This window comes from Helianthus annuus, chromosome 16 (genome assembly GCF_002127325.2).
Source record: "Helianthus annuus cultivar XRQ/B chromosome 16, HanXRQr2.0-SUNRISE, whole genome shotgun sequence".
Lineage (NCBI taxonomy): Eukaryota > Viridiplantae > Streptophyta > Magnoliopsida > Asterales > Asteraceae > Helianthus > Helianthus annuus.
This window is the reverse complement of record NC_035448.2, coordinates 169,042,343-169,114,431: the sequence shown is the minus strand read 5'-3', so window position 1 is coordinate 169,114,431 and position 72,089 is coordinate 169,042,343. Positions and strand designations below refer to the sequence as shown.

At 38.5% G+C, this 72,089-nt stretch overlaps 4 protein-coding genes and 1 long non-coding RNA gene across 7 annotated transcripts in view; 3 read left to right on the top strand and 2 right to left on the bottom strand.

The window, feature by feature from the left end:
* The first annotated feature begins 7,902 nt into the window (after nt 1-7,902).
* On the top strand, nt 7,903-10,551 carry LOC110919916. The gene is made up of 4 exons (XM_022164164.1): nt 7,903-8,812; nt 8,902-9,571; nt 9,652-9,718; nt 9,802-10,551. The coding sequence occupies exons 1-4, from the start codon at nt 7,903-7,905 to the stop codon at nt 10,549-10,551; spliced, it is 2,397 nt and encodes a 798-aa protein (XP_022019856.1).
* An 18,647-nt stretch (nt 10,552-29,198) lies between these two features.
* Nucleotides 29,199-57,991, bottom strand: LOC110916003. Of its 2 annotated transcripts, none has more exons than XM_035984878.1 (12): nt 57,748-57,991; nt 33,467-33,665; nt 33,259-33,396; nt 31,708-31,958; nt 31,449-31,536; nt 31,236-31,370; nt 30,614-30,849; nt 30,310-30,534; nt 30,118-30,210; nt 29,932-30,036; nt 29,568-29,843; nt 29,199-29,480 (listed from the first exon to the last, which is right to left on the bottom strand). In XM_035984878.1, exons 1-12 carry the CDS (start codon nt 57,979-57,981, stop codon nt 29,379-29,381), a joined length of 2,082 nt encoding a protein of 693 aa, XP_035840771.1. In that variant the 5' UTR covers nt 57,982-57,991; the 3' UTR covers nt 29,199-29,378. The 2 variants fall into 2 exon arrangements, with proteins under 2 accessions (XP_035840771.1, XP_035840772.1); XM_035984879.1 differs by having other exon boundaries at nt 33,259-33,393.
* On the bottom strand, nt 47,942-50,477 carry LOC118487949. Of its 2 annotated transcripts, XR_004882960.1 has the most exons (4): nt 49,981-50,477; nt 49,677-49,897; nt 48,585-48,658; nt 47,942-48,121 (listed from the first exon to the last, which is right to left on the bottom strand). It is a non-coding gene; the product is annotated as an uncharacterized LOC118487949 (long non-coding RNA). The 2 variants fall into 2 exon arrangements; XR_004882961.1 differs by lacking the exon at nt 48,585-48,658.
* An 11,362-nt stretch (nt 57,992-69,353) lies between the features above and the next one.
* On the top strand, nt 69,354-70,436 carry LOC110919917 (myb-related transcription factor, partner of profilin-like). Its single transcript, XM_022164165.1, has one exon. It carries the CDS (start codon nt 69,354-69,356, stop codon nt 70,434-70,436), a length of 1,083 nt encoding a protein of 360 aa, XP_022019857.1.
* A 1,068-nt stretch (nt 70,437-71,504) lies between these two features.
* Nucleotides 71,505-72,089, top strand: part of LOC118488304 (uncharacterized protein DDB_G0287625-like) — a 775-nt gene continuing 190 nt past the window's right edge. Inside the window, exons 1-2 of the mRNA XM_035985656.1 lie at nt 71,505-72,030; nt 72,083-72,089. The exon at nt 72,083-72,089 is cut by the window's right edge and continues 190 nt beyond it. Of these exons, the coding sequence (XP_035841549.1) occupies nt 71,505-72,030; nt 72,083-72,089 (533 nt within the window). The remainder of the gene's footprint in view (nt 72,031-72,082) is intronic.

Here is a 72,089-nt window from a genome sequence, read left to right as displayed (position 1 = left end):
GTCAACAATATGGTTCAAAATGAGGTTTATGAAGATGCTGCTGATTATAATGACTCTTCTGAAGATGATGAATATCATGATGCAGCTGAAGGATCTTCGGCTCCAGCTGCTCCTGTTCAAGGTGCCTCTGGTGATACACCTCATATGCAGAATGTAGACACTGCTGAAGGGAATGCATCCACCTCTACCCACATTCCTGGTGTGGAGCTGGTTGTTGATCTTAATCTGAATAATTTGGGTATCAATGCTCGTGTGCCAGATAATCCTGAAATGAGGATTCACGATACCCACCCCCAGCAGAATATTATAGGAGATGTCCATCGCGGTGTGCAGACGCGTAATCAGCTGAGAAACAACCGGAATGCTGGTTTGTATTCAGCTATAAGAGAATCTGGTCAACAAAATGACTGGTCCTTCGCGTGTTACGTGTCACAAGAAGAACCAAAATCGTGGAAAGAAGCGTTGAAAGACAGTGCTTGGGTTGAAGCCATGCAGGAAGAATTGCAGCAATTTCAAAAGCTTGGTGTTTGGAAGCTTGTTGAAAAGCCTGAGAACTACAAGAAGATTAGCACTCGATGGGTCTTCAAATGCAAGAAAGACGACCGTGGAGTGGTTATTCGGAACAAAGCTCGTTTAGTCGTTCAAGGTTTTCGTCAGATAGAAGGGATCGACTACAACGAAGTGTATGCACCTGTTGCACGTCTCGAAGCAATTCGAATCTTTCTAGCCTATGCGTCTTTCAAAGGATTCAAGGTTTATCAGATGGACGTCAAAAGTGCATTCTTACATGGTGTGGTTGAAGAAGAAGTATATGTCGAACAGCCTCCAGGTTTTGAAGATCCTGTCCATCCCGATCGGGTTTGGTTGCTCAACAAAGCTCTCTATGGTCTTCATCAAGCACCACGAGCTTGGTATGCAACCTTATCTACATATCTGCTGGAGAACGGTTTTCGAAGAGGTCTTATCGATTGCACTCTCTTCATCAAAGAACAAGATGGAGATCTTCTTCTGGTACAGGTATATGTTGATGATATTATTTTTGGTTCTACTAATGATGTTTTGTGTAGGAATTTCGAGCGCATTATGCAGGATAAGTTCGAGATGAGTGCTATGGGGGAAATGAATTTCTTCTTGGGCCTACAAGTGCAACAAACTGAGTCTGGGATATTCATTCATCAGACTAAATATGTTGGCGACATCTTGAGCCGGTTCCAGATGTCCGATGCAACGCCCATTGGTACCCCATTGCCAACTAATCACGGAATTACTCCTGACTTGAAGGGTGAAGCTGTTAGTCCTTCATACTACCGCGCAATGATCGGATCCCTTATGTACCTCACAGCATCAAGACCAGATATAATGTACCCAACGTGCCTGCTTGCCAGATATCAAGTTAACCCGAAGGCCTCACATCTTGCAGCTGTCAAAAGGATTTTTTGTTATTTGAAGGCGTACCCTGACACCGGTCTGTGGTACCCTAGGGATAATAACTTTGAATTGGTAGCTTTCAGTGATTCTGATTTTGGCGGATGCAAAATCGACGGCAAATCCACAACGGCTGGATGTCAGTTTTTAGGAAATCGCCTAGTCACATGGCAGTGCAAGAAGCAACCATGCGTCGCTACATCAACATGCGAAGCTGAATACATTGCTGCCTCAAGTTGTTGCTCCCAAGTTCTTTGGATCCAACAACAATTGCGGGACTACGGTTTTGAATTCCTAACTACTCCTATTTACGTTGATAATTCTGCTGCTTTAGATATCACTAGAAATCCTGTGCAGCATTCAAAGACCAAACACATCGAAATCAAATATCACTTCATACGTGATTGCTTTGAGAAAAGGCTAATCGATGTTGTTAAGGTCCACACCGATGACCAACGTGCCGACTTATTTACCAAAGCTTTTGACAAATCTAGATTTGACTTCTTATTATTGGTAAACGGCATTAAGGTCAAGCAAGAGTAAACCAACATCGGAAAATCATTTTTGTAAATATCTTTGTGTGATTTAAATTTGTCTTAGTTTATTGATTTTAGGGGGAGTAAATCCGAAAATCTGAAAATCCAAAAACATTGAAAAATTTCAAAAAAACACAAAAACAATAGAAAGACAAAAATGAGTTTCCTGGCGAGCAAAAGAGAAAATGATAGTACATCAGTGGTCTATCCAAACCTCTTTAAACCTTAAATGTAAAACGATAAGCAGCTCTATATAAGATGTATCGGTAGGCTCACAATCATTTTAAAGTGTGCAGGGTGATATAAATCTTAATCGACTTAAGACCAGGTGGGAACCATTCATTGGCATATGGTCTTAGTACCGAAATTTCGTTTGATAGATTGCCGAGGTTCTGAGATATTCGGTCTTTATGCTGCTTATCATCTGGGTATCATGGTTGTATCTTTTACCGAAAAATAACGGGGACGCAAGTCTAGATCTTCCATGATACTATACATACGTGTACATATTACATACTGCATTCGACCTCAATAAGTGATAAACAATCACATGTCCAAACAAATAAGTGATAAAATATCACATTTATCCGGGAGTCAAGTTCGTCTCTCTGCTGTACGGAAGTACTGACCTGTTCACGAACTTGCTCCTGTGCCCTCATGCATATGAAAATCAAGTTCCTCATCAATAAGTGATTATATCACATAGGGCTTGTTTTCAAATCAAAATAAGTGAGTATCTCACAATTTATACGGTCAAACAGATGATAATCGGTATACTCACGGGTAAGATGAATTCTCGTGCATACCTTGATACGGGAATGTGTCGTGATGTGGATGAACACCGGTCGGTAAGTATAAATCATACCTTAACGTATCCCCTCGCCATGATTACATCTGATAAGTTGAGCTTAAGTGGATAGCAATACCAATAATTGTTATAGGATGCTTATCTTAATGTTAACTAACTGAACAACAAGAGTGTTTTGGCATGATCGTACACTGATATGATTCTCTTACCCTCGAAGCTCGCAAAAAGAATGTTTGTATATATTTATTTATTTACTGCTTAACTTTTATTGTTTTCTTTTAAACAGTTTCGTCGTTTGGTGCATATCAGCACGACATTAGCGGTGATGTCGTTTGATAACACTCAAAGGATTTTAAATTGTTGTCTTTTAATTTCAAAAATACCAAAAAGATTTTAGGCGTGTTTTAATATAAACTTTATAAAAGCCAAAAAGATTTTCTTTCTACTTTATTTTCGATCGTACGATGTTGGAGCTCGAGTCTTCGTTACCTGAAACCTGAACGAAAACCGAATTGACTAAATCTTCATAAACGGTCGAAATTTGCATGTTTTGAAAGTTAAAGACTAAAATTGTCAAATTTATTAAACTTTCAAACTGTCGGACGGTGTTTGATTGTGACATGGTCATACGTGTGTCATTTGTTTATGTTTACTATATTCCAAGCAGTTGTTCTCATTACGCGTTTAGATTTCTTGCATGTGCAGATTCTAAAGGCTAGGAGAACATGGTCGATGACAAAGCTTTGGAATGAAGACACGACGAGAAGGCGCTCAAAAGATGAAGATGATCGAGTTGCCGCTAGCCATCATCAACACCACAAGGATCTCACTTCATAAAGATCAAGTCATTCACGAGCATAACTCAAGGGGGAGCTTATGTTAAGGGGGAGTTTGTCAACACACTTCCTACATGATACGGGTAGTTTGTTGATACACTCTCTGCTTTCGAGACGTGAAGACTTTGAAGATCCTCCGACATTGAAGACTTGAAAGGACATCAGAGTTTTGAGAACTCGAAGACCAAAGACCATCGAAGTTCGAGACAAAGCTACAGCCAAGGGGGAGTTTGTTGGTGCACTTGTGTCTGTACTTTGTCTGTATTCGGTCTATATGTAAACGATGTCCAAGTTAGCCTTGTAAGTTTGACCAAGTCAACTATCCTCCTAGTTTGACTTGGCCAAACAGTTTGTGAATGTAAAATGTCTGGTTCGAAGGATATCTCATCGAAGGATAGTTAGATCCTTCGATGAGCTCGAAAGTTGAACCTTCGATGGATGGACCTCGATAGATAGTCCTTCGAGGTCACTGTGAACCCTTCGATGGAAGTTTGATCGAAAGATGATCTTTCGATCAATATTCCTGATCCTTCGATAGGTGCAACATCGATAGATGATCCTTCGTGACATCTATCGGATTCTTCGGTCAGACATGCTGGGCTGGGTGTATATATACCCATGCAGTGTGTTGTGTTTGACTTAGACACTTAGAGAGACAGACAGAAAGATAGAGAGTATTCTTGAGAGCATTCTGTCCGAAACACACACACACACTTTGAGAGTTTGCAAGTTAGATTTGTAAACATTGTGCTTGTAACCGAAACCTTCATACGTATTAATACAGTGGTGTTAATCGGTGAACTTTGTGTGTTTGTGTTTATACTTGTCTCATCCCGGTTTGCTTACTAGCTTGGATTCCGCACTCGCTAGTGGGTTTGTATATCAAGGTTTAGGTTCGTCATCCTCCGGAAAGGGACCTACATAACCCTTTGAACGAGACCATGCTAGTGCGGTTAGAGCCTGTCGCGTTATGAAGATACAGAAACCTGCATCATAAACACCGACTCGGAAGCTCATTTAATTGTAAATTCAAGTTTTAGAACTATTGCCCAGTCATATTTTTGTTATTTATTATTATTTTAATTAGCATATCATATCTCTTTCTATAATAGAATTATAGAAAAATATTTGGTAAAGTGTTCTTGTAGAAAGTATACTACAAAGGTAATTTTGTTTGAACTTCTAATAATATAAATTTTATTGTTTAGAATTAAATGAAACAAAAAAGTGATTGCTTTTAAAAAAAAAATAAAAATGCCATGCTTTAATTTAATTTTAATTATATGAAACCGTACTATTTATAACATCCTAGGTATAAAAAAAAGGTAGCCAGTGAGAGTCGAACCGTAGACCTTCTGCATAAAAGCTCATGTGCTTACCAGCCGAGCTGAAATCCTGATACGAAAAGATGTTGAAAGAACATTACTTATCTTACGTTAATGTTAATTAAAAAATAATTCCCGGTTTTTTATAGGTATTCATTAACCAGCAGCCTTCCCTGATTAACCAAACTCCGGTGAGGAGGTTTCAACTCAACAAAGCAAATTACATAAACAATACCGCAGAATTTCATCTACTTTCACTACAAGAACAGGGCACCTTTAGCGGCGACACCTTTAGCGGCGACAGGTCAAATGTCGCCGCTATTGGTCGATCCGCGTCACAGGATCTCAAACCAAACCCCATCCGTTGATCAAAAGCATGATCTGACGGTTGGGGATTAATAAATCATTACCGACGACATGGGTAGGGTAATAGCGGCGACAGCTTGTCTCCGCTAAAAGTAAATGTCAGAACTTTAATCCCTAGCCACACAAATCTTATCCCTGGTCAACCTCTGGTCAACCTCATTAAAGTCTTTACCGGCGACAACCGGCAATACCGGCGACAATCTGTCGCCGCTAATGGTTGAACGAACCAAACCCCTATACAGCGCCAACTTCTCCCTCCTCTTTCACTTTTCCCCCAAAAAAAACCTCCGAACACCGCTGCTAACTCGGGAAAATCGTCCAAATCGGTTAGTTTCACTTTGTTTTTGTTAGATTTCTTCTCTACATTTGTTATATACATGTTATAGGCTTTATCTTTTGCTCTTTTTTGTGTATTTTTGTATTTTTGGAAGAAATATCCGGTCACCACCATCTCGAATATCCGGTCACCACCATCTCGAATCCGGTAACCACCGTCGGTTAGTTTCACTTTGTTTTTGCTCTTTTTTTTTAAAGTTTAGAAATTCTATAATTTTTGGTTTAGGTATGTAAATAATTTTTGGTTTAGGTGTATGTAAGCATCTCGAATACGTTTTTTTTTTTTTTTTTTTTTAGTTTAGAAGTAATGAAAATCTATTGATTTGTGTATGTATGTAGGTGTATCTATTGATTTTTTTTAAGTTTAGAAGTAATGAAAATCTATTGATTTGGTTTAGGTATGTAAATGTATAATTTTTTTTTATTTTTTTTTAAGTTTAGGTGTATGTAAGCATCTCGAATACGGTTAGTCTATGAAGTAATGTATGTATGTAGGTGTATGTTAGTATGCCAAATGTATAATGTAGGTGTATTTGATAAAAATGTGTATATGAAAATCTATTGATTTGTGTATTTTGGTGTATGTAAGCATGTATGTGTGTATGTAAGTTTATGAATGTATGTATGTAGGTGTATGTTAGTATGTTGGTGTTTATAAATGATGAACAATTGTGCATGTAAATGTTTGTAATTGGTGAAAATGTGTATGTTTGTATAAAATATGCAAATGTGTATGTAAGTAAGTATAAATTTTGTGTTTTTGGTCAAAATGTGTGTTTGTAGGTATGTATGTGTACGTATATAAATGTGTCTTTATAAGTATGTATGTGTGTTGGTAGTATGTTTATGTGTAGGTTTGAAAAAAAAAAGTTTAAGTTTGATAATTAGTATGTTTGTGTTTAGGTTTGAAAACATTTATAAAAAAAAGGAGCTAACAAAATGAAGAACATTACATATTTAAAAAATCGTGCCTGATATTGAATTCATCATTTCAAACATAACGAGCTAAGAAAACACCCAATCGAAATCGAAATTGAAATCATGATTTAAAACATAACATTTCGCCCAAAATTTAAAACAATCATTAAGAACATAACAAGCTTAAACAATTGTGCCCGTGTTTGAATTAATCATTTTAAACATAACGAGCTTAGAAATACCCGCCCGAAATTGATTTAGAAATTAATTTCGGGTTGTCCCCGTTTATCTTGGGACTGCTTTTTGAATACTTTATCTCATTTAGGATGTGAATGTGTATTACATGATTGTTTGTTTAAGAAGGATTCGGTTATCATTTTCTCTTTGCTCCTCGGGTATATATATCATTACATATATACTTGGGAGCTAAGAGGAAATGCTGCCGAATTTTTCTTAAACAAACAATCATGTAATACACATTCACATATGAGATAAAGTGTTCAAAAAGTGGGTTTAGCAGCCTACCCTTGTCTTGTTAATCCTAAATTAGATTTTCTTTCAGTTGCATAATGCCTATCGATAAAAGTTGGATTGATTCCCCACGTCATTCACCTCACTACAAGCAAGGACTCGAGTCATTTATCGAGATGTGTGAAAGAGTGATAAAAAACCACGATGAAGTTAGATGTCCGTGTACCAAATGTAAAAATTCCGGCTTAAAAACTATGGCAGAAATGAAATACCATTTGCGTATTAACAGTTTTTGGAAGGAATACACGAAGTGGACCTATCACAGGGACACGACTCCAATTACAGAAGTAAACGATGTTGCGCCACAAAACGGTATGGTAAACGTTATTGAAGACATTAGGGGGGAGCGTATGGAAGAAGATACATACCTTAACCAAGAGAACTCGAATGGAGATGGTAGCGGTGTTGTTGATGATTTTGAAGACCTGGTAAAGGAAGTTGAAACAGAATTATATCCTGGTTGTACCAAGTTTTCTTCTATCGACTTTTTAGCAAAGCTTTTGAATATAAAGGATACGTAACATTTTCAAAATGAAGGAGTAGATCGACTCCTCTCGTTGTTGCGAGAGTCAATGCCAGAAGGCAACAAGATTCCCCCCTTCGTATTATGTGCTCTCTTTTGGAAAGAAAACGAGTCCTTGCAAAATTGTCCCGTTTGTAATGAGAGTCGATGGGTCGATAAAGACACAAAAGGCACGAAGGTGGCTCGTAAGGTGTTACGATACTTTCCTTTGACGCCTAGACTACGACGTTTGTATTGTTCAAGGCACACAGCGAGAGATATGATATCGCATAGTACCGGATGATCGGAAGATGGGACTATGCGTCATCCAGTTGATGGATCTGCATGGCAAGACTTTGATAAAAAGTACCCAAACTTCACGATGGAGCCACGAAATGTTCGCTTAGGGCTTGCAGCTGACGGTTTTAATCCCTTTAACAACAGTAGTGGATCCTTGACACATAGCACGTGGCCGGTTATACTCACCACATATAATCTGCCTCCCTGGCTATGCATGCGAGAGTCCACATTCATGTTGACCTTGTTGATTCCTGGCCCTAAATCACCGGGGAAAGACATGGACGTTTTCCTTAGACCGTTAGTGGATGAGCTTAAGCAATTGTGGCAGACAGGTGTACGTACTAAAGACGCAGCAACAAACACATACTTCACAATGAAGGCGGCGTTGTTATGGACCATAAATGACTTTCCAGCCCGTAGTAGCCTATCAGGTTGGAGCGGACAAGGCTACATGGCATGCCCAACTTGTAACCAAGACACTCCTTTAATACGTGTAACTGGTAAATGTGCTTATGTTGGTCATCGCCGGTTCTTAGATGCCAACCATCCTTGGAGAACAAGTCTCGACTTTAACGGGAGACCCGAGACACGAGACCCTCCGAGACAGTTTAGCCCAGCTGACATAGAAGCTCAACTAGGTCGTTTAATTAATCGTCTACCAGGCAAGCATCCAGATTTTGGAGGTGGGAGGATAACCCGGTCAGATTTCGAGTTGAACTGGTCCAAAAGAAGCATATTTTTTGACCTTGAGTATTGGTCTTCTCTGCAGCTGAAACATAACTTAGATGTAATGCATATAGAGAAAAATGTGTGCGATAGCTTGCTCGGTACTCTTCTAATGAACGATAAGAGCAAAGACACGCCAAATGCGCGGTGCGACTTGGAAAAACTAAACATTCGGCCGTCACAATGGCTGAAACAATCGGGTGGCAAGTTCTTAAGTCCCCACCCAAAGTACTCATTCAAGTCCGATGATCGAAAACTATTTGTCAGTTTATAAAAAATGTTAAACTACCAGATCGGTTTGGATCTAATATCAGTAAGAGGGTGACAGATAACAATGCTAACATTACCAGGTTGAAATCTCATGACTGTCATATCCTCATGCAACGTTTGATACCGATTGGGGTTAGAGGGCTTTTGACTAAAGATACATCTACACCAATAGTAGACCTTTGTATGTTCTTTAAGCAACTTTGCTCTAGAACACTATCGGTGGATGATATGAAGAAAGCAAAGGATGACATTGTTACCATCTTATGCAAGTTAGAGATGATCTATCCAACTACGTTTTTTGACATTATGGTTCATTTACTTGTGCATTTACCTGATGAAGCGATTGCGGGAGGTCCAGTAGCTTTTAGATGGATGTATCCATTTGAAAGGTACATGAAAAAACTAAAGAACTATGTCAAAAACCCGGCAAGGCCTGAAGGTTGTATAACTGAAGGTTATGTGTTTGAAGAAGCTCTAACATTTTGTTCAATGTACCTTAAAGATGTTCAGACTAAGTTCAATCGCCCAGATAGAATCGATGATGTCGTTGTTGAAAAAAGAAAGTTATGGGTGTTTGAGTCCAAATGTCGTTATGTTGGCGCAAGAAAGGACAAATATCTATCATTCATCGAAAAAAACAAGATGGAATGGTTTGTCCTCGAAAACTGCGCAGAAGTTAGGGAGTACATGAAGTGAGTGCTTCTATCTTTAACATTTCATAATCTGTTAATTGGTATTTCTCATTCCTTTCTTATATTTGTCATCAATGTAGTGAATTCAAACATACACATCCCCATGATGATCTTAAAACCAAATTTCCGGGATGGTTTCTCCATAAGGTATAATACATATATAACACTCATTACTCTATACTTGCTAGGTAATACGTATATAACAAACATTATTACTCTATGTTTGTTAGGCCCATTCGATGAAAACACAAAATTCTCCAGAATTCCACCCGGAGTTGTATGCTCTTTCAATTTGTGCGAAAATGACTGCTTACACTTACACTGCTTGCATAGTCAACGGTGTTAGGTTTAAGACACTTGAACGTGATGCAAAATGCGCAACGCAAAACTCTGGGGTGGAAGTGGTTGGAGAGAACGGTGTGAAATTTTATGGCCAATTAGAAGAAATTATTGAGTTGCGTTATACAAATGATTATTCCACTCTCCTATTTCGGTGCAAGTGGTTTGATACTCAAAGGGGTGTAAACCATAACAATAATATCACCAGTATAAGCACTGAACATGAATGGGACAAAGACGATCAACTCATATTTGCTTCGCAAGCCAAACAAGTGTTCTTCATCCAAGAAACGTCTCGAAACCAAAAAAATAAACATAGGTGGGTAGTCAAAAATGTTAATCATCGAAGAATTTGGGATCGGCTATTAAGTGATGACCGCGTCAATAAGGTTCAAAATGTTGACAAACACTTAGAAGATAGGGACATTGTCGACAACAACTCTTCATCTGACTGTCCACTTGTCATTGACTTGACCCAATACTTTCAAATTGGATCTTCTCATGTTACTGCGGGTGAGCCTTCAATTGAAGTTGATCCCCCAACAGCCACCGTCGATGAAGTGTTTGAAGTCGAGACTGATTGTGATGAGGTCGAGGCTGAATATGATGAGGATGATCCCGATTATGTGGAGTCTGACTAAAAGAAAAGTTATTGTAATTTATATTGATTTGTAATTGATAAACACTTGTTTGAAATATTTATTTGAATTTGAGTTACACTTGTTGTACTTTCCCTTAATTTCTATTACCTATTAGATACACATGCTGTAACATTTGTAACTTTATAGGGATTATGTTTTCTGTATTGTTGATATTCGCTTATCTGATGGCTGATGTGGCCCCCTGGGGACATGGGGGTGACGACGCTGGTGATCCACCGCTTCCTCCTGGTGGATTTCGTGGCACACACGAGACAGACGGTAAGTCTTTTACTAAATTATTTTGTAGTCCTTATATTTTTTATATTATAAATGTTGTTACTAATTATTTTTGTTTTAATTGCAGCGGTTCCCCCGAAGAGGGTTAGGGGGAAAGCAAAAAACGAGAAACTAAGGCGTCCGGTAAAAGCGGGGGGCCTGTATCGCTTACGTTTGACAGGCAGGTGACGTATACCCCTGTTGGTAAAACAAGAGATATGTTTTCACGGGAGGCCGGCCTGTATATTTGGCGGTCCATCCCGTTCGATAAAATTGGATGGGATAACGTTGAACAACATTACAAGGATGCCCTCATGAACCACTTACGGGTAAATAACTTATATGCATAAAATTTTATCAAATATTTAAGCACATGCAAATCTAATTTATATATGATATTTTAACTTTTTTATTTAATTTGTAGGAAAATTTCAGTTTTGATGAAGTGGCACGTGATATAGAGGCCAAAAACTTGACGGGTGGCATTAGGGCTGTGCTTATGAAGTGGTACTCTGGCCGCAAGTACGATGCTAAAAAATTATTTAAGAGCAAGGGAGGTTACGATGATCTTGAGAGTGCAAGGGCATTCCATCCCCCGGATATGCCCTATGATAACTGGTTGAGAACCATCAAAGGTTTCCGGGAAGAAAAATATATTAAAAGAAGCAAGGCCAACACACTAGTACGCGAGAAACAACAATTCCCATACCGTGGGGGGACATCTTCGTACGGTAGCACCGCCTATAAAAATGTAATGTTTTATGTATGTGTGCGTGTGTGTAAGCTTTTGTTTATTTAATGTCTAATCTAAGTTTAATGTTAAACAGGATATGGATTGGGTACCTACGTATGCTAAAACCCACACAGACAATCAAGGGAATTGGGTTGATCCGGTTGCTGAACAAAATTATGTAAGTATTTCTTTTAAGTATTATTTTCTATAACAAATATATATATATATATATACACACACATGTATATTTAATCATCTTCGTAAAATACAGCGGAACATACAACAGGCCACAAGTGAATGGAGCGGTGAGGGTCCGCTAATTGCCCCGTATCAGGAAGCGTTGGGTGAGCGGCGAGGATGGTACCGCGTGATGGGGCCTAAACCTTCTTCCAACACGTCCTCGCACTCGTCATCTAACATGTCGTCTTCACAATCTCGGACGCAAGAACCCTTTTCCGAGGTAAACTACGCAATTTATAAAATGACAACGAACGCAAGTTTCCTTGTTAAATATATGTTGGTAGCGTTAATTAATATGCTAATATACGTTTTGCTATCTATTATTGTAGGATTTTGTTAACAGCTTGTTCCAAACCCTCTCATTTTTGAACCAACTTAACAACTATCTTGCTTCACAAGGAAAAGGAAAAGGAAAGTCAAAAGACTATGATTCTGACAACTTATTCGATAATGAATCCGACGAGGAAGCCAACGATAACGATGAGTGACTTGTTTTTAATGTATGATTTAGATTTAATTAAACGTTGTAGGATATAATGTACGACTTAAACGTAGTTTTTAATTATATTACCTTTAGTATCTGTTGATTATGTTCATGGCGTATGCTTGCGTTGTTCGAAAATAGGCAGGTTTTGTTTTTTCGGCCGTAAAACTGGCTGGGCAGCTGTATATACAGCTGTTGTATTAAAAAAACAGACTTTTAGCGGCGACACGTGTCGCAGCTATTGCCTTTCAACCTTTACCGACGAAGGTTAATACCGGCGACACTTTTAGCGACGACAGCTGTCGCCGCAAAAGGTGTAGGATTAATACCGGCGACAATAGTCTTTACCGGCGACGTTTTACCGGCGACATGTCGCCGCTAAAAGTCAATAGCGGCGACAAAAGTGGTCAATACCGGTGACACCCGTCGCCGCTAAAGGTGCCCTGTTCTTGTAGTGTATCTTCACAAATCAAGGTTCGTGATGCATAATTTTGTTGATTTGATTCGATATGTTGTTTCTACAGAAGAATCGTGTTGTTTTTATGCAATTATTTTAGGTTTTGTTAATTCTAGGGTTTTGCATTCGATTTGTTTAATTGTCCTTGTTGTTTTCCCTTCAATTGAATGTGTTGTTATCGGCGTGAGTGTTATGGTAAAATGATTGATTGGAGATGAATGAATTGTAGCCTGTGTTGATTGATTAGATTCTCTGGTGCTGGATTAACATAGTTCATATGTGCAGTGGTTATATAGTTGCAATGAATGAGTTGTTTTTTGAGCGGTGATTTTCGTCGGTTAACGTAGTCGAGATAGAGAAATGTAAGTGTAAGTTGCCCTAGGTTGCTAAGATCCAGAATGTCTTTAACGTAGTCGACAACGGCGGCTTCCGATGGTGAGTTCTTTGATGGTTGAGTTGGTGTTTATTCGCTGGAAAAATGCAGATTTTTCTTCAAACTACCAAAACTCCACTTCATTTTCATCGGTGCGTGATCTCAACAACACCAGCAGCAATAACATATCAGTTTCAAATATACCGGACAAAACTTGTAATTTACTCTTGATTTTAAAATTTTTAATGAGTAAAGCACTATTTGGATTAACACTTTTAAATTCTAATAATCTTTTTTATATAGCACGTGAATGATGGCCTCTTAATTATCTTCTTTAGTTATTTCAGCTTATCATGGATCAAATTGATCTAAGGTTCTGTAGGTCCCGAAATCGGAGGATCGATTTACACAACCAAATCCTTGTTTATAACAAACAAAGTCACCTGTGCGGAATCCACGTAACTAAGCTAAATTAAACATAGAAAATAGTAACAACAATGGTTTAACCAAAGAAACACAATCGTTTGATTAAACTGGATGAAAATGCAAACTGATACAAACACAGTCTAGACAAAGTAACTTTCAGGGTATTCTCTCATCTCTAAGTTGTAAATGAGACAAATGTGCCTATATATAGCAGCTGGGCCATTGAGATCGACGAAACACCAAGTGGGCCGACGAAACACAACTAGGCCACAACACAAGCCCATCAGACGACGAAACACATCTGTTTCGTTGCTGATCATGACGAAACAGAAACAACAGACCAAAGTCTGTTTCGTCGACAAGTGTTCGACGAAACACATCTGTTTCGTCGATGGCTGCAGATTGTCAACTGTTTGCTGCAAACAGACAGCAAACAGCAGGCACAAGTAAACACAAACAAATGACAGAAATACCCTTTACATGCAACATGCATTGTTCAAAGACTATTACATAACAAAGGAGACAAACAAGTCGGACACAAGCGGATAGGAGGATATCCGACTTGGTCGACGTCGAATACAGACTCGATAAACGATAAAAGACCGTACAAAATGCATCGTAAATTACAAGACTAGTGACAGACACAAAAATGCATCAACAAACTCCCCCTTGTCTGTTACTCGTCTTTGGTCTTTAAATCTTCCTTCTTCAGTGTCGTTCGGACCACGAACTGCCCGAATGTATTCCCCTGTAGTAGCAGAAGCAAGCGACACGCTGAAATTTCAACGCCTGATGCGCGTCCTTGTCTTCATGGAATATGTCATGCCGGTATAGCTTGTTAATGTCGGATGCGGACATATTAACTATCCACATTGGATCCAACATCCTGAAATTCTCTTGATCGCCATTAAAAACGATCACTGCCTCATGTGTGTCGGAATCATAACACCATAAACGCATTTCACCAAGAAAGTCTTGCCTCATTGGCATCAAGGGAATCTTGTCTACCACTTTCGCTGGCTCATAAACAAGCTTGTATCTGCCAGTGTTGGTTGCCGGATCAAGCGTAAACTTGATTTGTTGATAGATGGGGAACTGAGGTTTGTACGACTTGTCCTTCCACCCAGACTTCTTGTTCAACTTGATCAGTCGCTCGAATAATGTTGCACCATCATATTTTGAGCGATTGATGAGCTCTATCTTTGTCAATGCGGCCACGTCATAAAATGGCAAAGACAGAATGCTCAGTAAAGACCGAAAGTACTGGATTCCAAACTCCCGCTTAATGGCAACACAATGTATTTCCTTCACAAACATCCAACATAGGATTCTACCGCTAGGCTTCACTTTCTCAAACCGTAAGTAGTCAACTTGAGCAGCCTCAGGCACGGGCTTGGAAACCTTTGACAAGAACCGTTGACGCCACGCGGAGAATGCATCAGTGGCATTTTCTGATGTATTGCGGTTCTTCAGATGCTCATCAATGTCTTCTACATTGTCTTTTAACCAATCTTCATCAAACGGGGCAAACTCAGTTCCGTCTTGTCGAACATACGAAGACTTCTTCACATTTCCCTCGAAGATAATTTCTTCAATGTTTTCAACATTTGTAGATTTCGGCTCACTAGGCATCTTTTCAATCTCATCATCATCTATATCTCTTATTGCATTTAGGGTAATCAACTGCTGTTGTGAGAGATCTTCAACAATTTCACCTTCCTCAAGCAATTCACCGGTGAATGGATGAATAACCTTCAATGCAAGATCAGCACTTCTAGGAATATAAGATGTACCTTCAATTTGTTGTACTTCTTCAGCTGTTCCAGAAGAAGTTCCTTGAGTAGATTCAACTGTTGGTGGCTGAGCAACAATAATTGCGGAAGATGTAGCGGCTGTCGGTTGCTGTGATGTAGCAGAGGGATCAAGATTCCCTTGATCCTCAGGATCATCATCCTTTTTCTTCAGTATTTCTTGCTACTTACATCTATCCTCCCACAGAGTAGCAACCCGAGTTCGAAGAAACTCGTAGCCAGCGTTTATCTTCTTAGCCCCTTCAACTATTGTGGTATTTCGCGAGTCATACCACTCTATCATGACATCACATCTACTTTTAAGATCTTCAGCCAGCTTCTGCTTCTGAAGTACGGAGCTACTTCTTTGTCTTTCTTCGTCTGCAGCTCTTAAACGGACGTTTTCAGCTTTAAGTTGATCAATCTCAGCTTCTTGGCGTTGTATTACAGCTTGTTGTTCGCCAACCGTGGACTTCAACTTATCTGTGTCCACCTGATGAGTGATCTGATCGTTTTTCATGATCCTGATGAAGTCCGTCTATCTTTGAATACGATCCGTCGCTGCTTCAAGTTGAGAGAATAGAAAGTTATTCTTCTCGTCTTGAGTCATTTCCGAGAAGATCCTTTGACGCTCACCACTAGGCTGAGAAGTTGTTGCTCTAATTGCTTCAGCCATAGATCTTTGTGGAATAGCCTGAGGAGATACTGTTTGAGTTTCAGGAGCTGAAGATACCACAGGTGGTTCTTGAACCGGTGCTTGTGGAACAGATTCCCGGGCAGAGGTACTCACGTATCTTCAAGCTTTCTTCTTTTTCTGATGTTCTGCAGATTTTTCTTCTTTCCTTTTCCTTAGACTTTCCGCTTCAGAATCAGAAGGAACGTATTCTGGATCATCTTCCTGTCGAATCTTCCTGAGTCTCTTAACACCACGTTCATCGAGATACATCTCGTATCCAGGTTCAATCAGATGATCATCATCAGAATCAGAATCAGCCTCGTCATCACCACCGGCTGATGTATCACCCGCTGACACACCACCTGCTGATGTACCACCCGCTGATGTACCACCAGTAGTTCCAACACTAGATGCACCAACGACACCTGTATCACCACCATCATCACCTTCATCATCACTATCACTCTCTGAATCAACTAGATCTGGACCGAACTTTTCACTCATTCTTCTTTTCAACTCCGGCTCTTCGTCATCGGACTGACTGTCATCGTGACGCCATTTATTTTCTTCAGGAGCAACACATTCAGTGTTTCCTAGCGCACCGAACAACTTTCTTGGAGGATCACTTTCTTTGTATCTTTTGTGCGCAAGATTCTTGATTATCCTTAAAGAATTGAAGTTCATCGCCTCTATCTTCTGAACATCGTTGTCGGCTTTAGGAAGACCAGGATGTTGAATATTCATAACCATTTGAAGAAACCGTGGATACATCCAGAACTTGTTCCCGGTTATCCTACTCCCAGTTCTCGTCATGTTTTCTTTCATGTTGCCGAAGATGTACCTTGAGCTGCTAAACGGTTTGTTTAGCACCAACGCCACCATAAAACCAACTAGATCGTTGCCAGCCATGTCATATCCGGCACGTCTATTGCTAAGGCACTGAATGAGAACGTGTAGCAGAAACTTGTAGCGTAACGGCAGATCACCCTTGTTGATTTGAGTGCTGAAGATGTCTCCGGTACACTTCATCCGTAATAAACAGCCTCGCGTACACATGATTGGAATAGAATCTGGAGCGTCCGGATGGTCTTGTAGTTGTAGCACTTCGTTCAGAATATCCGGAGATACTATCACATCCAAATTGTTCACACAGCCTCTGATTACATCCTTTCCATCCACTTGCACAACGCTTGCGGAATCCCAGAACGCCTTGATAAGAGACTTGTAAACCGGCGTCGAGAAAGTGACAGCATAATTTATCCGCGACTCCCTGATCCATTTCGTGATATCTTTCAATTCAGCAAGCTTTTCATCCAGATCCAAATAGGCGATTTGATTATGGCGCTTTTCAGACATAATCTCCTCTTCCGTCTTGTTCTCCTTCTTTGTCGCGGGTTTCCGTTTGCCTTCTTTCGGTGCCATCCGTATATGAAAAACGTCCACAATAAGTCACTATGTCATAATAAGTGTATTAGACTTATATACAATCATGTTTGAACATCAAATGGACATTAAGCACATACTTATACACTTTCTGTGAACAAGCACCACACAGAAAATTTCACTAAGGCATGGACGACGAAACAGGAGGTCTTCGACGAAACAGAAGTAGGTTCGACGAAACAGAAATTTAACAGTTGACCAACTCTGTTTCGTTGACCATTTCGTTTCGTCGATCAGTTCTTCGACGAAACGGATTCAATTCGTTTCATTGACCAGATACATGACGAAACAGATTCGTTTTGTTGACTTTTCTGTTTCGCCGTCTGCCTGATTCGCCTCAGGGATGAACAGTTAGGGTTTCTATGTTTCGTCGATTTTGGGGGTTTCCCTGTTTGAACTGATGATCAAAAATCCTACAGTCCATCTATTTCATAGTTATGATACCCAAGACTAAACTAGAACACTCTTAGATAGATCACTGTCATCGATTTTTTAATCAAAATCACACCAAAATCGACAAATAACTAACAAACCCACATCCCCTGTTTTTGTAACTTGAAACCCAAACCCAAATCAAAGCATGTATCATCAACTACAATATCCTAAATCTGTGTATTATCATGAGAAGACAAAACATACAAGATTAGATCATGAACACAACAAGCAAAGAGGGTCTCCGAGGGTTTCGGACAAAACCGACGGTTCAAACTGTAATAAACATAATCATCAACACATTTGTACCTTTGATTTCAGTGAGATTTGAAAGAAAAATGGGTGATTTGAGTAACTTAGTGGGTGACCCAAAGTATGGGGGTATGGGGTGTTTGGAAAAGATGAACTGATGAAGTTTGAAAACTGAGGACATGTCTGACAGTTGGGTCCCTTTATACACCGACTCACTTCGACGAAACGGACAACTCGACGAAACAGAAATTGGGCCTCGACGAAACAGACAAGATGGGCTGAACTTGGGCCTTGAAAGTTAGCCCATGACGAAACAGACTGGGCCAATTTCGTTTCGTCGTTACCTCGAGGAAACGGCCTGTTTCGTCGATGACTAGACTGGTTTGACTGATGTTGACCAAATTAGAACATTGACTTTGACCATTCTCTGTTTCGTCGATAAGGATCTGTTTCGTCGACCATACTTTGATTCGTCGACATCATTTTCAAAAGTACCAAGGCATGAAAATTTTGTACACTGAACAAGTTTTGATTAATTCAACACTATTTCATTTTTTTTGAGTATTCAATTGCAAGGACGTTTTATGAAGTAGGTTTCAGGCTTCCGGCATAAACACCAAGCTACAACTTTGGATTAATCAAAAACGAACTTACACACTACACTAAAAACAATTTTAAAGCGTAGAAAACTAAACGAAAGGCAACTGAAAGAAATAAGCAATTGTACAAGTGCAACTTTTTGCGAGTTTCAAGGATAAGGAATCATACCAGCTTACGGTCTTAGTCAACATGATTTTGATTTCTGTTCAAAGCTCTTGATAAGTGTACTACCTCGATTATCGGTATTGTTGTCCACATAAACTCAAGCTTATCAAACGTAATCACAATTAGGAGATACGATTTACGGTAAGGGTTATACTTACAAGTCGATGTGAATCCACTCACGACACATTCCCGTATCAAGGTATGCACGAGGATTCATCTTACTGGTGAGTATACCGATTATCATCTGTTTGACCGTATAAAGATGTGAGATACTCACTTATTTTGATTTGAAAACAAGCCCTATGTGATAGAATCACTTATTGATGAGGAACTTGATTTTCGATGCATGAGGGCATAGGAGCAAGTCCGTGAACAGGTCAGTACTTTCGTACAGCAGAGAGACGAACTTGACTCCCGGATAAATGTGATATTTTATCACTTATTGTTTGGATATGTGATTGTTTATAACTTATTGAGGTCGAATGCAATATGTACACGTATGTATGGTATCATGGAAGATCTAGACTTGCGTCCCCGTTATTTTTCGGTAAAAGATACAATCATGATACCCAGATGATAAGCAGCATAAAGACCGAATATCTCAGAACCTCGGCAATCTATCAAACAAAATTTCGGTACCAAGACCATATGCCAATGAATGGTTCCCACCTGACTTGAAGTCTGTTAGGTTTGTATCATCCTGCACATTTTAGTTTGATTGTGACCCTACCAATACATCGTTAGTAGAGATACTTATCATTTGTTTAACATTTTTGAATACGTTGACCGACCACACCAGTGAATATCATCATTTTCCTTTTTCCAAGAAACTCATTTTTGGGTTTTCTAATTTTTTTTGAATTTTTGAATTTTTCAGATTTTTTTTTTTAATTTTTGAATTTTTCAAACGAAAAGATAGAACATGAAGACATCTTTTTGGATTTTTGAGTTTTTTTTTTCAAATGTTTTTGTATTTTCTGGAAATTTTCTCCCCCTAAAATGCTAAAAGGTTACGAAAATGAAAATCTTTTTGTATTTTTTAGAGTTTTGAAAGAAAATATTTACAAAAACGATTAGCCAAAGAAGTTTACTCGGGTATCACCTTAATGCCATTGACCAAAAGTAGATAATCAAAACGTGATTTATCAAAAGCTTTTGTAAACAGGTCGGCACGTTGGTGATCGGTGGGGATATGAACGACATCGATTAATCTTTTATCAAAACAATCACGTATGAAGTGATATTTAATTTCGATGTGCTTGGTCTTGGAATGCTGCACAGGATTTCTAGTGATCTGTAAGGCAGCATTGTTATCAACAAAAATAGGAGTAGATAGGAATTCAAAACCGTAGTCGCGCATTTGTTGTTGTATCCACAAGACTTGGGAGCAACAACTGGAGGCAACAATGTATTCTGCTTCACAAGTTGATGTAGCAACACACGTTTGCTTCTTGCACTGCCACGTAACCATGCGATTTCCTAAGAATTGACATCATGCTGTTGTTGATTTGCCATCAATTTTGCAACCACCGAAATCAGAATCACTGTATGCAGTCAAGTCAAAGCTATCATCCCTAGGGTACCAAAGACCGGTGTCTGGGCATCCTTTCAAATAGCGAAAAATCCTTTTAACAGCTGACAGATGAGAGGCCTTCGGGTTGGCTTGATATCTTGCAAGCAGGCACGTTGGATACATGATGTCAGGCCTCGAAGCAGTGAGATACATGAGAGATCCGATCATGGCGTGATAATATGAAGAGTTGATGCTTCCACCCTTCAAGTCCGGAGTAATCCCGTGATTATGTGGAAGTGGGGTACCAATGGGCGTTGCATCTGACATCTGGAACCGGCTCAAGATGTCACCAACATATTTAGTCTGATGAATGAATATCCCAGACTCGATTTGTTGAACTTGTAGGCCCAAAATGAAAGTCATCTCCCCCATAGCGCTCATCTCGAACTTTTCCTGCATAATACGTTCGAATTGCCTGGACAAAGAATCATTAGTAGAACCGAATATGATATCATCAACGTATACCTGTACCAACAGAAGATCTCCATCTTGTTCCTTGATAAAGAGAGTGCAATCAATAAGACCTCGTCGAAATCCATTCTCTAGAAGATAGTTGGATAAGGTTGCGTACCAAGCTCTAGGTGCTTGATGTAAACCATAAAGAGCTTTGTTGAGCAACCAGACCCGATCGGGGTGAATTGGATCTTCAAAACCTGGAGGCTGTTCGACGTACACCTCTTCTTGAACTATCCCATGAAGAAAAGCATTTTTGACATCCATCTGGTAGACTTTGAATCCTTTAAAAGAAGCATAAGCAAGAAAGATCCGAATAGCTTCCAGACGTGCAACTGGTGCATAAACTTCATTGTAGTCAATCCCCTCAATCTGGCGAAAACCTTGAACCACCAGTCTCGCCTTGTTACGAATAACTACTCCACGATCGTCCTTCTTGCACTTAAAAACCCAGCGAGTGCCAATTTTCTTGTAATTTTCAGGCCTTTCAACAAGCTTCCAAACACCAAGCTTTTGAAATTGCTGCAGTTCGTCCTGCATGGCTTCAACCCAAGCATTATCCTTTAAGGCTTCTTTCCAAGATTTCGGTTCTTCTTGTGAAACGTAACACGCGAAGGACCAATCATTTTGAAGACCAGATTCTCTGATGGCTGAATATAAACCAGCATTCTGGTTATTTCTCAGCTGATTACGCATCTGCACACCGCGATGGACATCTCCTATAATGTTCTGCTGAGGATGGGTATCGTGAATCCTCATTTTAGGATTTTCAGGAACACGAGCATTGATACCCAAATTGTTAAGATTAAGATCAACAACCAATTCCACACCTGGAATATGTGTAGAAGTGGATGCATTTCCTTCAGCAGTATCTACATTCTGCACAAGAGGAGTTTCCAAAGAAGCACCTTGAACAGGAGAAACTGGAGCTGAAGATCCTTCTGCCGCATCATGATATTAATCATCTTCCGATGAATCATTGTAATCAGTAGCATCTTCAAATACCTCATTTTGTACCGTATTGTTAACCGAAGAAGAACCTTGAGGGTTAACGACAACAGGTCTAACCAATGGCGAGTCAGCAGCGTTGTCACTGTCAAATAACATTCTAGCAGCTGCAGATTTTTCGTCAAAGGTTGGCAGATTAAAGGAGTCAAACAGTCCATCGTAATCGAACATCCAAGGATCACCCGGAGCTCTAACAGGACTAGTGCACCTTTGAACCCTTACTTCACTCCATAGTTCAATCTTTTTGGTTGCCAGATTCCATACACGAAAATTTGGAGTTGCATATCCAAGGAAGAAACCATCGATACCTTTCGCGCCAAACTTTCCATCCGGCTCAATCATAGTACATGGAGCGCCAAACGGTTCTAAATAAGAAAGATCCGGTTTCCTTTCCTATAGAAGTTCAAAACAAGTTTTGCCATGTCTCTTAACTGTAAGAACTCGGTTTAGTGTGTAGCAAACAGTCGACACAGCCTCCCCCCAGAATTGAACAGGGAGTTCCGACTCTACCAACATTGTTCTTGCAGTTTCAATTATCGTCCGATTCTTCCTCTCAACGACACCGTTTTGTTGTGGAGTGTAGCGAGAACTGTATTCATGCATAATCCCCTTAGAAGTACAGAACTCAACCATCACATGATTCTTGAACTCCGTTCCATTGTCGCTTCTGATCCTCTTAACTTTCAACGTGTAGAGATTCTCCAACATTGTAAGAAGATCTTTGAGGATGCCAGGAGTATCACTCTTGTGTGCCATAAAAGATACCCAAGAAAATCTAGAATAATCGTCAGTAACCACTAGACAGTAAGCATCCCCGAAAGTTGTCTTGTGTTTCATAGGTCCAAAAAGGTCCATATGAAGACGTTCTAGAGGCATGCTAACAGTGTTAATTTTCTTCAAAGGGTGAGACTTCCTTGTTTGCTTCCCTTTCTTGCACGAAACACAGATATCTTGTAAATGAAAACTTCTCACATGCACACCATTCACAAGATTGTTTTTCACCAAATGGTTCATCTTCCTTAAGTGAATGTGCCCCATTCTTCTGTGCCAAGATATAGACTCCTTTTCTGTAGCTTTCGAGACAAAACAAGTGACTTGTGCAGATGTAGTAATCGCTTGGCTCATATCAAGAATATAGAGATCATTAACTCTTGGAGCCGATAAGAGAATCCATTCTTTAGGAATCTTGAAACCAGGTTTAAGCACATAACAACCGGCATCATCAAAATGCACGGTGAACTTTTTATCGCAGATTTGCCACACATTGAGAAGATTATGATCAATTTGACGAACATAATTGATCTTATCGAAACACACAATACCATTGGAGATACTTCCCTGTCCAGTGATGTATCCGCCTTTGCCTCCCGCAAATGCGACATAGCCTCCTCTAATATTTCTCACATCATACAGAAGCCGTAAGTCGCCTGTCATGTGCCTAGATGCTCCACTATCAACAATCCAATGACTATTAATAGTTCCTCCTGGAACATCCTGCACATATCATTCAAAGATCAGTTGAGGATGGGGACCCAAGCCTTAGTGGTCTTGGGTCGTCCCTGGGCATCACGAAAAGTGATCTCAATTTCTTGATGATTTTCAAAAACAGCAGCTCCCCCTGAACTATCACCCGTCTTAGGTTTCCAAGTTTGTTTTTGTTTACCAGATTGAGTGTTGTAAACAGATTTTGAAGCTTCTGGTTTTAATGGTTGTGAAACACTTAGTTCCCTTTTTACTGTTTTGACTTCAGATTTTAAAGCCTTTTCAACAGCTTTGATGTTCTTACGTCGTTGTTTCGTTTCTTGTTCTTTAACTGTTCGTTTATCATGTTTTGGTGAAACGGGACGATGTTGAGGGTGAACCTTTTCAGGTGGCGCTTTCTCAACAAATTTATCTTTTGGAGTGTTTGTGCAATTCTTAATGATATGCCCAAACTCCCCACATTTAAAACATGTTCTCCTTTCCACAAACTTAGGAGAATTTGATTGACCAACAGATGTCGAACCCGCAGAGCCTGAGGTACTTGCTTTCTCATCACACCCGTTTGTATATTGAGTGTAATTGTTTTCGCTGTTTCGTTTTAAAATCGTGACTTGTTGTACAAAATCGGTGTTTGATTTGTTTTCAAAAGTCTCAATTTTATCCGTACCCTTTGATGCTACAAATTTGACATCTTTTGCTTTCTTTTGATAACGAGCTCCTTTTGTTTCAGATTTCGATTGAGAAACGTTAGGCTTTTGAGCTCGCCTTTCTGGTTGTTTACCCTTAGAAGCAATAGGTTGTTGCTTTGTTGGTGGTTTTTTATTTCCAAATTTTTTTCTAATCTCAGCCTTAGGAACTGGATCACATTGAGTTACAACGACTCCTAGAAGTGTTTTTCCCAAAAACTTGTTTGTGTTATCTTCAAAAACTTTATCAATCGAAGATGGATTGACATTTTTAATTGGAAAATCATGATCTGAATAGATTCTAGAATCACCAACCAAAGTGTACAACACATTACTGCTCTTAATGGTAGACACAGATGTCTTGTCATTCTTGACAGGATCTATCACTTGTTTGACAACAGGTTGAACAACAGGAGTATCAGGATTACAAAGAATATGATTTTCAAGTGGAATTTCTACTCCTTTCATCTTGTTAAGTGATTTATGCTGATCACTAATATCTGATTCAGATTCATCATCAGACGACTCATAGTCCTCAATGATTGGAGGACTCTGTTTCGTAGATGTTGAGGTTTCTGGTTGCTCAGATGATGTGTTTGAAGAACTGTCCGGTTTGAACCCTAGGCCAGTAGAAAATTCCTCATAATCAAGAGGCACACTGGGTTCATACCATGGCATATCCTCTTCATCAGGCATATGAGTATAATTATGTCTTAAAGGGGGTGGACATTTCTCATACCCTACGCCTTTCTTGTTTCCTTTCAATTGTTGAACATCAATGATGTGATCAAGCACAAATCGGGAGTTAGAATAACTCTCCAATTTTTGCTTGATAGCATCATGCTCGCATTTGGCAATGGCTAGTTCCTTTTTGGTTTCGTCAACACTAATCATTTATGCTAAGTTGTTTATGATAAACCACTTTGTTAACTTTGGAAACGCTTTTCTTTAGGGTTTCAGTTACAGTTTTAAATTCCTTTTCGTTTCGAACTACCCTGACTCGTAGAGACTGAGACATTTTCCATAAAGGCAGTATGAAAAGAAAAAGATCCATCTTCAGAGAAGAACTTCTCCATTTCCTAGATGCTACAGCAGCCTTCTTGATCAGAACTGATTTCTGACATTTCAACTCCTCAGCTTCATTTAATAAGTCTTCAACATCAGAACTTGCTTCTTCCTTCACATCAGAATCAGAGTGATCATCTCCCGAAACAGAACTTTCTTCATCAGAACTCTCGGTATAACCCGAACTGTCGTCACTTTCAGAAAATTCCTCCTTATGAACGTGCTTGATGTGATTGATGATCTTTGCATAACATGTTGTTCCTCCTCCTTGATCACCTTCCCCAAACTGTACAGACCAGTCACACCCTTCGTCAGCTTGAACGGTCAATGCTCGATTGGGATTAGATGGTCCAGACTGGTTCTGATTGTTATTCACTGCTACAATCCTCCTTTCACAATTCTCTTGATGGGCATTCACATTTGAAGTACTCGTCTGTTTTCTGAATGGGTTATGATTGCCTTGTTTGGTTGGTCGGGTGCACTCACGTTTGAAGTGCCCTTTCTCGCCACAATTGAAACATGTGACTGCATTTATATCAACCCCGTACTTCGTATCCTTTTTGCCTTCCAACGAAGTTCTTCCGGTTCGAGCCATGAAGTCCTTTGCCCTTCTAACTGCACTTGCAAATGCCCATTTAATATCCAATAACTCCATTTCATCCCTGTCGATCTGTTGATAATCTTCATTGGTCATATAGATGTTTCCAATTTGACCTGAGACCAACTCGCAGTAAGCACTGACCATTGTATTAATGAGTTCCATATGCTCCTTTGCTACTTCAATGCTAACTTGTGAGAGGTTTGAAGTATCGACTCTGACAGTGTTAGGGTTTAGGGGTGGAGGATTGTTGGTATAATGAGCTTGTTGTTGTGGTTGTGCTTGAGGTGTGGGTATCGATTGTGAAAGATAGGCACTTTGATCGAACTGTGGTTGAGTAGTGGTAACTTGAGGTGGAGGAATGGATTGTGAAAGATAAGCACTTTGATCCCACTGTGGTTGGGCTTGATTGAACTGTGGAAACGGAGAAGAGTTTGTATTGGATACAAACGCCGTTCGGTTGCTGAACGGAACTAGAACTAGCAGAAGGACCAAAACCAGGCAAATACATTTTGGTGTTTTGAGGAGGTGCAGCTGCAATTCTTTTAGCCTTCCGAATTTCCTCTTCGTTCTTGTGCTCCAATTTCTGAATGAATTCATAAAGACTGGCATTGGCTGCATCCAGTGCACCTGTATGTTTCAGAAGCTCAATGAATGGACTCCACTTAGGAGGTAGAGCATCAGCAAACCGAGCAATCATTTCCTGATGGGTTGCATTAATATTGTAAGAACTCATTTCACTAATCAAATGATAGAAATGAGAAGTCATATCATTTAGGGTTTCATTTTCCAAGAACTGAAATGATTCAAACTCTTTCTTTAACAAATCATGGAGTGTCTTCCTAGAAGCTGCATTTCCTTCTCCTCTTGCTACCAATGCATCCCATAAGCTTTTCGTGGTCTTACAATATCCAAATTGATGATAGATTTCCTTGTGAAGCCCTTGTGTAAGAATAGAAAACGCCTTTTTCTCCAAGTCATAGGCTTTCTTATCATCTTCAAGCATATTAGCATAACCTGCTGAAGATGATGCTGCTACTTCAAGGGCAGGGTTGGCTGCATTAATGAAACACGTCCAAAGTTCGGTGCTTTGCCCTTGAACATAGGTATGGAAACGTCCCTTCCATGATGGATAATCATTCATGTGATTTAACTTTGGCGGGCGATTGTTGCTACCCGTCTCACTCTCCCTCAGCAAGAGATTTTGAATGCTTTGATTTTGATTTGATACCAAGGCCCATTGACTTGCACTTATGGAAGGTTGTTGTTGAGGTATGGAGTTTGCTAAGTATGAGGCCATAGATGTCTGATTTGAACTTTGACCTGGTCGTGGGTCCGTACTCCAGTCCCACGGACTTGTGCAACTCATCTTCAATGTATACAAGAAGAATACCTGACCAAACACTTGAAAACACAATGTTATGACAACTTTGCAAACCTTCTGTTGAAAAAAGACAACACACACGACGAAACACTTTCCCACGAAACAGAATCTATTTCGTCGAAATCACTTATGACGAAACAGAGTGTGTTTCGTCAAAGAAGTATGGTGAAACAGAATATGTTTTGTCGCAAATTATTATCGGCGAAATGCTTTTATTTCGTCGATTGTTTGATTCGTCGATGGTCTGTTTCGTTGAAAAAGGTAACCAGAGAGTTGGTGAGGTAGGTGAAACCTTATCCTCAAATAGACAAAGCACACGTCTTCGTCAACTCAAACCATGCTTAGACTACCAACCTAAAGTATGGCTGACCAATATTTTAATTGTTTTAATTCTTTTCTGCTTTTACCCTTTTAATTTTAAATTATAAAAACAAAGAATATTCAAGAACACTTGAATGTTTCTTGAATATATGAAGAACAACACCCAGAAATATGAAGTTTCCGGTCACCAAACAACTCTCCGAACAACAAGTTTTGCACAATCTTTCACTAAAAACCCCGGGTTAACGCGTGAACAATTACCAACAAGGTTTTTAACAAAACTTTTAGCAAAACAAGCAAGATCTACAGATTTTTCAGAGAATTTTTCCAGAAAACTTGAATGTTTGAAGATGACAATTTCAGAAAACACCACTTGATAAAAAAAAAACCAAACTATGTTTGATTTTAAACAAGGATAAGAGCCAAGGCTCTGATACCACTTGTAGGTCCCGAAATCGGAGGATCGATTTACACAACCAAATCCTTGTTTATAACAAACAAAGTCACGTGTGCGGAATCCACATAACTAAGCTAAATCAAACATAGAAAATAGTAACAACAATGGTTTAACCAAAGAAACACAATCGTTTGATTAAACTGGATGAGAATGCAACCTGATACAAACACAGTCTAGACAAAGTAACTTTCAGGGTATTCTCTCATCTCTAAGTTGTAAATGAGACAGATGTGCCTATATATAGCAACTGGGCCATTGAGATCGACGAAACACCAAGTGTGCCGACGAAACACAACTGGGCCACAACACAAGCCCATCAGACGATGAAACACATCTGTTTCGTCGCTAATCATGACGAAACACATCTGTTTCATCGATGGCTGCAGACCAAAGTTTGTTTCATCGACAAGTGTTCGACGAAACACATCTGTTTCGTCGATGGCTGCAGATTGTCAACTGCAGGCACAAGTAAACACAAACAATAGACATAAATCATGCAACATGCATTGTTCAAAGACTATTACATAACAAAGGAGACAAACAAGTCGGACACAAGCGGATAGGAGGATATCCGACTTGGTCGACGTCGAATACAGACTCGATAAACGATAAAAGACCGTACAAAATACATCGTAAATTACAAGACTAGTGACAGACACAAAAATGCAGCAACAGGTTCCATAAGTGGCCATTCTAATCTATCATTCGTATATATTATATATTATGATGTTTGATCTTTATAGTAACGCATTTGATAGGTGTACCAATGTTTAAACCTCATTGTTTCTATTAACTTCAGGATACGAGAGACATGGGAAGCATTAGAGATTGGATGTATTTACCAAGACGATTACCTGAATTTGAAGCCGGGGTTCACTACAAAAAAACTGTCATTTAGTGACACACAAAAAGTGCCACAAAAATCCATAAAAGTGCCACCAAAGACCCCTTAAGGAATGAGTGGCACACAAAAAAAGTGTCACTAGAAGCACTGCCACTAAAAGGCTTTAGTGGCACTTTTTAGTGTGCCTCTATAATTCTTTTAGTTATTAGTGGCACTTTTCTTTTAGCCACAATATAAAAAAACAAACTTTTTGTGGCACAATTTTTATGCCAGTAAAAACTAATCCTAGTAATATATCTATACTACTTTTAGTGACACATAATTTTTGCCACGAAAATAAAATGCCACTATAAACATTTATCATATTAATTTCATTAATTTAGCTGTTATTTATTTACCATATAATATAGAAATAAAAATGAAAACATGTAGCAAAATAATAATGTCATAACTTCAACTAAAAGTTCGATCCAAAACATACTATAAGTGTTAGAAAACAAATTAATGTCTACAAAAGAGGTCAAAACGTTCTTTCGATACGAATCATACTCTAAAAAAACTTAGTGCCAAGCAATCCATTAATCTTGTTATCTCTATTCCTCCAAGGCTTCACATGTTTTCAGCTCTGTCATCAATATCGTCACTTCTTGAAGATGATAATTCGTTACTAGGTAAAGAGTTGCTAGGAGCCGAAGAACCGACGCGGGGGACCTAAAAAATTTTAATGAGAATAAATGCTAATACAAAGATATATATATATATGTAAAAGACCACATAGTAGTACATGTATGTAAGTACCTGTATGTTCATATTGCTAAGAACTGTAGGCAAGTTTGCATCGGGGATACGTTCTTGGATAATGTTCATCATAACGTTCACAACACTCTGAAGCTGATGAATAGTATGTGAATTAGTCGAAGAATCACCTTTACTTTTTGTGGCTGGCATTCTTCCAACTAATCGAACATACCCTCTTTTCTCCGGGCCTTTAACTTTTGAGTATTCATCATTTGTAAAATCATGCGGATCTATATGTTTGCTTGCAGAGTCACTTGCAATAGCTTTTAGTGAAGCCTAAATACATAATAATATAGGTAAGCTTATAAAAAAGTGAACACGCACATGATATGTAAAAATATTTTAACGCATAAAAATACATTACCACAACATTAGCTGCTTTATCATCAACAAAACTTCCATCTTTACGAGTGCGAGTTGTTATATACATTTCTCCTCGGGTCGGGTATACACCATCATTCTTCGTTGCCTATAATTTTTGCTTAATGATTAATAACAGAAATGAAAAACTAAATTTTACAATAATATGTCAAAATAACTAGAATAATACCACTTCATGAGCAAGTCTAGCAAACGACTTTGTCCCGGTTACATGAGGCTCCTTCATCTTTGAGCGACTCAATCTTTTTGCAGCGCATGTAGTCTATAGTAAATGGTAATTTAACACATGATAGGATTTTTTTCATCTAGTTTCAAAATTATATATATTGCATAAGAAATCAAATTTACATATCATTGTTACCTGAAATTTCGGAGTGAACCAACGAGTAACAAGTTCTTTAAATTGAGTTGGATTCACTCTATTGTCATTATTAGTTTGTTGCGTCACAATTTCGTCAATAGTAAGGCTTGGATCATATCCACGTGACTTTAATACACCTTTCCACGTTCTCCATTTTTTCCCCATGTTTTGGAATATCCATTCTTTAATCTCACTTGTTTCAACGGGATGAATAGCAAATTTGGACTACAAAAAGTTGCAATATGTTAGTGTATACCTCTTACCTTAATGAATGGATGCATATCATGTTTGATAAAAGACATACCTTAACAAGCGAATACATATCCTCTTTATTTTTCATAGGAACTTTTCTCCAGTCAGAATACTCAATTGATACATGATCAGCCATCCTCACAAGTGTCCCAAGATACTGAACAAGTTCTTTGCCTTCTTCCCCCACTGGTTGTCCATGGTCGTTAAATGTGACATCTATTCTTTCAGTAGTATTCATTTTCCATATTTCGGCCTTTTGGGTATGACCTCTAACCTTTTTGGGAGCACCTAAACAAGTTTCGATAAAATAAGACCTATAAAAAACATAGTCTATGTGTATTATCATCTTCACGAAGTCACAATAATAATGGTAATTTAGTTATATATAGATAACGAGTCGCTGAAGTAAAAGGTCAATATTTTTGCAAATTGCAAGATATTGTTGGTGTAGGCAACATAGTGAGCTTTTGAACTAACAATTGGACACCAAGTTCTAAAGCAAGTGAAGATAAACAAGTGAAGATGAGTTTGGGGGATGATGCGTGGAAGTGGAATAATTTTGCTTTATGTTTTACTAGGACCATCGGTGGAATGCATATACCATTAGATGTTAGAAAAAACTTATATGTACTATTGAAAGAGAACATAATTTTGTTAATAAGTTTAATCAGAACCTGTTGCTTTATCTTTTCCAGGGCCATGCAATTGTTCTTGATTATTGTTTTCATCTTCAGAATAGTTGGGATCTGCCATGATTCCATGCTCATCATCTTCATCAGCACCATCTACTTCCATATCCACTTTATTACCTTCTTAAAGCATAGAAGAGTATATCAATATAAAAGGTACTTTTAATTGAATAAACTTTATGATTAACAAAATAATACCTTGAAATATTTCCCCGTCCTCGTCATCAATCATCCTTCTCTTTGCTACTTCTTTATTCGGTTTTGTTGCATTTGAAGTAGACAGAACCTTTTGGGAGACATTTGGAGCAAGCACCTGACGTAGTTTCGTTAGATTAGCAGTTCTACTCATGGACATTGGTGGAATATATTGTGAATGGTGTCGCTAAAACATATTTATTTTCATTAGATGTCATTTCTATATAAAATAAAATAAACAAAGTTTGAATAATCATATTACCTTTTTGGGTACTACAATACTTCTACCAACTTGTTGGTTATCTTCCTCACAATCATCACCTGAATCTTCACCTGGATCTGGAATATAATCTACATCCCCCGCACGAGTGTTCCGTTTCACTGGTTTTTTCTTCATTTTGTTACTGTCTACCAAACTTTTCATAGAGTCCACAACGTTTTTAACTCCTAATTCTCGTAGTCTTTTTTGGTTCTCCTGAATCCTCGCTAGTCTAGCTTCCATGTACACATTACCTAGTCAAAGTCAAAAACTAACCAATGAGAAGAGAAAAAAAAATACATCAGAGAATTCGGATAATTTGCATTAGTTCCTTGTGCATCAGAATTAGAATTTGCTGGATAATCTTGTATTTTACTGATGTCGGTAGAAGTTATATGTAGTTGTTTGCGCCTACCCATATTGTCTATTCAAAAACATACAATACAATAACAATATTTAGTATATAATATTATAATAACATGCAAGAAACAAAGTGCGTTCGAAGAAGAAACGAGGGCTGCGCATATCAGGTATCAACATCAAGGAACTGAATATGGGTCTAATCTCCAACCGGTGGTGGCGTATCAAGGCCTTCGGCTCCCAACTTTTGGCCTTAGTAGTTAAGGCGAGGTAACATTGGCTGCATTAAAATGATTCCGAGTAGGGGTGCAAACGAGCCGAGCTACTCGAGCTCGGCTTGAAAAAAAGCTCGAACAAGCCAAACTTTAACGAGCTCGAGCCCGAGTCTAAAAAGAAGCTCGTTTAGTAACCGAGCCCGAGCTTTGCTTACCGAGCTCGAGCCGGCTCGCGAGCCTAAATGAGCTTTCTGTTTATATATTTTATATTAAACATATATTTATATAATAATAATTACCATTTATATAAATAGAAAAAAAATAACTAAATTATATGTAAAATAATTATTAATTAATATAAATTATTTAATAAATACTAAACGAGTCTAGCACGAGCCTAGTTCGAGCTTGAAAAATTCGAGTTTAATTAGAAACAAAGCCCGAATCGAGCCGAGCTCGAGCTTTCATATGTTAAACGAGCTCGAGCTCGAGCCTGGTTGAGCTCGGGATCGGCTCGACTCATTTGCACCCCTAATTCTGAGCAGCAATGACGGGGTTTAGACTATACCACAGCAGTTAACAAGGAGCTTGGGAAAGTTAATTTGGATCTCAATAAATACATCAAGTGTGATTGGAAAGGGCGATTCAGCCTTGTTTTGGTATGACAATTGGACCTAGGGAGATGCGCTAAAGGTCCGGTTCTTGTGCCTATTTCAACCGCTTAAAGACAAAGCAGCTTACGTTTCTCATTACTCTAAGGAGATGGGATGGGGGTAGTATAATATCAATGTACTGGTGAGTCAAGGGTGGTTTTATGGGTCATGCTGGGTGCTGGTGCCTTGTTAGCATCTTGCTAATGGGTACTGTTGTAATTCTTTTGACGTGGTGTGGAATAAAAGTTGTGTTTGGCTGTTAAAAATAAGAAATACAAGTATCCTAAATATAATACATACACATGTATAGTAAGTTTAATCAGAACCTGTTGCTTTATCTTTTTCAGGGCCATGCAATTGTTCTTGATCATTGTTTTCATCTTCAGAAAAGTTATGATCTGCCATGTCTCCATGCTCATCATCTTCATCAACACCATCTACTTCCTTATCCACTTTATTACCTTCTTAAAGCATAGAAGAGTAAATCAATATAAAGGTATAACTGAATAAACTTTAAGATTAACAAAATAATACCTTGGAATATTTCCACGTCCTCATCATCATCCTCATCAACAAGAATCATCCTTCTCTTTGCTCCTTCTTTATTCGGTTTTGTTGCATTTGAAGTAGACGGAACCTTTTGGGAGACATTTGGAGCAAGCACCCGACCTAGTTTCGTTAGATTAGCAGCTCTACTCATGGACATTGGTGGAATATATTGTGAATGGTGTCGCTAAAACAAATTTATTTTCATTAGATCACATTTCTATATTGTTGGTGCACTTTTTGTGTCTGTCGCTAGTCTTGTATATAGTGTCGTATTTTGTACGGTCTTTAGTCTTTTATCGAGTCTGTATCCGTAGTCGACCAAGTCGGATATCCTCCTATCCGCTTGTGTCCGACATATTTTGTCTCTCGTGTTTGTAATTTGTGTTAAACTATGCATGTCGCATGAAAGGGCATTAATGTCTTTTGTAAACAACTTCTGTTCCAGTTCTGTTTCTGCAAACTGTTGTGCAGAAACAGTATGCAAAGTGCAGCCCTTGACGAAACAGGACTGTTTCGTCAATTTGTTGTCGACGAATCAGATCTGTCAGTTTCGTTTATGATTCGTCAAGGTGGTCAACGAATCAGACTTGATTCGTTGACTGTTGGGCTTTAACTTGGGCTTTCATCTGTTTCGTCGGCCCAAGTTCACTTTCGTCAATGCCGTTAGCCCAGCTGCTATATATAGGAACAGAATGTTATCTGATAAGGTTGGAGATGCTAGTTTACCATTGTTGCTTGTAAGAACTGTGTTTGTATCAGTTGGCATTTCTCAGTTTAATCAAACGAGTGTGTTTCTTTGGTTAACCGCGTGTTTATCTTGTTCTATGTTTGGTTGGCTTAGTTAAGTGGATTCCGCACACTTAACTTTGTTTGCTATAAACAAGGATTCCGTAGTGAAAATCGATCCTCCGATTTAGGGACCTACAAGTGGTATCAGAGCTTTGGCTCTTATCTTTGCTTAAAATCAAACATAGTTCGATTTGTCTAGCTTGTGTTTGTGTTTGTTTTTGCTCAAAAAAAAATTAATTAAAAAAATTATTATTGAAACTTCATACTTTTCTGGAAAAATACTCTATAAAAGGTGTATTTGTTGCTTGTTTGTTGAAAGTTTTGCCAAAAACCATACTAGTTTAAGGTTACACTTTCAACCGGTTGGTTTTGGTTGAAAGTTTTATACAAATTTCTGCTTCCAGAGGGTTTAAAGTTCTTGAGTGTTGAAAGTGTTCTTCATTTTATTTATCATCTTCAAAATTGTTCTTGATAAAAGGCATGTTTTGATCTAAAAAGGTAAGGTTTGTATTTTGAAAGAGTGTTTGACCCTTGCTATTATCCACCATACTTCTGAGTTGGTGGATAGCAGGTGTGGGAGAGCGTGTGAGTAGACAGGTTGGGGTATAAACTTTTCACCAACTTTCACCAAACTCTGACAGTTCCTTTTTGACGAATCAGAACTCAACGAAACTGAAAGTCAACGAAACAGGAGTATCTCGCCAAAGGTATCTTTGACGAAACTGAAAGGTGTTTCGCCAAAGGTTCCTTCGACGAATCACATCTATCTCGCCAAAAGTCCCTTCGACGAATCAAGTCTATTTCGCCAAAGGTCCTTTTGACGAATCACAAATCTGTTTCCTCAAACTTCTTTGAAGAAACAGGTTCTGTTTCGTCAACTTCTGTTTCGTCAAAAGCATCATTCTGTTTCGTCAAGGCAGTTTCAAATTTTCAACAGAAGGTTTGCAAGTTAACCATAACCGTGTGTTTTCAAGTATTTGTTCAAGTTTTCAGGTAATTGTGATCAAATATGAGTTGTACAAGTCCTTGGGACTGGAGTATTGACTCCCAAACTAGTCAAGAACTCACCTCTGCTGCAGCTTGGGCGAAAAGTATGTTTCCACCGCCATCAATCAGTCCAAGTCAATGGGCATTGGTATCCAATCAAAGTCAAAGCATTCAAAATCTTCTGATTAGTGAGAGCGAAACGGGCAGCAACAATCGTCCACCAAAGTTGAACCATATGAACGACTTTCCATCATGGAAAAACCGCTTTCACACGTATGTTCAAGGGCAAAGCACCGATCTTTGGACGTGTTTCATCACTGCATTCAATGATAATCTTGAAGTTGCAGCGTCCACTTCAGAAGGTTATGCCAACATGCTCGAAAATGACAAGAAGGCTTATGAATTGGAGAAAAAGGCCTTTGCCACACTTACACAAGCTCTCAACAAAGATATCTATCATCAGTTCTCCTACTGCAAGAACACGAAATCATTGTGGGATGCCTTAGTTGCTAGAGGAGAAGGCAATGCAGCTACTCGAAAGTCTCGTCATGATTTATTGAAGAAAGAGTTTGATTCATTTCAGTTTTTGGAAAACGAAACTCTAAACGATATGACAACACGTTTCTATCATCTGATTAGTGAAATGGTTGCTTATGGGGTTGTATCTACTCAACAAGACATGGTGAATAAGTTTGCTGACGCTTTACCTCCTAAGTGGAGTTCTTTTATTGAGCTGCTGAAGCACACTGGAACTCTAGACACGGTTAACATCTATGAGTTCATTCAGAAACTGGAACATAAAAATGATGAAGAAATTAGGAAAGCAAAGCGAGCTCCCGTTCCTCAGAATACAGAAATGTACCTTCCAGGCTTCGACGCCTTGGCCAGATCCAATGCAGCACAGCAACCGAAACTGCAAACTGCATTTGTGTCCAATACAAGCTCCTTTCCGTTTCCTCAATCAACTGCTGCTCCTGTTTTTGATCCAAGATCATATATTCCAACACCTCAAGTTAACCCGGCACAACCCCAATTTGATCCAAGATCTTACACCCCAGTTCCATCTCAGCCACAAGTCCAACCTCCACAACAACAACAGCAGGCTCACTATACAAGCAATCCTCAACCTCAAAACCCTAACACAATCCGAGTTGATAATTCAAACCTTTCACACCTCAGCATTGAAGTTGCTAAGGAGCATATGGAAATTATTAATACGATGGTTAGTGCTTACTGCGGTTTGGTAGCAGGTCAGCTTGGTAACATCAACATGACCAATGAAGATTATCAACAGATCGACAAGGAAGAAATGGAGTTGATGGATATTAAGTGGGCTTTTGCAAGTGCAGTTAGAAGGGCCAAAGACTTCATGGCTCGTACTGGTAGAACTTCGTTGGAAGGAAAGAAAGACACGAAGTATGGGTTTGATATTAATGCTGTCACATGCTTTAATTGTGGCGAGAAAGGGCACTTCAAACGTGAGTGCACTCGACCAACAAAACAAGGCAATCATAACCCCTTTAGAAACCAGACGAGGACTTCAAATGTGAATGCCCAGCAAGAAAATCAAGACAGGAGGATTGTGGCAGTCAACAACAATCAGAACCAGTCTGGACCATCAAATCCTAACCGGGCTTTGACAGTTCAAGCTGATGAAGGATGTGACTGGTCTGTGCAATTTGGAGAAGGTGATCAGAATGGTGGAACAGCTTGTTATGCAAAGATTATCAATCACATCAAGCATGTTCATAAGGAAGAGTTTTCTGAGAGTGATGACAGCTCTGGTTATTCGGGTAGTTCTGATGAAGAAGGCTCTATTTCTGGAGATAATCAGTCTGAGCCTTATGTGAAGGAGGAAGGAGGTGCTGATATTCAAGATCTACTGAATGAAGCTGATGAGCTTAAATGTCAGAAATCAATTCTGATTAGGAAAGCGGCTACTGCATCAAAGGAAATGGAGAAGTTCTTTTCTGAAGATGGAGCTTTTTCTTTTCAAACTGCTTTTATGGCAAACGTCTCAGCCTCTTCTAGTCAGGTAAATTCTGAACCTCCTACTCCTAGTGTTTGTAAATCATGTGCTGATATGAAGCTTGAATCAGAAAAGCTTCATAGTCATAATCAGAATTTAGTTATTGAACTATCGAAATGCAAAGAGGCGAACATGGCTTTAACTCGGAATGAAAAAGAATTTAAATCTGTAATAGAAACATTAAAGAAAAATGTGTCCGAGGTTAACAAAGTACCACAAGCAAGTAAGTATAAATGAATACATTAACATTGTGGAAGAAACTAAGAAGCAATTAGCCATTGCCCAATGCGAGCATGACGCGATCAAACAAAAATTGGAAAGTTATTCTAACTCCCAATTTGTGCTTGATCACATCATCGATGTTCAACAACCGAAGGGAAATCAGAAAGGCATAGGGTATAAGAAATGTCCGCCCCCCTTGATGAACAATTATACCAAGATGCCTGATGAGGAGGAAATGCCTCGGTATGAACCCAGTGTGCCTCTTGATGTTGAGGAATTTGCTGCTGGGCTAGGGTTCAAACCGGACAATTCTTCAAACACATCCTCTAAGGAACAAGAAACTTCATCATCCATGAAGCAAAGTCCTCCAATTATCGAGGACTATGAGACATCGGATGATGAATCAGAAGTGGATGTAAGTGAACAGGATAAATCGCTTAACAAGATGAAAGGAGTAGTTATTCCACGAGAGAATCACATTCTTTGTGATCCTGATACTCCTGATGTCTCATCTGTTAAGAAACAAGTGATTGATTATGTCAAAGTTGATGTGACATGTGTGTCTACTGTTAAAAGCAGTAATGTGTTGTATACATTGGTTGGAGATAATAAAATCTACTCAGATCACGTTTTTCCAATTAAAAATGTTAATCAATCTTTGATTGATAAAGTCTTTGAAGACAACACAAACAAGTTTTTGGGAAAAACACTTCCGGGAATTGTGGTAACACAATGTGATCCAATTCCTAAGGCTGAGATTAGAAAACAGTTTGGTAATCAAAAATCGTCAACCACTCAACAACCTACTGCTTCTAATAGTAAACAACCAGTCAAACAAGCTCAAAAGCATAAAGTCCCTCAGATGAAGTCTGAAACAAAAGGAGCTCGAGTTCAAAAGAAAGCAAAAGATGTCAAGTTTGTGTCATCCAAGGGTACTGATAAGATTGAAACTTTTGAGAACAAATCTGACACAGATTTTGTAAAACAAGTCACAATTTTAAAACGCAACAGTGATAACAATTACACTCAACATACAAATGGGTGTGATGAAAAGGCTAGTACCTCCGGTTCCACAAGCTCGACATCCCATGGTCAATCAAGTTCTCCCAAATTTGTTGAAAGGGGAACATGCTTTAAGTGTGGGGAATTTGGGCATATCATTAAAAATTGCCCAAACGCTCCAAAAGAAAAATTTGTTGAGAAAACTCCACCTGAAAAGGTTCACCCTCAACGTCAGTCAGTTTCACCAAAACGTGATAAACGAACAATTAAAGAACAGGAATTGAAACTACGACGTAAGAATGTAAAAACTGTTGAAAAGGCTTTAAAACCTGAAGTTAAAACAGTTAAAAGGGAACCAAGTGTGTCACAGCCGTTAAAGCCAGAATCTTCAAAAACAATTTATAACACTCAATCTGGTAGGCAAAAAGAAACTTGGAGACCTAAAACGGGTGATAATTCAGGGGGAGTTAATGTGTTTGAGAATCATCAACAGATCGAGATCACGTTTCGTGATGCTCAGGGACGACCCAAGACCACTACGGCTTGGGTCCCCATCCTCAACTGATCTTTGAACGACATGTGCAGGGTGTTCCAGGAGGAACTATTAATAGTCATTGGATTGTTGATAGTGGAGCATCCAGGCACATGACTGGCGACTTACGGCTTCTGTACGACGTGAGAAATATTAGAGGAGGCTATGTCGCATTTGCGGGAGACAAAGGCGGATACATCACTGGACAGGGAAGTATCTCCAATGGTATTGTGTGCTTCGATAAGATCAATTATGTTCGTCAAATTGATCATAATCTTCTCAGTGTGTCGCAAATCTGCGATAAGAAGTTCACCGTGCTTTTTGATGATGCTGGCTGTTATGTGCTAAAACCCGGATTCAAAATTCCACAAGAATGGATTCTCTTATCGGCTTCGAGAGTTAATGATCTGTACATTCTCGATATGAGCCAAGCCATTACCACGTCTGCACAAGTCACTTGCTTTGTCTCTAAAGCCACTGAAAAGGAGTCTATATCTTGGCACAGAAGAATGGGACACATTCACTTGAGGAAAATGAACCATCTGGTGAAGAATAATCTTGTGAATGGTGTTCCCGTGAGAAGTTTTCATTTACAAGATATCTGTGTACCGTGCCAAAAGGGGAAGCAAACGAAGAAGTCCCATCCTTTGAAGAAAATCAACACGGTCAGCATGCCTCTCGAACGTCTTCATATGGACCTTTTTGGACCTATGAAGCACAAGACAACGTTCGGTGATGCCTATTGTTTAGTAGTTACTGATGACTACTCTAGATTTTCTTGGGTATCCTTCATGGCACACAAGAGTGAAACTCCTGGCATCCTCGAGGATCTTCTCACAATGTTGGAGAATCTCTATTCGTTGAAAGTGAAAAGGATCCGAAGCGACAATGGAACAGAATTCAAGAATCAAGTTATGGATGAGTTCTGTACTTCTAAAGGCATTCTTCATGAATACAGTTCTCGTTACACTCCACAACAAAATGGTGTCGCGGAGAGGAAGAATCGCACGATAATAGAAACTGCAAGAACAATGTTAGTAGAGTCGGAACTCCCTGTTCAATTCTGGGGGGAGGCTGTGTCGACTGCGTGCTACACATTAAACAGAGTTCTTACAGTAAAGAGACATGGCAAAACTTGCTTCGAACTCCTTCAGAAAAGGAAACCGGATCTTTCTTACCTAGAACCTTTTGGTGGTCCTTGTACTATGATTGAACCAGATGGAAAATTTGGAGCAAAGGCTATCGAGGGCTTCTTCCTTGGATATGCAACTCCAAACTTTCGTGTTTGGAATCTAGCTACTAAAAAGATAGAGCTATGGAGTGAAGTGAGGGTTCAAAGGTACACGAGTCCTGTTAGGGCTCCGGGTGATCCGTGGATGTTCGATTATGATGGACTATTTGACTCCTTCAATCTGCCAACCTTTGACGAAGAATCAGCAGCGGCTAGGATGTTGTTGGAAAGTGACAACGCTGCTGTCTCGCCTTTGGTTAGACCTATTGTTGTTGACCCACAAGCTTCTTCGTCTGTCAACAATATGGTTCAAAATGAGGTTTATGAAGATGCTGCTGATTATAATGAATCTTCTGAAGATGATGAATATCATGATGCAGCTGAAGGATCTTCGGCTCCAGCTGCTCCTGTTCAAGGTGCCTCTGTTGATACACCTCATATGCAGAATGTAGATACTGCTGAAGGGAATGCATCCACCTCTACACACATCCCTGGTGTGGAGTTGGTTGTTGATCTTAATTTTAACAATTTGGGTATCAATGCTCGTGTGCCAGATAATCCTGAAATGAGGATTCATGATACCCATCCCCAGCAGAACATAATAGGAGATGTCCATCGCGGTGTGCAGACGCGTAATCAGCTGAGAAACAACCAGAATGCTGGTTTGTATTCAGCCATCAGAGAATCTGGTCAGCAGAATGACTGGTCCTTTGCGTGTTATGTGTCACAAGAAGAACCGAAGTCGTGGAAAGAAGCTTTGAAAGATAATGCTTGGGTTGAAGCCATGCAGGAAGAACTACAGCAATTTCAAAAGCTTGGTGTTTGGAAGCTTGTTGAAAGACCAGAGAACTACAAGAAAATTGGCACTCGATGGGTTTTCAAATGCAAGAAGGACGACCGTGGAGTGGTTATCCGTAACAAGGCAAGACTGGTCGTTCAGGGTTTTCGTCAAATAGAGGGGATTGACTACAATGAAGTCTATGCACCAGTTGCTCATCTAGAGGCTATTCGGATTTTCCTTGCTTATGCATCATTTAAGGGATTCAAAGTCTACCAGATGGATGTGAAAAGTGCTTTTCTTCATGGGATAGTTCAAGAAGAGGTGTATGTGGAACAGCCTCCAGGTTTCGAAGATCCAGTTCATCCTGATCGGGTTTGGTTGCTAAACAAAGCTCTTTATGGTTTACATCAAGCACCTAGAGCTTGGTACGCAACCCTATCCAACTATCTTCTGGAGAATGGATTCCGGAGAGGCCTTATTGATTGCACCCTCTTCGTCAAGGAACAAAATGGAGATCTTCTGCTGGTGCAGGTATACGTGGATGATATTATATTTGGTTCAACTAATGAATCTTTGTGCAGGGAATTCGAGCAAATTATGCAGGAAAAGTTCGAGATGAGCGCGATGGGAGAGATGAACTTCTTTTTGGGCCTACAAGTTCAGCAAACAGAGTCTGGGATATTCATTCATCAGACTAAATATGTTGGTGACATCTTGAGCCGGTTCCAGATGTCAGATGCAACGCCCGCCAGTACCCCACTTCCGCAGAATCACGGGATTACTCCGGATTTGAAGGGTGAAAGTGTCAACTCTTCCTATTATCGTGCTAGGATCGGATCTCTCATGTATCTTACTGCTTCGAGGCCTGACATCATGTATCCAACATGCCTGCTTGCAAGATATCAAGCTAATCCGAAGGCCTCCCATTTGTCAGCTACAAAAAGGATTTTTCGCTATTTGAAGGGATGCCCAGACACCGGTCTTTGGTACCCTAGGGATAATAGCTTTGATTTGACCGCATATAGTGATTCTGATTTTGGTGGTTGCAAAATTGACGGCAAATCAACAACAGCAGGATGTCAGTTCTTAGGAAGTCGCCTGGTGACGTGGCAGTGCAAGAAGCAGACGTGCGTTGCTACATCAACCTGTGAAGTAGAATATATCGCTGCCTCAAGTTGTTGCTCCCAAGTCTTGTGGATACAACAACAAATGCGCGACTACGGTTTTGAATTCCTAACTACTCCTATTTTTGTTGATAACAATGCTGCCTTACAGATCACTAGAAATCCTGTGCAGCATTCCAAGAACAAACACATCGAAATTAAATATCACTTCATACGTGATTGTTTTGATAAAAGATTAATCGATGTGATTCATATCCCCACCGAACACCAACGTGCCGACCTGTTTACAAAAGCCTTTGATAAATCACGGTTTGATTATCTACTTTTGGTCAACGGCATTAAGGTGCTCCCTGAGTAAACTCTTTGGCTAATCGTTTTTGTAAATATTTTCTTTCAAAATCCAAAAAAAAAAATTAATACAAAAAGATTTTCCTTTTATAATCTTTTAGCATTTTAGGGGGGAGAAAATTTCAAGAAAATGCAAAAACATTAGAAAATCTCAAAAATCCAAAAAGATGTGTTACGTTTCTGTCTTTTATTTCTTTGTTTAAAAAAAAAAAAAAAAAAAAAAACCCAAAAAATGAGTTTCTTGGGTGTGGTCGGTCAACATGTTTGAAATCATTAAACAAATGATTAGTATCTATTCTAACGATGTATCGATAGGCTCACAATCAAACTAAAATGTGCAGGATGATACAAACCTAACAGACTTCAAGTCAGGTGGGAACCATTCATTGGCATATGGTCTTAGTACCGAAATTTCGTTTGATAGATTGCCGAGGTTCAGAAATATTCGGTCTTTATGCTGCTTATCATCTGGGTATCATGGTTGTATCTTTTACCGAAATATAACGGGGACGCAAGTCTAGATCTTCCATGATACCATACATACGTGTACATATTGCATCCGACCTCAATAAGTGATAAACAATCACATGTCCAAACAAATAAGTGATAAAATATCACATTTATCCGGGAGTCAAGTTCGTCTCTCAGCTGTACGAAAGTACTGACCTGTTCACGGACTTGCTCCTGTGTCCTCATGCATCGAAAATCAAGTTCCTCATCAATAAGTGATTCTATCACATAGGGCTTGGTTTTCAAATCAAAATAAGTGAGTATCTCACATCTTATACGGTCAAACAGATGATAATCAGTATACTCACCGGTAAGATGAACTCTCGTGCATGCCTTGATACGGGAATGTGTCGTGAGGTGGATTCACATCGACTTGTAAGTATAATTCTTACCGTAAAGCGTATCTCCTAAGTATGATTACGTTTGATAAGTATGAGTTTATGTGGACAACAATATCGATAATCGAGGTAGTATACTTGTTAGGAACTTTAATCAGAAATCAAATAATGTTGACTAAGACCGTAAGCTAGTATGATTCCTTATCCTTGAAACTCGAAAAAGTTGCATCTGTACAGTTATTTATTTTATCATTTCTATTGCATTTAGTTTAATTTTCAGCATTTTAGGAAATGTAGTGGTTATGCTTGTTTTTTATTATGCCAAAGATGTTGCTTGGTGTTTGTGACCGGAAGCCTGAAACCTACTTCATAAATCGTTCTTGCTTCTGAAAACTCAAACGAATGTCAAAATGGTTAAATTGCTAAAACCCTGTGTGCAGTATGCAAAAAGTTTCATGCCTTGGTGTTTTTGAAACTGAAGTTGACGAATCAGGATCTGATTGACGAATAAAAGAACCATTGACGAAATAGACCTGGTCAAAGTCAGTCGTTAGTCAATCTGCTTCACATTGACGAATCAAGTCTATCTCGTCAAGGACTTTGACGAAACAGGGAGCCCAAGCCTGTTTCGCCAACGGGCTAACTTTAGGCCCAAGATAAGGCCCAGTTGTCTGTTTCGTCAAAGCCCGTATCAGATTCGTCAAAAGCCTGTTTCGCCAAAAAGGTGGGGCGGTGTATAAAAGTCTCTGATGTCAGAGATGTGGTTCACTTTTTCAAAAACACTCAAAAGTTTCCATCATCTTCTCTCCCAAACAGTCAAGAACCATACCGGCGATTATCTCATATTTCTCACTAAATCTTCGGATTTTCTTCAAAAACTTACAAACATAAAGGTGCAATGTCGTTTATCTTCGTGTTTTTTAAGTTTTGCCTCCGTCGGATCTCATCGGATATCATCGGAAACCTCATCGGTGACCGGATTTTCGGTGCTTTTTTGTTTATAATGATGTTTAAATTGTTTGGCTTACATATTAACTGCTAATCCTAAGTGCTTGTATGTTTGTTGCCTGTTCTGATTCGGGTTGGGTTTGAATAACAAAACAGGGTATTGCTTGCTAAATGGATTTTAGGGTTTGTACCGGGTTTTTGACAAAATGACTAAGAACTCATCATCCCTAAATAAAATTATGACATGTTGTTGGTAATTTTTCTGTGGATTATGGTGATCAAAACATGTTATAACTGTCTGTTTGGCGAAACTGACAAAACCCAGATCCTTATTCCGGCGAATTTGAACAGTCGGCGAATCAGAAATTGGGGAAACAGACGTGTTGACGAATCAGAGAGTCAACGAATCAGACTCGTTGGCGAAACACTAGTGTCTTCTGTCTCGTTAAAGGATGGTTTGACGAATCTGGATGGTCAACGAATCAGATCTGGTCAAACAACCATTTCTGTTTCGTCAAAAACATCTCTGTTTCGTCAAAGGATCCTTTGACGAATCACAATGGGTCAACAAAACAGATCTGGTCAACACTCAGATCTGTTTCGTCAAACTCTTTCCTGTTTCGTCAAATGTGGTCTGTTTCGCCAAAATGCCTTAGTGAAATTCTCAGTAGGCAGTCTGTTCACAGTGGGCATGTATGACAAGCTGTATGTCTAGTGGATACATGAACTTGTATCCATACATGTCCAAATGTATGTGTAAGTGACTATTATTTACTATGGACGTTTATACTTGCAGATGGCACCCAAGGAAGGTAAACGTAAGCCGGCAACTAAGAAAGAAAACAAAACGGAAGAGGAAATCATGTCGGAAAAGCGGCATAATCAGGTTGCATATTTGGATCCAGAAGAGAAACTGATCGAGCTAAAAGATATTACACAATGGATCCGGGAATCGCGTATCAATTATGCAATCACATTCTCAACGCCTATATACAAGTCTCTAATCAAGGCGTTCTGGGATTCGGCACATGTTAGAGAATTGGATGGCAAAGAAGTTATCAGCGGTCGGGTAGAGAACGTGGACGTGATTGTGTCACCGGAGATTCTGAATGAAGTTCTTCAGCTACAGGATATTCCGGACGCGCCAATTTCTGTTCCTATCATGTGCATCCGTGGGTGTTTATTACAGATGAAGTGTACGGGTGATATCTTCAGCATGCAGATAAACAAGGGTGACTTCCCGCTTCGATACAAGTTTCTTTTGCACGTTCTCATCCAGTGTATAAGCAACAAACGGGCCGGTTATGATATGGCCAGTAATGAGCTCATGGGACTCTTTGTGGCCTTGGTACTAAATAGACCGTTTAGTATTTCAAGGTTCATATTTGAGTATATGAAAGAGAATCTGACGAGGACGGGAAAGAATCGAACCATCAGAAGCAAATATTGGATGTACCCTCGGTTTCTGCAGATGATCATGAACGTTCAGCATCCAAGCCTGCCAAAAACCGACAATGATCTGCTAAAAATTGAAGCTATGAATCTCCATTCTTTACGTCTCATCAGGAACTTAGCACATAAACGGTACAAGGAGAGTAACCCTCCAAGGAAACTTTTCGGTGCTCTTCATGATACTACGTATGTTGCTCCTGAAGATAACAAGTGGCGTCATGCAGAAAGTCAATCTGATGACGAAGAACCTGAGTTGACAAGGATGATGAGTGAGAAATTCGGTCCAGAACCTGAAGTATCAGATGAATCTGATAGTGATGATGATGGTGGTGATGGTGGTGATTGCTGGTGCAGTTGGTGCATCGAGTGTAGGCACAACTGCTGGTGCTTCAGCTGGTGGCACCTCAGCAGGGGGAGTGTCAGCTGGTGACACCTCAGCTGGTGGTGACGATGAGGCGGAGTCAGATTCTGAGGATGACTTTCTACTTGATCCCGGATACGAAATGTATCGGGATGAACGTGGGGTAAGAAGGTACAGAAAGATAAGACAGGAAGATGATCCTGAATATGTTCCTGAAGAACCTGAAACGGAGCGTGCAAAGAAAAGGAAAGCTGATAAAGCTGCTGAGCATCATAAGAGAAAGAAAGCTCGAAAGTACTTAAGTACCTCCTCCAGAGGATCGGCACCTCAAGCACCCACTCCTGAACCTCCTGTGATTTCAACCCCTCCTGCAGCTCAAACTGTGCCTGCTCAAGTTACTCCTCAACGCTCTATGGCAGCATCGATTAGAGCAACGACAGCTGGGCCAAGTGCTGAACGACAGCAGACTTTTACAGATATGACTCAGGATGAAAAGAATAACTTCTTGTTTATGCAATTTGAAGCTGCGGCTGATCGGATTAAAAGGCAAACTGACTTCATTCATATCACAAAACGTGACCAAGTCAGTCAGTTGGTGGAGATTGAGAGGTTAAAAACAGCAGTTGGTGCACAGCAGGCCACTATCCAACACCAACAGGAAGAGATCAACAGGCTTAAGGCAGAGAATGAGCGTCTGAAAGCGTCTGAAGTTGAACGGGATAGGAGAAGTTCTGTTCTTCAAAAACTGGCCGAAGACTTGAAGGGTCGGTGTGATTATATGAAGAACTGGTATGAATCAAGGAATACAACTATTGCTGAGGGTGTAAAGACAATGACGAGGGGGTATGAGTTCCTAAGAAAGCGCGTGGCGACTTTATGGGAAGATCGGTGCAAGCAGCAGGAAATCTTGCAAAAACGGGATGAAGACCCAGAGGATCAGGGTAATCCAGATACAGCTGCTGCACCTCAGCAACCCCCAGCTGGACTTCATCTGCTATCATTGTATATCAGCCGTCAACTCTTGGATCATCTCAGGCTGGCTCTAGTGGAACTGTTGGTGAAGAACAGCTCCTAGAGGCGTTAGCTGGTACATCCTCTGTTCCCAGTACTGCAGATTTTGCTTTGCAGGTTGTACCACCAGTCACCAAAGGACTACTGGAGGAAGGTGAGATAGTTGAAGATCTCACGCCTCAACAGATGATCACTCTCATGGCAATGCGTGATGTAAACGACGAAGAAGTAGAGAAAATGCCAAGTGAACCGGAGACTGGGGAGTCTGTGAATGTTGAAAATGTTGATGAGATAGTATTTGAAGGTGCTGCCAAGAAATCAACTTATGTGAGAGAAGACGGTACCGAATTTGCTCCGTTTGATGAGGACTGGCTAAAGGATAATGTTGAGGACATTGATGAACACTTGAAGAACCATGACGCTTCTGAAAATGCCACAGATGCGTTTACCGCATGGCGTCAGCGGTTTCTGTCTAAGGTTGCTAAGCCAGCTCCTGAACCTGAACAGGTGGATTTCCTACGGCTAGAAAAGGCCAAGCCAAGTGGGCGTATCTTATGTTGGATGTTTGTTAAAGAAATCCACTGTATAGCCATCAAAAGGGAGTTCGGGATTCTGTATTTCCGATCGTTGCTGAGTATCCTATCACTGCCATTCTACGACGTGGCAGCTCTTACAAAACTTGAGCTCATTAATCGCTCAAATTTTGAAGGTGCTTCTCTGTCACACCCCAACCGATGGCGGAAACATCGGGATGAGACGAAGTGTGTAGATTGCTCAAAACGTCATAACACTATGTGACAATAATTAATTTAAATTCAAATTTCATTTCAAAACTTAAAAGTCATACATGATTCAAAAGGAAATAACAACATTGTTTCAACAAGTAACATAACGAACAAAAGATAGAATATTCTAGGCGTGTATCCAGTCCACCCTAAACTTGTTTCATGAATCATCCATACTTCAATAATCAACCTGCAACATGTATTAAAATAGAGTTCAATGCAAAAGCAAAGAGCGAGTATACAAGTTTGTTTACATAGCATAATAGAATAAAACTCATATCCAACATGAACATAATAAAATAGTTTCAACGTGCTAGTTTACGTAGTCCAATTGATAGCCCAAGTTTCCCAATGCGTTTAAGTACCTAACCCAAAGTTTCACGGGAGGTTGATATGTCTCCTCCTAACAATACCCCAAAGACTAACGGGGAGGTGCATTACTCCTATAGCGCTACTATTGTTAAGGCGGAACTACACACAGGGATTAAACGTTCACATAGCACAAAATAGTCTCAAGAATCACAAGTTTCATGTTTCATGTTTAAATGGATAGAGTAAGTTTCAAATAAGTTTCAAGTGTCACGTGCGTTTAATATAGAATACATGTTGCACCCAAAGTGTTTAAAAGTAAAAATGGGTTCGAGTATACTCACATTGGTTGCGTATAAGAATTTCTTGAAATAACGCACGAGTAAAGATGGAGAATAACGAACGGAAAACGATCACCCTAAATATTATAACACGATCTTATTATTATTTAATAGTTAAATAAATTAATTTATTTAGATAATTTATCTAAATATTAACCTTTAACGTTATAAAAGGGATTATAACGAATTGTTTACTATTCTTGGAGTTTATCATAAAATAGAAAAGAATATTTATTTAATAAATTTTCGGTTTATAAAGATTCTTAAAATAAAAGAATTTTAGATAAAAACTCGTTTAATTAATAATGGGTTTAAAGATTAAACAGGTTTTAAAAGAACTTTTAAAAGAACAGAAATTATAAAGGTTTTATTTTTTTTTTTTTACAAAAAGGAAAAAGGATTTTAAAACTAAAATCTCAAAAAGTGGCCAAAACTGGCCAAACCGGCCTGGGACGGGACTTGAATTCGCGTCACTGTGTTTACGTGCACGTAGGCCCGACCGCTGAACTACGTGTTTAACCCGAAAGGAGATACGCTTTGTAATCCTTTTATACCAGTTGCAACCCAATTACATTAATTCATAGCCCACTTAATATTTGAAATCACATCTCACACAAATTATATAAGATTTATAAATGTTATAGATTATAAAGTCTCTGTTATGTGTATGTATGCTTATAATTCTATATATATTTTTCTTTACTTTTATATATATCATGTGTAAAAATTTCCAAAAGGTAATAATAATAATAAACAAGTGGGCTATTGAACCTTTCACGAACTGAATCATAAACAAACCCAAAAGTACAGCGACTTTGTAGGAGGTCCGGATTAAACCCGCGATCTCTGATTGGATTTACACGCTCACACCCACTGAGCCAGTTTACAAGATGTGTCAATTTGTGGTTTTTGTTTCATTTGCTCACATGTACTGTTGTCTTCTTTTTTTTAACAAGAAACAAACAGACAATTGGCACTTCATGTGATGTGAACAAAACAAACTTCCAGTTATTATTTGTTGAGGTTAAACATTTCAGTATTTTAATATATAAGAAGTAATAAGAGACTAAACTGAATTTAAGAAACAAATCATACCGAAACAGTGAAGGAAAAGGGGCGAACTCGAGCTACAATCTGACCCGAATCGAACCGTGTGAACCGAAAGTCAAGCAGCCTTGAATCAACGTATAGACAAAACAAAACTCGAAACAAAACTGAGTCGAACATAACTCGGGGCTGCCGACGTGAACCCAAGTTGAACTAAGCCGAACTAAACCCGAAAACCCGCTGAAACGGAACCCGAAACTGAACCCAAACTGAAATAATAAAAACCCGAACTGACTGAGTCGAGACACAAAACTGATCGAATTGGAAACCAATTTAAAACGAGAAACCGAACCTGGAGTTGAGACGATCGGAAGTTGACGGGAGTTAGCCGGAACTCGAACCCGTGACCGGATGTTTCCAACCGGCACTCAAACTAACAGTGAACTAACCCAAACTGAAGCCGGACCTGAACTAGACCGGGAACAAGCCGGATCGGAACCGACGTCCGCCGCTGCTGCGGCTCCTGTTCCTGTTGCGCCGCCACCGCCGCGGTGGCTGTCGGCTCTGTTACAGAGTGAGAGAGAGGAGGTGAGCGGGATGGAGGATGAGAGGAGTAACGGTAAAGGGGGGGTTGCGGCTGGAAACAACCACCGCCGCCGCCGATGGTCACACCGGAGAAGAAACACGGGGGGGATTGTTGCTGAGCTTGAGAGGAGAGATGAGGTTGGGTCTGATGTATGTTGGTGGTTGCTGTTTTGGAGATACATCCGTAGAGAAGAAAGGGTTTGGGAGGGAAACTTTGTAGAGAAGATGGGGAGGTGAAAAGCTTATTGTGTTGTCTGCATATATAACGAGATAGATAGGGTTTGGCACATATATATATTTTTTTTTGAAACAAAAGACAATATGGCCCCTTAACTTTGAAAGGTTTATTTAACTAGGTTAAATTATGTTAGAAAAGGAAAACTAGTTTAACAACAAAACTAACCAGGTTAATTTACTAGCTTTAATATCTAACGAGACTAACTATGTTATAATAAAAATGAACTTTTTAAATAGTAATATTAATTAATTTACTTAATAAAATAGGATAGATGGATAACCATACTTACGAACAAATTAAATTAAAGATAAAGCTTTTTCGACGATTATAATGAAACGACGAATAGAAGGATACAAAGTTTCCAAAAATAGGAATATAGACAACGGGTTCTGAATATGGAAAGTTATGAAAACGCGGAGCGTTACAGTCTCCCCTCCTTTAGGAAATTTCGTCCCGAAATTTATTGAAGAGGAAGGCTTGAAAAGTTTTGGCAATAAGGTGATTATTAAGAAATGAGACTTTGAAAATTTGAAATGTTTTGAAAAATATGAAGTTTTGGATAACGACAAGGCCTAGTACTTTGAATAAGGTGATAACGGTCTACTAAGTACATCTACATAAGAAATAAGAATAGGAAGACGGTTTAACAGACTTGATTGTCAACGAGGTTCATATAAAAGACAAAAATAATAGAGAATACTAGAAGTATAGAAGTGGACGATTGATTCTTAATAAACGGATGCATGTATAAGAATGATATAAGCATTAGATAGACGAAAGTAACGTGTTAAAGATGAAGTCTCGTCATGGATAATCGGATATAATGCGTCTGTGAGTTGTCTAAGGTTGTACAGGTCTAAATGGTCTGTAAAACACTGAATTTCTCATAGTACGCTTTATGAAATTTTGGTAACATGGTGAAAACACTTATATATAGGAAGTACCAGCGGCGTATCCACCATGTTTGGACTACGTTGCATCTGTTTCATATTCCGTGCAATGTTACATTCTATGCCTTACCATACACAGTAGTACACTCTATGGTTCTCATACGGCCATTACTATAATCCCGTGTGCACCCGCGATTATACCAATCGTCGCATGATCCGCATATCTTGTACTAGTTGCGTATGAATCAAGGTATGCATAAATTTTGAAAATAAGATTGCGAGTGTATAGAAATGTAGCATATAAGCATGTTTGCGTTCCAAATAGTATAAGTCCAACGTAAGCGAATCCTTCGGGTTTCGCCCGTGTACATGTGCGAATGTATATATTTTTGAGTAAAAAAAAAGCATGAGCATAGTATAAGTTTAAATTTGAACATGCACGTGAGCATAAACACAAAACGCATGCCAGGAGTATGAGTAAAAGTATAAGCATAACGTGTATTAAAATGAGCATAAATGTGAGCACAATTTGAGCACAAACGAATGACGTGAGTATAGACACAATTCGTATAAATGAGAGTACAAACAAAAGTACAAGTATAACAGAAATCTTATAAACGTGAGTATAAATGCGAGTACGAATATAACGTAAATCGTATAAATGAGAGCATAAATGCGAGTACGAGTGTGAATACGAGTATAAATATGAGTATAAACACAAGATGCATGAGTATGGATGTAAATGTGAAAATTAAGTGTAAAACATGAATGTTTAAGTATGAATAAAATACATGTGTATGAGTATAAGTGTAACAAAGTTGTAAAAGTGCAACTGAAAACATAACTCGTATGAATATGAATACGAATGTAGTATAGACATGAATGTAAGGACAACGTAAATGTATAATTGCGAGTGTGTGTATAAACGTAAAACGTATGAATTTTGAATCATGAGTATAACATAAATGTGTAAGTGTGAACATAAGTAAAGGCATAGAATGTATAAGTATGGATGTAGGAATTAATGATTTTATTTATAGTATAAATCGAAATGCACGAGTTTATGCGCGTAAAAGATTAAAAGTTTTGAGTATGAAAGAAAAAGGGGACGAGTGACGCGCGTGAGATTGTTGGGAGATATTGACTAAAACGTGTAAAATGATATGCATATATAGTTGTTCGCGCAAAACGTGAAGTTAAAATAGATTGAGTTGTCATGGAATGTAGAAATCTAGTTTGTGAATGTAAGGAGAATATAAAAGAAGACATCTTTTGATTATGCGAAATGATACTTTGTAAAAGAATGGAAATGCTATTATGGTTTTAAAAGAATTTACATAGTTGCGAATTTGTCGGTTCTTATGAAGTTTCCTTGCCCACGTGTATTGAATTTAATTGACGTATCGCGTGAGGTTTTGAAAGTGCTAGGGATTAATAAGTTTGCATCGTTTTAAGTAACTTTGTATTAGAAAATTTTGAAATTTACAGAATCTTGTGAAAAAGTTGATCCTTAGAAAAAGAAATTTGGTATACGAATTTAGTGATTGTTGAAAAATGTTTTATTGGTTTTGAAAAGGAGTTTTAGTAAATGATTGAATAAGATTTTTAATATTTTATAGGTGTGTGCAAAAAAGTTGATTCGATTCTCAATTGAAAATAAAATCTCTAGTTTAATGATATGTGATGAGCTTGTTTTATTAGTTATGTTGAATACAAAATTCGCGGGCAATGGATTTGTTAGACCGACTAAGTTGACGGGTAGTATTTCGTGAAATTTTGAATGTTGAGAAACAAGTGTCTACGGAAGAGTTAAAAATTTCACGTGTGTAAGCTATATAAAAATATAGATTGTAGGATAAGAAGTTCATTCATATAAACAATGCATTTTGAAATAATTAGAGATTTGACTAATGATAATCGATTTAGATGTATAAATGATCGTGTTTACATAATATAGTCTACTAAAGAAAGTATTGGTAACGATCACCTAAGTAAGGGAATCACCCCTAACTCGTTGGAAAGGTCGTTGTAAGATGAGAAAAGAAGTGGAGTTAATCGTCATGGTAAGGAAATCACTCCTATCTCGACGATATGTCTCCACTTGTTACAAAAAGAAAAATGTAAATAAAATTACGAGAAATTATGCATGCTAATAATGCGTAATCGTATGAAAAGTAATAGTATGATGTATGCGCAAAAGTGAAATCTCACAAATAGTTCAAAATTGACAAGAGAGAGTTTCATCATAAAAGATCGAAAATAATAAGGCGTAAGTTCGATAAAAAGAGACTTGGATTGTTCCAAAACGGAACGTTGACTAACCGAAGTGGTCGAAAGGTCATTTGAAATTGAAGAGCATGCTTTGGCCTAATAGATGGTATACTCTCGCCGACAAGTCGGTTAACGGTATTCGCCCTTCCGGTTACTACATGCCCCAATTCAATCGAAAATTCGAGACTTGGCGAGATTTATGTAAAATCAAGGAGTGGGACTAGTCGACTAGGTGCGGGTTTCACCCCTAGCTTGACGAGTTCGTACCCTAAGTGTGGTTGGTACTCGTTGGGTCGAAGTTTAATTTCGACACGTTAACGAGGGTCCACTAGAAAATGAATTTGAAATTTGAAATTTGAAATTTCCATTAAGATGTGGATTTCACTCCTAACTTAATGGTGTAATTTCGTGCAACAAAATGAAATCAAGCGAGATGAGAGTTGTTTACCAAATTGTGGGTTTCACGCCTATTTTGGTAAACTCGTCTCTTTTGTATAATATGAGTGTTTTCGAGTTTAAGAAAAATCGAGTAAAATGCCTTAGGGAGAGCGTATGTTAAAAGGACAAACGAACAAGCATAAACACATAAGAAGGCATGTCGAGAGTAACACATAAGGATTAGGACAATAAAATGAGTATCAACACATAATACAACAAGTATCGAACATAATAGACAAGCATTAACACACAATGAAACAAATATTAACACATAAGGATGGCATGTCAAGTATTAACACATAAGTGACACATATGTTTAAAAGATCATAAGAGAATAAATAAGGCAAATAAAGTAGCATGCAAGTAGTTTGAAGTAAAACATACGAATAAAGCTCTAAAACTATAGACTAGGTTAAAGCATTCCTACTTTTCCTAATTCCCTATAGTTATGGCTCTGATACCAATCTGTCACACCCCAACCGATGGCGGAAACATCGGGATGAGACGAAGTGTGTAGATTGCTCAAAACGTCATAACACTATGTGACAATAATTAATTTAAATTCAAATTTCATTTCAAAACTTAAAAGTCATACATGATTCAAAAGGAAATAACAACATTGTTTCAACAAGTAACATAACAAACAAAAGATAGAATATTCTAGGCGTGTATCTAGTCCACCCTAAACTTGTTTCATGAATCATCCATACTTCAATAATCAACCTGCAACATGTATTAAAATAGAGTTTCAATGCAAAAGCAAAGAGCGAGTATACAAGTTTGTTTACATAGCATAATAGAATAAAACTCATATCCAACATGAACATAATAAAATAGTTTCAACGTGCTAGTTTACGTAGTCCAAGTGATAGCCCAAGTTTCCCAATGCGTTTAAGTACCTAACCCAAAGTTACGAACGAATTAAATTAAAGATAAAGCTTTTTCGACGATTATAATGAAACGACGAATAGAAGGATACAAAGTTTCCAAAAATAGGAATATAGACAACGGTTTCTGAATATGGAAAGTTATGAAAACGCGGAGCGTTACATTCTCACTTTGCACGTCTTCTCAAGATGAACAGGAAGTCAGGATGGAAAGACAAGTCCTACAAACCGCAGTTTCCAAGGCATCAGCACATCAGGTTCACACTTGATCCGGAAACAAATACAGGCAGGTACAAGCTGGTGTATGATCCTCCGAGAGTGGTAGATAAGATTCCTCTCATGCCGATGCAACAGGATTTTCTTGGAGACATGCGTCTATGGTGTTATGATTCGGATACGCATGAAGCAGTGATCGTATTCAACGATGACAAGAATTTTAGAATACTGGACCCGATGTGGTTGGTGAATATGTCGGCGTCTGATATCACGAAGTTGTACAGGCATGACATCATCTACGAAGACAAGGATGCTCATCAAGCGTTAAAGTTTCAACGAATTGCATGCTACTGCTATTACCGGGGAATACATTCTGGTAGTTCCTGGTCAAGGCGTCACCTGTGAAGATCAAGATGAAGACCGAAGACCAGCAACAGACAAGGGGGAGTTTGTTGGTGCACTTTTTGTGTCTGTCGCTAGTCTTGTATATAGTGTCGTATTTTGTACGGTCTTTAGTCTTTTATCGAGTCTGTATCCGTAGTCGACCAAGTCGGATATCCTCCTATCCGCTTGTGTCCGACATATTTTGTCTCTCGTGTTTGTAATTTGTGTTAAACTATGCATGTCGCATGAAAGGGCATTAATGTCTTTTGTAAACAACTTCTGTTCCAGTTCTGTTTCTGCAAACTGTTGTGCAGAAACAGTATGCAAAGTGCAGCCCTTGACGAAACAGGACTGTTTCGTCAATTTGTTGTCGACGAATCAGATCTGTCAGTTTCGTTTATGATTCGTCAAGGTGGTCAACGAATCAGACTTGATTCGTTGACTGTTGGGCTTTAACTTGGGCTTTCATCTGTTTCGTCGGCCCAAGTTCACTTTCGTCAATGCCGTTAGCCCAGCTGCTATATATAGGAACAGAATGTTATCTGATAAGGTTGGAGATGCTAGTTTACCATTGTTGCTTGTAAGAACTGTGTTTGTATCAGTTGGCATTTCTCAGTTTAATCAAACGAGTGTGTTTCTTTGGTTAACCGCGTGTTTATCTTGTTCTATGTTTGGTTGGCTTAGTTAAGTGGATTCCGCACACTTAACTTTGTTTGCTATAAACAAGGATTCCGTAGTGAAAATCGATCCTCCGATTTAGGGACCTACATATATAAAATAAAAGAGTAAATTGCTAAAATCCCTGACGGTTGTTCACATTTGCTAGATCCATCTAAAAAAGGTTTTTTTCTCATAGGAACCACTGAGGTTTCAAAAAAGTTGCTAAATCCATCCAAAAAGACTAACACCCTAACAAAACTAACTTGATAGAGGGTTAATTTAGTCATTGTCTTAATATATTTAATTTACCCTTAATGGAAAATGCAGCGAAAACATCAAAGCTATTAAAGCTATTATTAGTGGACTTGAATCAAATCAAAACTTATATCAAATCAGTGGACTTAAATTAAATCAATCCTTCGATTGTTGATTTCAAGCAGAAGGCAATGTGCTAGCTAGACATTGTGATTTTTTTAGTTTTATGGTGTTTATAAGATTGCACATCCAAAGGACTTGCTAGCACCAACTTCAATCTTTTCAACAACGAATAAATATTTTTCAATCATCTATTTGGGTGTGCATTATATATTTTCATCAATCATCTATATGGGTCAAACAAACAGGTCTTGAAACAACTTACAGGTCTGTTAGTTGAAGGCCAGCTAGATAGATTACAGGTATGTTAGTTACAGGCCAGCTGATATGGGTCAAACAAACAGGTCTTGAAACAACTTATGATCAGCTGTAATGCAGGTGTTTAACACACCACTGTCGCATCATGCGTTGTTGTAAACGGATACATCGTTGTTTCAAAGAATTTCTATTGACATAATTGAACGAACACAAATGAACAACGATGTATCCGTTTTACATTTATTTGTAAGTCGTAACCACTCATTGCGTTTTGAACGAACATTCGAAGTTATAATGTATCCACCACTGCATTTTCAGTACCTATTCGACTCACAGAAAGACACTACTGTCATGAAATGTGGACACACAATGCGCTCTCAATGTTGTAACGAGATGATAAGCCGTAATAAGTAAGTATTTATATGATTCTTTGGTTCATGTATTTATCTTTTTGCATTTTTACTAAAATTTAATTCTTTTTTTTTTCAACAGATTCTCCTGTCCTATATGCACCAAGTCAGTAATGGATATGTCTATGATTTGGAGAAGACTAGATGAGGAGGCAAGTCTAGTTAATCATTTTTATCTTCGTTGTTGTAAACGGATACATTGTGAGGTCGTAGCTTCAAAAATTGGGTTTTAGGGTTTTGTTTATAAAAGGGTGGGGGGCAAGATATAACTCTTAAAAAAGGGTAAATTATATATTAAGACAATGACTAAATTACCCCTCTATCAAGTTAGTTTTGTTAGGGTGTTAGTCATTTTGGATGAATTTAGTAACTTTTTTGAAACCTTAGTGGTTCCTATGAGAAAAAAAAACCTTTTTTGGATGGATCTAGCAAATGTGAATAAACGTCGGGGACGATTTTAGCAATTTACTCAAAATAAAATAAACAAAGTTTGAATAATCATATTACCTTTTTGGATTCTACAATACTTCTACCAACTTGTTGGTTATCTTCCTCAGAATCATCACCTGGATCTGGATTTGGAATATAATCTACATCCCCCGCACGAGTGTTCCTTTTCACTGTTTTTTTCTTCATTTTGTTACTGTCTACCAAACTTGTCATAGAGTCCACAACGTTTTTAACTCCTAATTCTCGTAGTCTTTTTTTGTTCTCCTGAATCCTCGCTGGTCTAGCTTCCATGTACACATTACCTAGTCAAAGTCAAAAAGTAACCAATGAGAAGAAGAAAAAAAACAATACATCAAAGTAGAACTGGCAAACGGATCGGTCGGGTCGGGTCATGGGTCAAAACAGGTTCGGGTCGAAACGGGTCAATTAAAAAAAGGGTTGTTTTGGTTCGGGTCGAAACGGGTTCGGGTCAAACAGGTTCGGGTTGGAATGGGTTCGGGTCGGAACGGGTTCGGGTCGGAACGGGTTCGGGTCGGAACGGGTTTCGGGTTGGTTAAAAAAATGATTTTTTTAAAGTGATTGTACATCAAGGGGCAATTTTGTCGGGTTAAAACGGGTCCGGGTTGGTAACCTTCGAAAAAGTTTCTGTGAGATACAGTCCCGCATAACTCCCTTTCACTCTAAATGATAACCGGCTGCAAACACTTGTATCGATCCTAATCACTAATCTTTTCACCCGTTTATTTCAGATTCAGCCGTGAATTCTTTTTTTGTTTTCTAATCACAGACGCAAGCTGCAACTATCAAACTAGATCAGTCTTTTTCTACGTTCGAAAACCCGACTGCAGAAATCGAGTTAGCTGTCGCAGACGCCATTAACATTGAAAAGTCAGTTGCTGATAGATCAGCAGTAAACTCGTAAAATCCAATATAATATGTCGAGTATTGAACCCAAATCAAATCCAGATTAACTTTGTAAATAACAGCAACAACACGACTCAGATTCATAACTAAAATAAGCCGTGATATGCGTGTATAACTAGATTTTCTTTGATTTAGTTCCTTCTTTGAACCAAACTCAGATCTTAATCATCAAACTGATCTGATTTCGATTCAAAATATTCTTTCAGCCAATTTAAACATACAAGAAACAGATCTAATATCGATGTTCTGATTTTGTTCTTAAAAAAAACTAAAACTAATCGAAACAATCAACTGAATTCACAATCACTGAAACTTATTTCACTAAAATCAACAGAAACTAATCGAAACAAACTGAATTCACTATACTCAATTCAGACTTAAATTTTGTCTGTTATCATTTCGATCAACGACAACAAAATTTAACTTTTCAGTCATTAATTAGATTCAGTGTATAACAATTTCAGTCGTTACTCATAGAATACTGAGATGTGAATCAGTTTCAGTTGTAATAACGCTTATACAGGTCTGCATGTATTAGGGGTACGGGTCGAAATGGTTCGCGTCGAAAATGGTTCGCGTCGAAACGTTCGAAACTCGTCCCGAACCGAAACTCGTCTCGTGCGAAAACTCGTGTCGGCCCAAAACCCGTTGTGATCCGAAACCCGTCCCATGCAGAAACTCGTGTCGGCCCGAAACCCGACCCGAACCGACCCCGTTCCAATCCAAAACCTACGTCGTGCCGAAACCGTCTCGGCCAGAAACTCAATTTGAACTGAACCCACTCCGATCCGAAACCTGCCCCATTTATTTAAGACACTAACCCACATCGACCCATTTCTTTAATGTTGTCGACCCGCTTTGACCCGAAAATAACAAGATGGAATTTCAAGTGACCCATTGTGACCCATTTAATTAAAATATCTTAGCCAAACCAACTCACATAATTTTAAAAGCAACCCAAACTGACCCACTTGGAAGGCTTTGGGTCAAGAATGCCCCCTCTACATCAAAGAATTCGGATAATTTGCATTAGTACCTTATGCATCATGAGAATTTGATGGATAATCTTGCATTTTACTGTTGTCCGTAGAAGTGATATGTAGTTGTTTGCGCCTACCCATACTGTCTATTCAAAAACATACAATACAATAACAATATTTAGTATATAATATTATAAGGTTCGAAGAAGAAACGAGGGCTGCGCATATTAGGTATCAACATCAAGGAACTGAATATGGGCCTGATCTCCAACTGGTGGTGGCGTATCAAGGCCTTCGGCTCCCAACTTTGGGCCCTAGTAGTTAAGGCGACGGTAACATTGCCTGCACTAATGTGATTCCGAGTAGGGGTGCAAACGAGCTGAGCTACTCGAGCTCGGCTTGAAAAAAAGTTCGAACGAGCCGAGCTTAAACGAGCTCGAGCTCGAGCCTAAAAGTAGATTGTTTAGTAAACGAGCCCGAGCTTTGCTTATCGAGCTCGAGCCGGCTCGCGAGCCTAAACGAGCTTTCTATTTATATATTTTATATTAAACATATATTTATATAATAATAATTACCATTTATATAAATAGAAAAAAATAACTAAATTATATGTATAATAATAGTTATAATTAATATAAATTAATTAATAAATACTAAACGAGTCTAGCACAAGCTGATTTCGAGCTTCAAAATTACCTTCGAGTTGAGCTCAAGTTTAATTAGAAATAAAGCTCGAATCGAGCCGAGCTCGAGCCTGGTTGAGCTCGGACTCGGCTCGACTCAACTCGTTTGCACCCCTTATTCCGAGCAGCAATGACGGGGTTTAGACTATACCACAGCAGTTAACAAGGAGTTTGGGAAAGTTAATTTGGATCTCAATAAATACATCAAGTGTGATTGGAAAGGGCGATTCAGCCTTGTTTTGGCATGACAATTGGACCTGATGTAAACCAAAAGAATATGTATATGTATGAACTTATCTACTCATAATGAACACAACAATTGTGTACAGCTCTTTTCAAAATCTACATGGCCGAATTCAGCAAGATTGTTTCTTTGAACATATTTAAATAGAACATAATCATCTATCTTTTACAATTTACTGACCTAAAATTGAAGGTGGTTGAGGTTGCGATTGAACCAATGGTAACCCTTCGATCACTGGCAGTTGACTCCTTCCAGCGAATGAACAAGTTCGTCAAGTTCTAATTTCCCCTGGATCACTGAACTAGGTTGAGAAATGCGGTTTCATAGCGGTTTTAATGAGAAAGAGGGAAAACAAAAGCTTTTAATTCTAATTGCCGCCTAATCTCTTTAATAACCTGTATCCCAGTTAAAAAGATAAGTATTAAAATTTAAATAAACTTTTTTACTCATCTCTATCTATTAATAAACCAAATCAAATAAATAGAGTTTATATTACTATTTGGGGGCGGTCACACCACGCTTCATATTATTATTATTATTATTATTATTATTATTATTATTATTATTATTATTATTATTATTATTAGGGTAAATTACTTTTTGAGTCCAGAGATTAATCTTATTCTAAATATCAAATATATGTATTCATTTTTCTTTTATTTTGTATCGTGAATATTATATAAAAAGATTCTAATATATAACTATACATATAATTTATAAACAACGATTGTGTTAGTAATAATACTATTTTAGTTTCCATCCTTCTACTATATGTTATAACTAGTAATAAGACCCGCGTGCTTTGCGGCACGGGTACCTCGCAAATATCGAATGGATTAATCCAAGCATTATGTGATGTGTTAACGATATGGAAACGCACGTTTTGAAGTATCTGATTGAACTCAATCTATCCTATAGCTATAGTTGCATTGCGATTGAATCAAACGCAATAGAGTATTACTAAACCTGGAAATAGAGTACTAAAAACTCGGAAATAAGGTATAGGAAAACCCAAAAATAGGTTATTTTAATACTCGGTTTCTTAAGAACCGAAAGTGAACCCTACCCGGAACCGTGCACATTGGGTATAGTTTTTTGGTTAAATAACCGGAACTAGAACCCGTTCCAACCCTTAAAACGTGAAACCGAAACTGGTTATTAAAATTACCCAGTTTGTGCTCCTCTATGTGTCACTGGCCACAACGAATTTCTATATGAGCACAAAACAATGGTTTTAGACTATTAATCTAGAGTTAATTGCCATTTTAGTCCCTGTGGTTTGGGTCATTTTGCCAGTTTAGTCCAAAGGTTTCATTTTTAACATCTGGATCCAAAAAGGTTTCGTCGTTGCCATTTTGGTCCAACTAACTTAACCCCATCCAATGAACTCTGTTACTCAGGGGGCAATTTTGTCATTTCATATTTTTTTAAAATTTCACTTTATTTTTATGATTAGTAAAACCATTTCTTTGTTATAATATATAACATATGATTATATACATACAAAGCTATCCCTGATACACTCACCTCCACCTCCGGATTCCCTCTCCACCACCGCCTCCCTCTCCACCACCGCCTGGTCACTATGCCACACACTGCCACCCATCTCCACCTCCGATTGGCTTTGATACTTGTAGGTTGCAACAGATTCTATGGGCCGATTAGGTTAAACACCTGCGGCTAGGGTTCCACCACCACCGTTGACGGTGGTTCGTGTTTCCGGCAATAAACTTAGGGTTCCAGTGAGTTTGCACTATGCTTTTTTCAGCGACTGGGGTTGTTCTGTGAGTTCCGAGAAACGATCTAGCCAGTGGTAACAGACTAAGAACCCTAAGGATCCGATTGTTTTCCGACGACTAAGGGAATCCAAGAGCATCGGTGGTTTGATTTTGGGTCTGATTTTGATATTTGGTTTGAATTTGGGTTTGATTTTGATTTAGGTGAACCCTTCAATGGTGGTCTAAGATGTTGGTGAATGGTGGTGTTATGAGATGGTGGTTAACGATGGGTGAACGGTGGTGTTATGAGATGGTGTCGGATCGGACGCCGAAAGGGTTCGTCGGAGTTCCCAAAGTGGTAAGCAGTGATGGTTTTTCATCAAGAATGATGGGTTTTTTCATCCAACCTGAGGAAGACGATGTGTTGGATGTAAGATATTCAACAGGATTTGGCTCGTCGATGAAAAGGGGTTTCACTAGAAGGGGGATGGGGCGATGGTTTCAGGCGGCGGTTGGAGTGGGTGGTGGTGGTGGTGGCGGTGTGGGGTGGGTTCTTGTTGTTGGATCTGAGCAACCATCAACATCTACATCTTCTAGTTTTTCCGGTGGGCCAACGGTTGTGGATGGTGGTGGTTTGTCTTGTAATACAACGAAATGGGTGACCGAAAAATCTATGTGACCTGGGTTTGGAGGGTATCACAGGGAAGAAGATTTAGTGGAAGATGAGGCTGAGTTGAGGGTTTTTGTTAAATTTGTTTGATTGTTTTAAATAAATTAAAAAGGAAATGACAAAATTGCCCCCTGAGTAACAGAGTTCATTGGATGGGGTTAAGTCAGTTGGACCAAAATGGCAACAACGAAACCTTTTTGGATCCAGATGTTAAAAATGAAACCTTTGAACTAAACTGGCAAAATGGCCCAAACCACAGGGACTAAAATGGCAATCAACTCATTAATCTATGTTACATAACATGTAGGGATAAATTCGGTACCAGAACCAAAAGTACTAAATTCAAGGTCATGGATGTCCCATTATGGTCAATTAGGATTAATGGTAGTCGATTAGAATCATTGGTGTTGGATTAGTCAATGGTAACCAATTAAGATAAACTTGGTCAACCACAATCAATGTTGGTTAAAATGATATTCTAGTGGTACATTGTAGGTCCCTCTCGGAGGATGACGAACCTAAACCTTGTTATACTAACCCACTAGCGAGTGTGGAATCCAAGCTAGCAAGCAAACCGGGATGAAACAAGCACAAACAAAAACACACAAAGATTCACCGATTAACACTACTTGTATTAATGCGAATGAAAGGTTCCGGTTACAAGCACAATGTTCACAAATGTGTTTTGCAAACTCTCAAAGTGTGTGTGTGTTTCGGACAGAATGCTCTCAAGTTTCTCTCTATCTCTCGGTGTGCATCTGCTCTCTTCAATTCTATCTAGAACACACACTGCATGGGTATATATACCCATACACAGCAGGTCTGGTCGAAGGATCATTCAGAATGACCGAAAGATCATCTGTCGATCACAAAGCCCTCGAAGGATCCATATTTACCTCGAAGGATGGTATATCCTTCGAGGTTCAACAGTATCCTTCGTTGGACATCTTTCGAGCTCATCGAAGGATAGACATAATCCTTCGATGCCCCATCTTTCGACTCAGACACTTTACAAACATATTCCTAACTGTTGGTCCAAGTCAAACCAGGAGGACGGTTGACTTGGTCAACTTACAGGACTGACAAGGACATCGTTTACATTGTGACCGAATACAGACAAAGTACAGACACAAGTGCACCAACAAACTCCCCCTTGGCTGTAGCTTTGTCTCGATCTTCGATGTTTGCAGATTTGTCTCGATCTTGATCATCTTTGATCTTCATGTCTTCAAGACTCTGATGTCCTTTCAAGTCTTCAATGTCGGAGGATCTTCAAAGTCTTCACGTCTTGAAAGTAGAGAGTGTATCAACAAACTACCCGTATCATGTAGGAAGTGTGTTGACAAACTCCCCCTTAACATAAGCTCCCCCTTGAGTTATGCTCGTGAAATACTTGATCTTTATGAAGTGAGATCCTTGTGGTGTTGATGATGGTCAGCGGCAACTCGATCAACTTCATCTCTTTAGTGCCTTCACGTCGTGTCTTCATTCCGAAGCTTGTCGTCGACTATGTTCTCCTTGCCTTTAGAATCTGCACATGCAAGAAATCTAAACGCGTATTGAGAACAACTGCTTGGAATATAGTTAACATAAACAAATGACACGCTAATGACCATGTCACAATCAAACACCGTCCGACAGTTTGAAAGTTTAATAAATTTGTCAATTTTAGTTTCCAACTTTCAAAACTTGCAAATTTCGACCGTTTATGAAGATTTAGTCAATTCGGTTTTCGTTCAGGTTTCAGGTAACGAAGACTCGAGTTCCAACATCGTACGATCGAAAATAAAGTAGAAATAAAATCTTTTTGGTATTTTTGAATTTTTCAAATGTAAAGACTGAAAGCAGTAAATAAATATATACAGACATTCTTTTTGCGAGTTTCGAGGGTAAGAGAATCATATCAGTGTACGGTCATGCCAAAACACTCTTGTTGTTCAGTTAGTTAACATTAAAATAAGCATCCTATAACAATTATCGGTATTGTTGTCCACTTAAGCTCAACTGATCAGATGTAATCATGGCGAGGGGATACGTTAAGGTATGATTTATACTTACCGACCGGTGTTCATCCACATCACGACACATTCCCGTATCAAGGTATGCACGAGAATTCATCTTACCGGTGAGTATACCGATTATCATCTGTTTGACCGTATATGATGTGAGATTCTCACTTATTTTGATTTGAAAACAAGCCCTATGTGATATAATCACTTATTGATGAGGAACTTGATTTTCATATGCATGAGGGCACAGGAGCAAGTCCGTGAAGAGGTCAGTACTTCCGTACAGCAGAGAGACGAACTTGACTCCCGGATAAATGTGATATATTATCACTTATTTGAGATGGACATGTGATTGTTTATCACTTATTGAGGTCGAATGCAGTATGTATTATGTACACGTATGTATAGTGTGACAATTGCCACTTTCTGGTAAATTATTTACATTTAAAGCAATGAATTACATTATACAAATACGTGATTAGAATATCTGAAATGCATAATTTCATAATATACATCTTAGAATAATTATGGAATATTCATTTAGGATGCACATGATTCATTTTTAGTGGTTACATTTGAAACAATGTAAATAGTGCATCGAAACAACTAGAATAGTGCCTAGTAAACTTGTGTGCTGACAAAAACTCAGGATCCGCCAAACTAGTGTGACGAAATATTTTTTTTTACTCAGACGAAAGTCCAATATCAATTATACGATAAACCCTACTTGGAAATACAAGGGTTTGGTCTAATATATTACCAATGTCCGATAGCACAAAAAAACTGCCAAAAAGCACCAAAAATGACCATTTTAATATTTTTCCGCAAAATTCAGCATTTGTATTTTTACTACAAAGTGCAAAATGGGTTGTTTAAACTCAAATTCCATATGAAAATACATAAGGAACATCATATAAAAATATAACCAAATGTTTCTCTACAACTTTCATAAGCAAACCTTTCGACTATCTTCTTGCGGAACGAGCGACAAAAGACTATCCGAACTACAAATTGACATATGTAGTGAACTAGTGAATATTATTTTTGGGTCGTTTAAGGCCTATTTATAGTCATTCAATGTTATGAAACCTCTTGAAACATTAAATCCCTAAAACATCTAAACATTTAAACATTTCATCACAATTATGAACCATTAATTTTACTAACCCATTTTTACAATAAAAGACCCCCCCCCCCCTCATGTGAACCGTGAACTAGTGGGCACCCCCCTCTCTCTTTGTTTTTTTTATTATTTTATTTTTAGTTAATGATACTTATCTAAATAATAAGTGGAAGGTGTGGTGGCATGAAATTAACATAAGTGTAAAGAGTTAGTAATGTGGTGTCCTTGTTATAACACTTCTCATAAACCACTAACACAATTACAACTCCTTTTCACCTTTACTTTCACACACTTAACAAACTCTCTCTTCATCTTCATCATTTCATCAAGAACACCATAGAAAACCCACTTCATCTTCTTCATGTTTCTTATGATCAACATGGATTTTCATGGAACCTAAGAAGATCTAAAGCATTTGCAAGCTAAATCAAGTCTTTTCATCCATCCAAGAGTCTTCTAACAACAAGATCTTCATCTTCTTTGTTTCTTAACATCCTCTAGATCATCCCTAGCCTAGAGCTAGAAGTAAGCTTCTAACTTTATTTTTCATACTTATTTATGTTATGATTATTATTATAACTAGTAATAACAAAGTAATCATAAATAATAATATGAAGATACAAAGAAGCAAAAATTACAAATCATGATGTATATGTTTGTTTATGTGGTGATTAAGATTGTTATTTGCATATTTGATCTTGTTGAGATGATTAAGACATGTATAACTTGTTAGATGAAGTTCTAAAAATATGATCTAACAAGTATACATGAATATGTTAAAGTTTTTTTTTTAGATAATGGATGATCAAAATTTATGGTGTAATTAAAGTATCTAAGGTTTTAATTAAAAACAAGACTTTTTACAAGATAATATACAACATGAGATTTTTATAAAAGTTGTTAAAACTAGAAGTAAACTTGGTTTTTGAACTAGTTAAAATATGTTATGATCATGTTCAAAACCCTACATGATTTTGAGATCATCTTGATAAGATTATGTTATAAATCTTGTTATAAAGTTTATGTATCTTGTTTATAAAAGTTATGAGTAAATTGTGATGTTGATTTGAAAAGAAAAAGATATGTTTATTAAACATGGCAAAGTGATTAAAACAAAGGTTATATGGCAAAATTTTCTTAAAAACTATATGATATAAAAACTATCATTTTTAGTTCAATCTTTCCAAGATTTACAAAGATATAAAAGAAAGCTTTTTTATAAAAAGAAAAGATTAGATAATTATATATTTTGAGAAAATATATACTTGTTCATTTTAACAAGTTATGTGATATGTAGTAATTTGTGTATTAGTTATATATATCAAAGATAAGAACTTGATTAAAATGGTGATAACAAACTCAAAAAGACTTTAGAATTCAAGTCTTACCAAATTTCATATAAATACGCCTTAAAGACATATTACGGACATTACGAACAATCGGACATAATTATGGACAAAACGGACGACAGATGAACTTATGGACATATTACCAACCCGAGGACTTAATACGACATCTAGACGATCTTTCGACACGGACACAAAATTTGCGTTACTGTTAACAAACTTTGAACATTTTGAAAACTTATAAAAGGTATTATGTTTTTATTATCTAAAAAGTATAACTAGAAATTTTTTATAAAATTATTTTTATAAAAATGAAAGACTTATCTTTTGGGTAAATATTTATATAAAATGGGCTTATATTTTTTTTTTTTATAAATTATATTGGGCTTAAACTAAATACTTGGGCTAAGCTCAATAGCAAATAACTCATGGGCCAAGCCCAATACCAAACTTATGGGCCCAAAAGCCCAACACTATTTAAAGCCCAACAATATTTAAACCCAACACTATTTAGGCCCAATAACATAACTTGTAATGAAATACAAGTATACGATTAATTACTACTAAACACGAATTCAAGGGAACTAGATCCGACTATATGACATACCAGATACACGATTACTTACATATATGTATTTGGAAAAATATGTATATAACGGTTAAACAATAAAGACATACAAGTCTTACACATAATTAAGACATAAGACTTGTACTCAAGTTATTTACAAAGACCGAAGTGTCTAACAAAATATAACAATGATTGTAGGTCGCAATACTGTTCAGGACTACCGTACGTGAAATCATATTTACTTCTACTCACTGAAGCGATATTGTGAGTTCATGTCCCCTTTTCATTTTAAATGTTTTTCAAGCTTTACAACTATCGGGGAAAATACATGTACAATAAGTATGATAAGTCAAGGAATGAAACACTTTAGATCATGTGAGAAATTAGGGCCATAACTAAAGCACCATTAATCCAGTTTGGACCAAGGAACAAAGGGTTAGATCTAATGGGTTTTGGCGAGCCCCACTCATGGCCATTCTTTTGCCTAGGAGTGCATTTGTTGCCCTACAACATGGTGTCGATACAATTAAAATCGTCTAGGGTTGGTTTGCTTCCTATTTCGTCACACATATTAATGTCCTTGCAAAACATTAATGATCACGATTTCATTGACGCTTTTCATACTATATTTGATTCAAATACAAATACATTTTTCATTTTTCGGGTGTATCATACACAACTAAACTGCATGAACTCGCTCAACCTTTGTTGATTTTTCTACTTAAACATGTATTTCAGGGAATTAGTGGACCTTGTCAGGGATTCTAATTCAGGAAACAAGTATCAAGACTTCGTGCCATCTTTTGAAGGGTTTATCTATTATATTGCCGCTTTGCGGTGATATAGTGGACAAAGCCTTAGTGTTTAAAATTTCGTTTTGAATGTATGAAATAATAACACCTTAGTTTCTTTGAATGGTTTGTAAATTATAAACTTAATGTATGTTGCGCATCTTTTGAACAATTATGGTAATGGCAATGGAGTATGTTTTATTCATTTAGTATGTTTACTTATATCGTTATGCAATGAGAACCAACAGATCACACCTCGCGCTTCCGCTACGAGCAGGGTGTGACAGATTGGTATCAGAGCTTCGATTGTAGTGAACCAGGATTCTTTCTCGAGTCTAGTCTACAATCACTAGGGAACCTCCCACGAAAACAATTTATACAAAAACAAGAGTTTTCATTGCATAAACAAATTCATATCATACAAATCAAGCAAGGACATTAAGTGCATTAGTCTCTAAATGGTAGACATGAAACATTAAGTTAATCCGCATAAAACAAATAGAATAACTTAAAATGAAATTATGTGATTTCAACATTTTGTGTATATATATATTTGAAAAATTATTTTATTAATACATACGTCAAACCAATTATGTTACAGGATATCATGTCTTCATCCGAAGGAAGTAACATTTATGATGACGTGGATCCTATGACACCTTCTTCAGATGATGATTACATACCCGAGGTTCAGGTCATTACATCGGATAGTGAGACGGGATCTGATAGCGATATGGATGATTTTCAGCCGTTTGCATATCTAGGGGATATTGTTGACGATGATGTATTAGCTGTACCTCCACCACTCAATGACATAGTTATTATAGGTCACCCGGAGGGTGAACATATAGTCGAGATTATACCTTTGGATGTACTTCCTCTTGCTATGGTGCCTTTCGTCGACCTCGACGAGGATGATGACGACATTGTCCCGGTGATTCCCGTAGAGCATATAGATGATGACTTGGGAGACGGAGATGTTTATGATGTGGTTATCTTAGATATTGCATCACCGGTGGTCTCGGTGATCGATATTTCTTCGGATGCAGATACAGACTCATATGCTTCTTCTTATGCATCTGTTACCTCATCTGCACTGCAGGCCCTTGGCCTACAGCGCAACGCAGACCTTGAGTTGGATGATGTCCTACCAGATGAGCCAGTTGTCCCTACACCTAACCATATTGCCTCTATCCTACCACAGACCGACCATACTGACGAGGCAGGACCCTCTGGACATGCCCACATACCACCCAGTGAGCCTCTTATTGCGCCACACTCTCCACCTCACGTCATGCCCGTGACAGATCCATACCACCCATCGCATTACCCATCTGTTACTACCGAGTTATGTGCTCGTGTGCTGACTCTCGAGCATCAGATAGACTTTATTGTCCGTCGAGTTCATGAACTCGAGGAGGAGTTTCTTCACCTTGAGGCTTTGGTATTTTTGACTCCATCACCACCAGCTCATTCACCACCTCATGCTCCACCACCACCACCACCAGAGTTACCACCATTACCCCCACTACCACCTCAGATACCACCAGTTGACTTACCTGCTCGTGTTTTGACACTCGAGCAGCAGATGATTTTCCTTCACCGTTTGGTTCATGATATGGAGGATAGGGTTTCTCATGTTTACAGGGCATTGTTTCCGGTTCCACCACCAGTTTTTCCTCCACCATAGACTTTGTGTTTGCAGGTACTTCTTTTGTGATAGGTAGCTATATCAGCGTTTTGTGTACATAGACTCACACCAAGTTTCAAGACAACTGAAAGACTAAAGACCGCATGGAATGAAGGAAAAATTTTGCCACTTTGTATATGTACTAGTCTAGTAAGACCGGGGGATGTAGCCCGAGTCTATTTTGATTTCCTTTTCAAAAACAATCATGTAATCGGTTGTCAGTTATATAAATAAGAAAACTTGGTGTTATCCTATATGTGCATTTGAATGTTATATGATACATGTTTTGTTGCTTGTATTGTTTGGTCTATTCACATGATATATTACTGGATTATATTTTTTTTAATGTTATAAATGTGTTTTATATACTTAGTAAAAATATTTATTAACAAACCAACGCCTAAACTTAATCGTATATTCTTTTGGAAGAATAATGGCGCCAAGAAGACAACCTCCACGTACACGAACATCTAATCCACCCCCACCTCCACCAATGCCTACAAATGAGGCGGAATTGAATGCATTAATCGGAGAAAGGGTTTCCCAAGCAATAGCCCTTTATGAGGCCTCACGTGCCGAACACAGTGGTGGCACTGGCGGATCAGGAGGCCCAGGACACGGCGGTACCTATGGCGGAACCAATACCAATGGTAACACTTAGTGTTTTGTCACAACTTACCCAATTCCTTTTATAATCTATTCGTGTGTTTCATTGTTTGCTCATTCTTAATCCGTTAATTATCTATTTCAGGATGCACATTGAAGCAGTTTCTAGACTGCAAGCCACTCAATTATGATGGCACAGGCGGTGCTGTGGCTTATGTGCGTTGGACGGAGAAAACGGATTCCACCATAAGAATGAGTAGATGCTCTCTTGATCAGCAAGTCACCTACGTCACTGGCTTGTTCATCAATGAGGCCCTTACATGGTGGAATTTACAAGTGCAAACTTTGGGTGATAGTGTAGCATACGGATTGACGTGGGAAGAATTGAAAGAAAGGATGAGAGAAAAATATTGTTCCCGTGCTGAACTCTAGAAGTTGGAGAATGAATTTTGGAACCTTACTATGGTCGGATCTGATATTACTGGGTATACACAAAGGTTTCACGACCTGTCTCGTGTGATTCCTTATTTGGTTACACCAGAATACAAGCGTATTGAACGCTATATTTGGGGACTTGCTCCTGAGATCCGAAGCCATGTTACTGCAGCAGAACCCACGACTATCACGCAGGCGGTAACTTTAGCTGTGAGCCTTAATGAAGACGCGATCAGGATGAAGAAATATAATGTGAAAGGAGATGAGAAGAAAGATTCACATGTCGAGTCTTCCACGGGTGGAAAAAGGAGTTACTCAAATTTCAAGAAGGGAACTCGTAGGAACAACAACTACAACAATAACACCAACCCCAACAACAATACCAACAACAATACCAACAACAACAACTACAACCGCAATAACCACAACAATAATAACAACAACCGCAATCACAACAACCCCAACCATTATAACATAAAACAAGAGAATACTCAGGCAAGGGATGCAAAGGCGTTTATAGCCACCAATGATACTGGCCCGAAAAAGTACTCAGGTACTATGCCGAAGTGTGAGCGATGCACGTATCATCACGTGGGTAATTGTAGGAAATGT

What these genes read in the sequence shown, in the direction of transcription:
- LOC110919917 (XM_022164165.1), top strand. Translation starts at nt 69,354, where the DNA reads ATGTCTTCATCCGAAGGAAGTAACATTTATGATGACGTGGATCCTATG.
- LOC110916003 (XM_035984878.1), bottom strand. Translation starts at nt 57,981, where the DNA reads ATGGAAGCTAGACCAGCGAGGATTCAGGAGAACAAAAAAAGACTACGA. An exon ending in TGAAAAAGATAAAGCAACAG is followed by an intron (nt 31,959 to 33,258) that starts GTTCTGATTAAA and finishes GACTTTGACTAG; the next exon opens with GTAATGTGTACATGGAAGCT. An exon ending in ATAAAGCAGCTAATGTTGTG is followed by an intron (nt 29,844 to 29,931) that starts GTAATGTATTTT and finishes TTATGTATTTAG; the next exon opens with GCTTCACTAAAAGCTATTGC.
- LOC110919916 (XM_022164164.1), top strand. Translation starts at nt 7,903, where the DNA reads ATGCGTCATCCAGTTGATGGATCTGCATGGCAAGACTTTGATAAAAAG. An exon ending in GAAGTTAGGGAGTACATGAA is followed by an intron (nt 9,572 to 9,651) that starts GTGAGTGCTTCT and finishes TCATCAATGTAG; the next exon opens with TGAATTCAAACATACACATC. An exon ending in CGGGATGGTTTCTCCATAAG is followed by an intron (nt 9,719 to 9,801) that starts GTATAATACATA and finishes TATGTTTGTTAG; the next exon opens with GCCCATTCGATGAAAACACA.